At 49.7% G+C, this 71,673-nt stretch overlaps 1 protein-coding gene and 2 non-coding genes across 4 annotated transcripts; all 3 read left to right on the top strand.

Annotated features, from left to right (window-relative positions):
- Window positions 1-15,533: 15,533 nt before the first annotated feature.
- LOC134930246 (pantothenate kinase 2, mitochondrial-like) lies at window positions 15,534-49,848 on the top strand. Of its 2 annotated transcripts, none has more exons than XM_063925323.1 (7): window positions 15,534-15,793; window positions 25,325-25,677; window positions 26,449-26,702; window positions 26,879-27,055; window positions 40,697-40,820; window positions 47,590-47,715; window positions 48,089-49,848. In XM_063925323.1, exons 1-7 carry the CDS (start codon window positions 15,616-15,618, stop codon window positions 48,152-48,154), a joined length of 1,278 nt encoding a protein of 425 aa, XP_063781393.1. In that variant the 5' UTR covers window positions 15,534-15,615; the 3' UTR covers window positions 48,155-49,848. The 2 variants fall into 2 exon arrangements, with proteins under 2 accessions (XP_063781393.1, XP_063781394.1); XM_063925324.1 differs by having other exon boundaries at window positions 15,710-15,793; window positions 25,389-25,677.
- On the top strand, window positions 42,635-42,755 carry LOC134932365 (U5 spliceosomal RNA). Its single transcript, XR_010179332.1, has one exon. It is a non-coding gene; the product is annotated as a U5 spliceosomal RNA (small nuclear RNA).
- Window positions 49,849-57,051: 7,203 nt separating the features above from the next.
- Window positions 57,052-57,171, top strand: LOC134961598 (U5 spliceosomal RNA). Its single transcript, XR_010187935.1, has one exon. It is a non-coding gene; the product is annotated as a U5 spliceosomal RNA (small nuclear RNA).
- The last annotated feature ends 14,502 nt before the right edge of the window (window positions 57,172-71,673 follow it).

Here is a 71,673-nt window from a genome sequence, read left to right as displayed (position 1 = left end):
CCTGCGCAGGCAGGGAGTCACAATTATCCCGTACTTGGACGATCTCCTGATAAAAGCGAGATCGAGAGATCAATTGCTGAAAAGCGTGTCGCTCTCCCTGAGAGTGCTGCAGCAGCACGGTTGGATTCTAAATCTACCAAAGTCACAATTGATTCCAACGGCTCGGCTATCATTCTTAGGCATGATTCTGGACACCGAACAGAGGAGGGTTTTTCTCCCCATGGAAAAAGCCCAGGAACTCCAGAACATGGTCAAAGACCTGCTAAAACCAAAAAGAGTGTCAGTTCATCAATGCACTCGAGTTCTGGGAAAAATAATGGCGGCCTACGAGGCCGTCCCATTCGGCAGGTTCCATGCAAGGACATTTCAGTGGGACCTTCTGGACAAGTGGTCCGGGTCCCATCTACAATACATCAGAAAATAAGCCTGTCCCCCAGGGCCAGGGTGTCTCTCCTGTGGTGGCTGCAGAGTGCTCACCTTCTAGAAGGTCGCAGGTTCGGCATTCAAGACTGGGTTCTGGTGACCACTGACGCGGGATGGGGAGCAGTCCTCCGAGGATGGGGAGCAGTCACACAAGGAAGAAACTTTCAGGGACTATGGTCAAACCAGGAAGCTTGTCTACACATCAACGTACTGGAATTGAGGGCCATATACAACGGCCTGCGACAAGCGGAGAATCTTCTTCGCGACCTACCGGTTCTGATTCAATCAGACAACGTCACAGCCGTGGCTCATGTAAACCGCCAAGGCGGGACAAGGAGCAGAGTGGCAATGGCGGAAGCCACCAGGATTCTTCGCTGAGCAGAAAATCACGTAAGCGCTCTGTCAGCAGTCTTCATTCCGGGAGTGGACAACTGGGAAGCAGACTTCCTCAGCTGACACGATCTCCATACAGGAGAGTGGGGACTTCATCAAGAAGTTTTTACAGAGATAACAAGTCTTTGGGGACTTCCTCAAATAGACATGATGGCGTCACGCCTCAACAAGAAGCTTCGGAGGTATTGTGCCAGGTCAAGGGACCCTCAGGCAGTAGCAGTAGACGCCCTGGTGAGACCATGGGTGTTTCAGTCGGTCTATGTGTTCCCTCCTCTTCCTCTCATCTCAAAAATATTGAGAATCATAAGACGAAAAAGAGAGCAGACAATACTCATTGTTCCAGATTGGCCGCAAAGGGCCTGGTATTCAGATCTTCAGGAGATGCTCACAGAAGATCCACAGCCTCTTCCTCTCAGGGAGGACCTGTTGCAGCAGGGGCCCTGCGTATTCCAAGACTTACCGCGGTTACGTTTGACGGCATGGCGGTTTAACACCTAATCCTAGCTGGGAAAGGTATTCCGGAGGAAGTCATCCCTACTCTAATAAAGGCTAGGAAGGAGGTGACGGCGAAACATTATCACCGTATTTGGAGGAAGTATGTATCTTGGAGTGAAGCCAAGAATGCTCCTACGGAAGATTTCCATCTGGGCCGTTTTCTCCACTTTCTACAGACAGGAGTGGATATGGGCCTGAAGTTAGGCTCCATTAAGGTACAGATTTTGGCCCTATCAATATTTTTTCAGAAGGAATTGGCTTCTCTCCCAGAAGTCCAGACTTTTGTAAAGGGAGTGCTGCACATCCAGCCTCCTTTTGTGCCCCCAGTGGCACCGTGGGACCTTAACGTGGTGTTACAGTTCCTAAAATCACACTGGTTTGAACCTCTTCAAACGGTTGAATTGAAATTTCTCACTTGGAAAGTGGTCATGTTGCTGGCCTTGGCATCTGCAAGGCGGGTGTCCGAATTGGCGGCTTTGTCTCACAAGAGCCCCTATCTGATTTTCCATGTGGATCGAGCAGAGTTGAGAACTAGTCCTCAATTTCTGCCTAAGGTGGTTTCGTCATTTCATATGAACCAACCTATTGTGGTGCCTGTGGCTACGGGGGACTTGGAGGATTCCAAGTCCCTTGATGTAGTCAGGGCCTTAAAAATTTATGTAGCCAGGACGGCTCGAGTTAGGAAAACAGAGGCGCTGTTTGTCCTGTATGCGGCCAACAAAGTTGGCGCTCCTGCTTCTAAGCAGACTATTGCTCGCTGGATCTGTAACACGATTCAGCAGGCTCATTCTACGGCTGGATTGCCGTTGCCAAATTCGGTAAAGGCCCATTTCACTAGGAAGGTGGGCTCTTCTTGGGCGGCTGCCCGAGGCGTCTCGGCTTTACAGCTTTGCCAAGCAGCTACTTGGTCGGGTTCAAACACTTTTGCAAAATTCTACAAGTATGATACCCTGGCTGATGAGGACCTCATGTTTGCTCAATCGGTGCTGCAGAGTCATCCGCACTCTCCCGCCCGGTCTGGAGCCTTGGTATAATCCCCATGGTCCTTACGGAGTCCCCAGCATCCTCTAGGACGTAAGAGAAAATAAGATTTTAAACCTACCAGTAAATCTTTTTCTCCTAGTCCGTAGAGGATGCTGGGCGCCCGTCCCAGTGCAGACATATTTCTGCAAGGCTTGTATATAGTTGTTGCTTACATAAGGGTAATGTTATAGTTAAGATCAGTCTTTGGCTGATGCTGTTTTGTTCATACTGTTAACTGGTTGCGTATATTCCATGTTATATGGTATGATTGGTGTGGGCTGGTATGAATCTTGCCCTTAGATTAACAAAAATCCTTTCCTCGTACTGTCCGTCTCCTCTGGGCACAGTTTCTCTAACTGAGGTCTGGAGGAGGGGCATAGAGGGAGGAGCCAGTGCACACCCATTCTAAAGTTCTTTATAGTGCCCATGTCTCCTGCGGAGCCCGTCTATACCCCATGGTCCTTACGGAGTCCCCAGCATCCTCTACGGAATAGGAGAAAAAGATTTACCGGTAGGTTTAAAATCTTATTTTTCTCCACGGTCGGAGAGGGTGTGTCTGGAGGAGGAGCTATGATACACACGAATGGTAATGATATTAATTAGTAAAGTGCTACCATGCGCCAAACCCCTTAAAGGTGGTGACGGTTTTTGAGCAGAGTCCACTGAAGTTCGGCTGCAATGACAGGGGGCAAAGTCTTAGGATGCCTTTATTTCCGTTCAGCTTTCTATCACCACACGCATACTTGATGTGTGTGACACATTATTCACATGTATCTTTCGCAACTTGCAATAAAAGAAACCATCATATTCCACTTTCATCCATTTTTCCTTTCTTCATTCTGGGGGGACCCTGATGTTACCTGGTGCAGTTTTTGGACGCAAAGAGAAACATGAATTGAATGGTCCTTAAAGTTTACCCATTGCCTAGGCACAAGTGTGGCTAATGTAGTAGGGAGCAAGGCACTCAAAGCCAAATGTCTTGAAACAAGCGTATTCCAATGCATAAGATACACCTGAGATTTGCATGTCTCTGCATAGGTATCCTTATCTCCAGGGTGCATTTGCATGGCCCTCTAGCAGGTGCTAAACAGGCGTATTGCATATCTGCATGGCCTGCCTTAGCGTGAACACGCCCCCTCACTGCATGGCCCGTCTTAGCATGAACACGCCCCCTCACTGCATGGCCCGTCTTAGCGTGAACACGCCCCCTCACTGCATGGCCTGCCTTAGCGTGAATACGCCCCCTCACCGCATGGCCCGTCTTAACATGAACACGCCCCCTCACTGCATGGCCGTCTTAGCGTGAACACGCCCCCTCACTGCATGGCCCGTCTTAGCATAAACACGCCCCCTCACTGCATGGTCCATCTTAGCGTGAACATGCCCCCTCACTGCATGCCCGTCTTAGCGTGAACACGCCCCCTCACTTCATGGTCCGTCTAAGCATGAATACGCCCCCTCACTGCATGGCCCGTCTTAGCATGAATACGCCCCTCACTGCATGGCCCGTCTTAGCATGAACACGCCCCCTCACTGCATGGCCCGTCTTAGCGTGAACACGCCCCATCACTGCATGGTCCGTCTTAGTGTGAACACGCCCCCTCACTGCATGGCCCGCCTTAGCATGAACACGCCCCCTCACTGCATGGCCGTCTTAGCATGGACACGCCCCCTCACTGCATGGCCCATCTTAGCATGAACACGCCCCCTCACTGCATGGCCCGTCTTAGCGTGAACACGCCCCCTCACTGCATGGCCCGCCTTAGCGTGAACACGCCCCCTCACTGCATGGTCCGTCTTAGCGTTAACACGCCCCCTCACTGCATGGCCCGTCTAAGCATGAACACGTCCTCTCACTGCATGGTCCGTCTTAGCATGAACACGCCCCCTCACTGCATGGCCCGTCTTAGCATGAAGATGCCCCCCTCACTGCATGGCCCGTCTTAGCGTGAACACGTCCCCTCACTGCATGGCCCGTCTTAGCGTGAACACGCCCCCCTCACTGCATGGCCCGCCTTAGCGTGAACACGCCTCCTCACTGCATGTCCCGCCTTAGCGTGAACACCCCCCCCCACTGCATGGCCCGTCTTAGCATGAACACGCCCCCTCACTGCATGGCCCGTTTTAGCATGAACACGCCCCCTCACTGCATGGCCCGTCTTAGCATGAACACGCCCCCTCACTGCATGGCCCGTCTTAGCGTGAACACGGCCCCTCACTACATGGTCTGTCTTAGCGTGAACACGGCCCCTCACTGCATGGCCCGTCTTGGCGTGAACACGCCCCCTCACTGCATGGCCCGTCTTAGCGTGAAAACGCCCCCTCACTGCATGGTCCGCCTTGGCGTGAACACGCCCCCTCCCTGCATGGTCCGCCTTGGCGTGAACACGCCCCCTCGCTGCATGGTCCGCCTTGGCGTGAACACGCCCCCTCACTGAATTTTGCACACCTGACAATGCATCTGCCCGCCACCTATCCATCTCTTGGATCATAAAACACTGTATACCTGTATTTTCAGCATGGGCACCTCACTGTGCCTCGGTGCCTCACCTCTCTGTGCTATTACTATAGTAGTTCCTAGATAGTCTCCATTGTCATGAATAATGATCCAGTCCACATAATGGCTTTTTCCGCTGTATGTAAGAAATGGGATCACTTTAATACTATAGGCCTACAGTACGTATATGTCAGAGTAACAATCCCCAGACATTCCATATTGGTGCTGGTGCTCATTGAATGCGTCTGTTGTGTTCGGTTTATCCACATATTTTGTTTTTTGTTACCACCAAGAAATAGGTTTAATAAAATGACAATATTATTGTTCCCAGATACTGTAATTACAGTGATGGAAGGCTCAGGGCTTGCAGCATTTGTCCACATCATTCTCATGCCCAGAATACTGCGTGCGTATATACATCCATGCAGATTTACAGGATTCCGGCACGTACACCTGTAACGGAGGAATTCTAACATAAGGCTCGACGCACCATCGGCCGTCCCTGACCCTCCCATAACACACCCCTGACCCTCCCATAACACGCCCCTGACTCCCATAACACACCCCTGACACTCCCATAACACACCCCTGACACTCCCATAACACACCCCTGACCCTCCCATAACACGCCCCTGACACTCCCATAACACACCCCTGACCCTCCCATAACACACCCCTGACCTCCCATAACACACCCCTGACACTCCTATAACATGCCCCTGACCCTCCCATAACACGCCCCTGACCCTCCCATAACACACCCCTGACCCTCCATAACACACCCCTGACCCTCCCATAACACACCCCTGACCCTCCCATAACACACCCCTGACCCTCCCATAACACGCCCCTGACCCTCCCACAACACACCCCTGACCCTCCCACAACACTCCCCTGACCCTCCCATAACACGCCCCTGACCCTCCCATAACACGCCCCTGACCCTCCCATAACACACCCCTGACCCTCCCATAACACACCCCTGACTCCCATAACACACCCCTGACACTCCCATAACACACCCCTGACACTCCCATAACACACCCCTGACCCTCCCATAACACGCCCCTGACACTCCCATAACACACCCCTGACCCTCCCATAACACGCCCCTGACCCTCCCATAACACACCCCTGACCCTCCCATAACACACCCCTGACACTCCCATAACACGCCCCTGACCCTCCCATAACACGCCCCTGACCCTCCATAACACACCCCTGACCCTCCATAACACACCCCTGACCCTCCCATAACACACCCCTGACCCTCCCATAACACACCCCTGACCTTCCCATAACACGCCCCTGACCTTCCCATAACACGCCCCTGACCCTCCCATAACACACCCCTGACCCTCCCATAACACGCCCCTGACACTCCCATAACACACCCCTGACCCTCCCATAACACGCCCCTGACCTTCCCATAACACACCCCTGACCCTCCCATAACACACCCCTGACCCTCCCATAACACACCCCTGACCCTCCCATAACACACCCCTGACACTCCCTCCTTTTGCAAAGACTTTAGGTCACCAACCAGTCTCCACACTGAGCCACCAATGGATCAAAGAATCCGTTTCCAGTAATAGCAATGTCGCACACATGTGCTGTAGGGGGATCCTGCATGTTCCACGCATGCACAATAGCAAATAATCGCTCAACTGCAGAAACATCGCTACTACGTCCACTTCTGAATCAGACCCATATGTATTCGTAAAAAGTGATGCCCAACCGTTATGAATCCAGACAATCCTAACGTTCCTAATGCATATGTAGAAAGATGCAGGACCTTAGAGTTGGGAATAAATCCATCTAGAATGAGCAATTTGGAACCTTAGCTAAACGAGTTGCACTACGGGTGTGGACAGGTTTAGAGCTGTGAAGAGCCGCGTCCTTGCTCAAATCTAAACTGCAGTGTAAAAATAAACCCGGTTTGTCCAAATGCAAGTTCGCCCACAATTGAATTACATAGTAATATAGAATCTAAGGTTGAAAAAAGACAATTATCCTTCGTGTTCAACCTGTTTGTGGTCTCCTATGCAGTTTTATTTTAGGACTAGTTATATTAACTAGAATGCTTGTCTAGCACCATATCCCTGAATATCTTAATCCAATAGGAATTTATCTAACCCATTCTTGAAGGTGTCAACTGAGTCCGCCGTTACTACTCTCTCAGGCAGGGAATTCCAAACACGTATTGTCCTTACTGTGAAAAAACCTTTTCGCCTCATAGGGGGTGATTCCGAGTTGTTCACTCGCTAGCTGCTTTTAGCAGCATTGCACACGCTAAGCCGCCGCCCTTTGGGAGTGTATCTTAGCATAGCAGAATTGCGAACGAAAGATTAGCAGAATTGCGAATAGAAATTTCTTAGCAGTTCCTGAGTTGCTCCAGACCTACTCACACATAGCGATCACTTCAGTCAGTTTCGTTCCTGGTATGACGTCACAAACACACCCAGCGTTCGCCCAGACACTCCCCCGTTTCTTCAGACACTCCCGCGTTTTTCCCAGAAACGCCAGCGTTTTTCCGCACACTCCCATAAAACGGCCAGTTTCCGCCCAGAAACACCCACTTCCTATCAATCACACTCCGATCACCAGAACGTTGAAAAAACTTTGTTACGCCGTGAGTAAAATACCAAATTTTGTGCTAATTTACTTGGCGCAGGCGCACTGCGATCATTGCGCCTGCGCAGTTTGTGACTAATCGTTCCATAGCGAAAAAAACTAACGAGCGAACAACTCGGAATCACCCCCAATGAGCGGAAACTCCTCTCCTCTAACCTAAGCGAGTGTCCACGTGTCCTCTGTGCTGATCTTATTAAAAACAGGTCCCACGCAAGATCTGTGTATTGTCCCCTTATATATTTGTAGATGTTGATCATGTCCCCTCTTGGGGGGTCATTCCAAGATGATCATAGCTGTGCTAAATTTAGCACAGCTACGATCATTCACACTGACATGCGGGGGGACGCCCAGCACAGGGCTATCCCGCCCCGCATGTCAGTGCCGCCTCCCCCCCCCCACAGAAGTGCAAAGGCATCGCACAGCGGCGATGCCTTTGCACTTCAAGAGTAGCTCCCGACCAGCGCTGCTTTAGCGTGCTGGCCGTGAGCTACTCATCGCTCCCCGGCCCGCAGGGGCTGCGCGTGACGTCACGCAGACGCTGCGGGCTGCCCCCCGTTCGGTCCGGCGACACCTGCGTTGGCCGGACCGCGCCCACGAAATGGCGGCCAAACGTCGCCGTTCCGCCCGCCCGCCCAGCGACCGCCTCTGCCTGTCAATCAGGCAGAGGCGATCGTAGCGGCCTGACGGCCTTCGGACGTCTGCCATGCGCCGGCGCATTGCGGCGGCCGCGCATGCGCAGTCCTGACCCGATCGCACCGCTACGATAAACTGCAGCGTGCGATCGGGTCAGAATGACCCCCTTAGTCTCCTCTTTTCCAATTTAAACATGCCTAGCCTTGCAAGCCTTTCCTTGTATTCCAGCGTCTCCATGCCCTTAATTAGTTTGGTCGCCCGCCTCTGAATCTTTTCTAGCTCCAGGATATCCTTTTTGTAATATGGTGCCCAAAATTGCACACTGTATTCAAGATGTGGCCTCACTAGTGATTTATATAATGGGAGTATAATTCTCTTGTCCCTTGCATCAATTCCCCGTTTTATGCATGCTAATACCTTATTACGAGTTGTTCGCTCGCAAGCGGATTTTAGCAGATTTGCTCATGCTAAGCCGCCGCCTACTGGGAGTGAATCTTAGCATCTTAAAATTGCGAACGATGTATTCGCAATATTGCGATTACACACCTCGTAGCAGTTTCTGAGTAGCTCCAGACTTACTCGGCATCTGCGATCAGTTCAGTGCTTGGCGTTCCTGGTTTGACGTCACAAACACACCCAGCGTTCGGCCAGACACTCCTCCGTTTCTCCGGCCACTCCTGCGTTTTTTCCGGAAACGGTAGCGTTTTTTCCCACACGCCCATAAAACGGCCTGTTTCCGCCCAGTAACACCCATTTCCTGTCAATCACATTACGATCGCCAGAACGATGAAAAAGCCGTGAGTAAAAAATCCTAACTGCATAGCAAATTTACTTGGCGCAGTCGCAGTGCGGACATTGCGCATGCGCATTAAGCGGAAAATCGCTGCGATGCGAAGATTTTTACCGAGCGAACAACTCGGAATGAGGGCCCGTGTTTTTCCAGTACAGAATCCCCTAATATTACTCCATTTAGTATGTAGGTGTTATTTTTGGTCTTGCTATCACAGTGCATTACCTTACACTTGTCTGTGTTGAATCTCATTCTCCATTTTGCTGCCCATGCTTCTAGTTTAACTAAGTCATTCTGAAGAGACTCAGCATCCCCCTCCATATTTATAACCTTACACAATTTGGTATCGTCTGCAAAAATTGACACCATGCTCTCTAGACCTACTGTTAGGTTGTTAATGAAAATGTTGAACAATAGTGGTCCAAGTACAGACCCTTGTGGCACACCACTTAGCACTTTAGTCCAATTTGAAAATGATCCATTAACCACAACGCACTGCTCCCTATTATCTAACCAATTACTGACCCAAGTGCATATTGTGCTCTCTAGCCCTATTTCTTGTAGCTTATAGATAAGTCGCATGTGTGGTACTGTGTCGAAAGCTTTGGCAAAGTCTAAAAAAAATTACATCCACCTCCTTACCCTGATCAAGGTTCGCACTTACTGTTTCATAAAAGCCAAGTAAGTTGGTTTGACATGACCTGTCCTTCACGAATCCATGTTGGTTCCTTTTAATGACCTTATTGGCTTCAAGGAACTTCTGAATACTGGCCCTCATTCCGAGTTGATCGGTCGCAAGGCGAATTTAGCAGAGTTACACACGCTAAGCCGCCGCCTACTGGGAGTGAATCTTAGCTTCTTAAAATTGCGACCGATGTATTCGCAATATTGCGATTACTAACTACTTAGCAGTTTCAGAGTAGCTCCAGACTTACTCTGCCTGTGCGATCAGTTCAGTGCTTGTCGTTCCTGGTTGACGTCACAAACACACCCAGCGTTCGCCCAGGCACTCCCACCGTTTCCCCGGCCACTCCTGCGTTTTTTCCGGAAACGGTAGCGTTTTCAGCCACACGCCCCTGAAACGCCGTGTTTCCGCCCAGTAACACCCATTTCCTGTCAATCACATTACGATCGCCGGAGCGAAGAAAAAGCCGTGAGTAAAAATACTATCTTCATAGTAAAGTTACTTGGCGCAGTCGCAGTGCGAACATTGCGCATGCGTACTAAGCGGATTTTCACTGCGATGCGATGAAAAATACCGAGCGAACAACTCGGAATGAGGGCCACTATCCCTTAGAATACCTTCCAATACTTTCCCCACTATAGATGTAAGACTAACTGGTCTATAATTACCCGGTTCAGCTTTGCTCCCCTTTTTGAATATCGGCACTACCTCTGCTATACGCCAGTCTTTGGGAACCATACCTGATTTAACTGAATCCATGAAGATCAAAAATAGTGGTCTTGCTAGTTCAGCGTGCAGCTCCATAAGAACCCTTGGGTGAATTCCATCGGGACCGGGTGACTTATTAATCTGTACATTTTTTAATCGGTCACAGACTACCTCCTCACTAAAATAAGCATTTAGTGTTGGGACATTATCTTTGTTGAGATTGTGTGTTAGACCCTGCATTTGGTCCTCTCTGGTAAATACCGTTGAAAAAAACTCATTTAGTTTGTTCGCTATGTCATTATCATTTTTGATGAAGACTCCCAACTTGTCTTTTAAAGGGCCTATACACTCCTTCTTTAATCTCTTGCTGTTGTTGTATTTAAAAAACAATTTGGGATTTGCTTTGCTTTCCTTTGCCACTAGTTTTTCAGTTTCTACTTTAGCTGCTCTTATTCCTTTTTTGCATATTTTGTTACAGTCCTTATAGTGCTGGAATGACTCCACATCCCCCTCAGATTTGTATTTTTTAAATGCTCGTCTTTTTTTGTCCATTAATTCCTTTATATTTTTGTTAAACCACATTGGTTTGGGATTTTTATTCCTTTTTTGCTGCTGGCGGGAATAAATTTGCGAGTATTTTTAAGTAGCAGTGATTTTAATACTTTCACATGTGCACTGTAATAAAAGCGGATATTTGTCCGTATGCTGAGCTGCATGTATGCGGCTGCACTGCCCATGGGGTCTGGGACTCAAGGTCGACAGTAATTGGTCGACACACCTTAGGTCGACACCTGAAATAGGTCGACATGGAAAAAGGTCAACATGAGTTTTTTATGTTTTTTTGGTGTCGTTTTCTCCGTAATGTGACCGGGAACCCCAATTAGTGCACCGCGTCCCCTCGCATGGATCACTTCGCTCGCCATGCTTCGGGCAAGGTTACCGTTCCAAATTGTAGTCCACGTGGATCGCAAAGTATGAAAAAGCTCAAAAAATGAAAAAAAAAAGTGCAAAACTCATATCGACCTATTTCCGTGTCGACCTTGTTCATGTCGACCTTTTATCCATGTCCACCTATTTCAGGTGTCGACCTAAGTTGTGTCGACCAATTGGTGTCAACCTAAGTGTTGTTGACCTTATTGGTGTCGACCTAGAGTCCGGATACCCTGCCCATGTACCTCTGCATATGGAAGTAGCGGTCATCAGTAACAGCCGTATCCCTGGTGCAAGAGATCCATCTGCGTACACTCTACTCTGCAATTCAGCCTACACGCCCCCATGCGCCTTCTAAACACTTACCCAATGTGCAACCCTGGCACAGCTGAGCTATGTGAGATGCATGCTGTATTACAGCACAGGGAGGTGATATATGGGCACTGCCCTGCTGTGTATGTGACAGACCCCAGTGCATGGCTGGCACAGCTGATCTATGTGAGATGCATGTTGTATTACAGCACAGGGGGGTGATATATGGGCACTGCCCTGCTGTGTATGTGACAGACCACAGTGCATGGCTGGCACAGCTGAGCTATGTGAGATGCATGCTGTATTACAGCACAGAAGGGTGATATATGGGCACTGCCCTGCTGTGTATGTGCCAGACCCCAGTGCATGGCTGGCGCAGCTGATCTATGTGAGATGCATGGTGTATTACAGCACAGGTGGGTGATATATGGGCACTGCCCTGCTATGTATGTGACAGACCCCAGTGCATGGCTGGCACAGCTGAGCATGTGAGATGCATGCTGTATTACAGCACAGGGGGGTGATATATTGGCACTGCCCTGCTGTGTATGTGCCAGACCCCAGTGCATGGCTGGCACAGCTGATCTATGTGAGATGCATGGTGTATTACAGCACAGGGGGTGATATATGGGCACTGCCCTGCTATGTATGTGACAGACCCCAGTGCATGGCTGGCACAGCTGAGCATGTGAGATGCATGCTGTATTACAGCACAGGGGGGTGATATATGGGCACTGCCCTGCTGTGTATGTGACAGACCCCAGTGCATGGCTGGCACAGCTGATCTATGTGAGATGCATGGTGTATTACAGCACAGGGGGTGATATATGGGCACTACCCTGCTGTGTATGTGCCAGACCCCAGTGCATGGCTGGCACAGCTGATCTATGTGAGATGCATGCTGTATTACAGCACAGAGGGGTGATATATGGGCACTGCCCTGCTGTGTATGTGACAGACCCCAGTGCATGGCTGGCACAGCTGAGCATGTGAGATGCATGGTGTATTACAGCACAGGGGGGTGATATATGAGCACTGCCCTGCTGTGTATGTGACAGACCCCAGTGCATGGCTGGCACAGCTGAGGTATGTGAGATGCATGTTGTATTACAGCACAGGGGGGTGATATATGGGCACTGCCCTGCTGTGTATGTGACATACCCCAGTGCATGGCTGGCACAGCTGATCTATGTGAGATGCATGCTGTATTACAGCACAGGGGGGGGGGGGGGGGTCATATATGGGCACTGCCCTGCTGTGTATGGGACAGACCCCAGTGCATGGCTGGCACAGCTGATCTATGTGAGATGCATGCTGTATTACAGCCCAGGGGGGTGATATATGGGCATTGCCCTGCTGTGTATGTGACAGACCCCAGTGCATGGCTGGCACAGCTGATCTATGTGAGATGCATGCTGTATTACAGCACAGGGGGGTGATATATGGGCATTGCCCTGCTGTGTATGTGACAGACCCCAGTGCATGGTTGGCACAGCTGATCTATGTGAGATGCATGGTGTATTACAGCACGGGGGGGGGGATATATGGGCACTGCCCTGTTGTGTATGTGACAGACCCCAGTGCATGGTTGGCACAGCTGATCTATATGAGATGTACGGTGTATTACAGCACAGGGGGGTGATATATGGGCACTGCCCTGCTGTGTATGTGACATACCCCAGTGCATGACTGGCACAGCTGATCTATGTGAGATGCATGCTGTATTACAGCACAGGGGGGGGGGGGGGGTCATATATGGGCACTGCCCTGCTGTGTATGGGACAGACCCCAGTGCATGGCTGGCACAGCTGAGGTATGTGAGATGCATGTTGTATTACAGCACAGGGGGGTGATATATGGGCATTGCCCTGCTGTGTATGTGACAGACCCCAGTGCATGGCTGGCACAGCTGATCTATGTGAGATGCATGCTGTATTACAGCACAGGGGGGTGATATATGGGCATTGCCCTGCTGTGTATGTGACAGACCCCAGTGCATGGTTGGCACAGCTGATCTATGTGAGATGCATGGTGTATTACAGCACGAGGGGGGGGGGATATATGGGCACTGCCCTGTTGTGTATGTGACAGACCCCAGTGCATGGTTGGCACAGCTGATCTATATGAGATGTACGGTGTATTACAGCACAGGGGGGTGATATATGGGCACTGCCCTGCTGTGTATGTGACATACCCCAGTGCATGGCTGGCACAGCTGATCTATGTGAGATGCATGCTGTATTACAGCACAGGGGGGGGGGTCATATATGGGCACTGCCCTGCTGTGTATGGGACAGACCCCAGTGCATGGCTGGCACAGCTGATCTATGTGAGATGCATGCTGTATTACAGCACAGGGGGGTGATATATGGGCATTGCCCTGCTGTGTATGTGACAGACCCCAGTGCATGGCTGGCACAGCTGATCTATGTGAGATGCATGCTGTATTACAGCACAGGGGGGTGATATATGGGCATTGCCCTGCTGTGTATGTGACAGACCCCAGTGCATGGTGGGCACAGCTGATCTATGTGAGATGCATGGTGTATTACAGCACGGGGGGGGGGGGGGATATATGGGCACTGCCCTGTTGTGTATGTGACAGACCCCAGTGCATGGTTGGCACAGCTGATCTATATGAGATGTACGGTGTATTACAGCACAGGGGGGTGATATATGGGCACTGCCCTGCTGTGTATGTGACATACCCCAGTGCATGGCTGGCACAGCTGATCTATGTGAGATGTATGGTGTATTACAGCACAGGGGGGGGGTGATATATGGGCACTGCTCTGCTGTGTATGTGACAGACCCCAGTGCATGGTTGGCACAGCTGATCTATGTGAGATGCATGTTGTATTACAGCACAGGGGGGTGATATATGGGCACTGCCCTGCTGTGTATGTGACAGACCCTAGTGCATGGCTGGCACAGCTGATCTATGTGAGATGCATGTTGTATTACAGCACAGGGGGGTGATATATGGGCACTGCCCTGCTGTGTATGTGACAGACCCCAGTGCATGGCTGGCACAGCTGATCTATGTGAGATGCATGTTGTATTACAGCACAGGGGGGTGATATATGGGCACTGCCCTGCTGTGTATGTGACAGACCCCAGTGCATGGCTGGCACAGCTGATCTATGTGAGATGCATGGTGTATTACAGCACAGGGGGGTTATATATGGGCACTGCCCTGCTGTGTATGTGACAGACCCCAGTGCATGGCTGGCACAGCTGAGCTACAGTATGTGAGATGCATGGTGTATTACAGCACAGGGGGGGTGATATATGGGCACTGCCCTGCTGTGTATGTGACAGACCCCAGTGCATGGTTGGCACAGCTGATCTATGTGAGATGCATGGTGTATTACAACACAGGGGGGTGATATATGGGCACTGCCCTGTTGTGTATGTGACAGACCCCAGTGCATGGCTGGCACAGCTGATTTATGTGAAATGCATGGTGTATTACAGCACAGGGGGGTGATATATGGGCACTGCCCTGTTGTGTATGTGACAGACCCCAGTGCATGGTTGGCACAGCACAGGGGGTGATATATGGGCACTGCCCTGCTGTGTATGTGACATACCCCAGTGCATGGCTGGCACAGCTGATCTATGTGAGATGCATGGTTGGCACAGCACAGGGGGTGATATATGGGCACTGCTCTGCTGTGTATGTGACAGACCCCAGTGCATGGCTGGCACAGCTGAGCTATGTGAGATGCATGCTGTATTACAGCACAGGGGTGATTTCCTGTTCTCCCTGGTAACAATGAGGGTGCTCAGTGAATGTAATGCTCTTGCACACGCTCTCTCCTTCCAAAAATAGCTCCTGAGCTCCCAGCAGAGTCTCCTGACTGACAGCCTCCTCCGTTACCATGGATACCGCACAGCTGTCACTCACCGGGGAGCCCCGCCTCCCCCGCTTGCTGGATGAGCTCTGTGATTGGTCCCGGCGCCCGTCACTCGCTCGCCCTCCGACAGGTGATTGGGTGGTTTGGCGCCGGGCCGCAGTGAGCCTGCGCTCTCGGTCAGTCAGGAGCTGCCGCTGGGAGCCGGCGGTGCGGGTGTCAGCGCGGGGTGATGGCGCAGAACGGCCCGGCCGGTCTTAGCAGCGATGCGGGGAGACCGGAGCCGCCCAGCCGGCATAGGAGCAGCTCCACGGAGGCACCGCCGCCCCCCGCTGGCAGCCACCGGGAGAGGCTGGGCTCGGTCCCCCGGGCCCGGCCGCGCCTCGACTCGCTCCGGAAGAACCGACCGCGTAAGTGACAGGTGCCGGGAAGGGAGACAGCCATACTGGCTTCATAGACGGAGTTCTGCGAGTGTAACGGTTATGTGCGGAGAGGAGGGGGTGACTGAGGGGAGAGTCCGGGGCGGAGGGGGGGACTGAAGGGGGGTTTCAGGGGAGGAGGGGGTGACTGAGGGGAGAGTCCGGGGCGGAAGGGGGGACTGAAGGGGGATTTCAGGGGAGGAGGGGGTGACTGATGGGGGTGGTCAGGGGAGGAGGGGGTGTCAGGGGCGGAGGGGGTGACTGAGGGGGGGGGTCTGGGGAGGAGGGAGCGACTGATGGGGGTGTCGGGTAGAGGGGGTGATTGAGGGTGGTTGTCAGGGGAGGATGGGGGTGACTAAAGGGGGTGTCAGGGGCGGGGTGGGGGAGTCTGGGGAGGAGGGTGGGGGGACTGAGGGGGTTAGTCCGGGAAGGTGGGGGGTGACTGAGGGGGTTAGTCTGGGGGGGAGGGGGGGTAGTCCGGGGAGAAGGGGGGTGTTTGAGGGGGGTAGTCCAGGGAGGAGGGGGGTAGTCCGGGGGGGGGGGACTGAGGGGCTTAGTCCGGGGAGGTGGGGGGGGACCGAGAGGGGGAGGAGGGGGGGGGACTGAGGGGGTGTCAGGGAAGGAGTGGGCGATGGAGGGGCGTGTCAGGGGTGAAGGGGTTGACTGAGGGGGGAGGTGTTAAATTATACAGAGGTGGTGGTGGTGACTGCAGGCATTACTAGGAGTAGAGTAATGATGGGTGGGGTGGTACGTGGGGTGACAGGCGAGGGGTAGAGAATATGGGTGGGAGAGGGGTGGCAAAAAGGGAGAGACTGGATGGTGGGGGTGGGTCTGTGGGTGGTAAGGGAGTGTAGTAACTGTGGAGGAGGTACTGCGGATAGAAGGGGACGGACTGGGTGTAGGGGAGTGAGAGGAGGGGCTGTGGGTGTAGGGGAGTGACAGGAGAGGAGGGACTGTGTAGGGGCGTGTCAGGGGGGCAGGGACTGTGGGTTAAGAAGCGTGTCAGGAGAGGAGGGACTGTGGGTGTAGGGGAGTGTCAGGAGAGGAGGGACTGTGGGTGTAGGGGGAGTGACAGGAGAGGAGGGACACTGGGTGTAGGGTGCGTGACAGGAGAGGAGGGACTGTGGATGGGAGGGGAGTGACAGGATGGGAGGGGAGTGGCAGGAGAGGAGGGACTGTGGGTGTAGGGGAGTGACCGGAGAGGAGGGAGTGTGGATGGGAGGATAGTGACAGGAGAGAAGGGACTGTGGGTGTAGGGACGTGTCAGGAGGGGAAGCACTGTGGGTGTAGGGGCGTGTCAGGAGGGGAAGCACTGTGGGTGTAGAGGCGTGTCAGGAGGGAAAGGACAATGGGTGTGTCAGGAGGGGAGGGACTGGGTGTAGGGTCGTATCAGGAGGTGGGTGTATGGGTGTGTCAGGAGGGTAAGGACTATGGGTGTAGGGCGTGTCAGGTGGGAATGGATTGTGGGTGTGTCAGGAGGGGAGGGACTGGGTGCAGGGGCGTGTCAGGAGGGGAAGCACTGTGGGTGTAGGAGAGTGACAGGAGAGGAGGGACTGTGGGTGTAGGGTAGTGTCAGGAGAGGAGGGACTGTGGGTCTAGGGGAGTGACAGGAGAGGAGGGACTGTGGGTGTAGGGGTGTGACAGGAGAGGAGGGACTGTGGGTGTAGGGGTGTGACAGGAGGGGAGGGACTGTGGGTCTAGGAGAGTGTCAGGAGGGGAGGGACTCTGGGTGTAGGAGAGTGTCGGAGAGGAGGGACTGTGGGTGTAGGGGAGTGTCAGGAGAGGAGGGACTGTGGGTCTAGGGGTGTGACAGGAGAGGAGGGACTGTGGGTCTAGGGGAGTGACAGGAGAGGAGGGACTGTGGTTCTAGGGGAGTGCAGGAGAGGAGGGACTGTGAGAGTAGGAGAGTGACAGGAGAGGAGGGACTGTGGGTGTAGGGGTGTGACGAGAGGAGGGACTGTGGGTGTAGGGGTGTGACGAGAGGAGGGACTGTGGGTGTAGGGGTGTGACGAGAGGAGGGACTGTGGGTGTAGGGGTGTGACAGGAGAGGAGGGACTGGGTGTAGGGGTGTGACAGGAGGGGAGGGACTGTGGGTCTAGGAGAGTGTCAGGAGGGGAGGGACTCTGGGTGTAGGAGAGTGTCGGAGAGGAGGGACTGTGGGTGTATGGGAGTGTCAGGAGAGGAGGGACTGTGGGTCTAGGGGTGTGGCAGGAGGAGGGACTGTGGGTCTAGGGGAGTGACAGGAGAGGAGGGACTGTGGGTGTAGGGGTGTGATAGGAGGGGAGGGACTGTGGGTGTAGGAGATTGTCGGAGAGGAGGGACTGTGGGTGTAGGTGTGACAGGAGAGGAGGGACTGTGGGTGTAGGGGTGTGACAGAAGGGGAGGGACTGTGGGTCTAGGAGAGTGTCAGGAGGGGAGGGACTCTGGGTGTAGGAGAGTGTCGGAGAGGAGGGACTGTGGGTGTAGGGGAGTGTCAGGAGAGGAGGGACCGTGGGTCTAGGGGTGTGACAGGAGAGGAGGGACTGTGGGTCTAGGGGTGTGACAGGAGAGGAGGGACTGAGGGTGTAGGGGTGTGACAGGAGGGGAGGGACTGTGGGTGTAGGAGAGTGTCGGAGTGGAGGGACTGTGGGTGTAGGGGAGTGTCAGGAGAGGAGGGACTGTGGGTCTAGGGGTGTGACAGGAGAGGAGGGACTGTGGGTGTAGGGGTGTGACAGGAGAGGAGGGACTGTGGGTCTAGGGGAGAGACAGGAGAGGAGGGACTGCGAGAGTAGGAGAGTGACAGGAGAGGAGGGACTGTGGGTGCAGGGGTGTGACAGGAGAGGAGGGACTGTGGGTGTAGGGGTGTGACAGGAGAGGAGGGACTGTGGGTGTAGGGGTGTGACAGGAGAGGAGGGACTGTGGGTGTAGGGGTGTGACAGGAGAGGAGGGACTGTGGGTGTAGGGGTGTGACAGGAGAGGAGGGACTGTGGGTGTAGGGGTGTGACAGGAGAGGAGGGACTGTGGGTGTAGGGGTGTGACAGGAGGGGAGGGACTGTGGGTCTAGGAGATTGTCAGGAGGGGAGGGACTCTGGGTGTAGGAGAGTGTCGGAGAGAAGGGACTGTGGGTGTAGGGGAGTGTCAGGAGAGGAGGGACTGTGGGTCTAGGGGTGTGACAGGAGAGGAGGGACTGTGGGTCTAGGGGAGTGACAGGAGAGGAGGGACTGTGGGTCTAGGGGAGTGACAGGAGAGGAGGGACTGTGAGTAGGAGAGTGACAGGAGAGGAGGGACTGTGGGTGTAGGGGTGTGACAGGAGAGGAAAGACTGTGGGTGTAGGGGTGTGATGAGAGGAGGGACTGTGGGTGTAGGGGTGTGACAGGAGAGGAGGGACTGTGGGTGTAGGGGTGTGACAGGAGAGGAGGGACTGTGGGTGTAGGGGTGTGACAGGAGAGGAGGGACTGTGGGTGTAGGGGTGTGACAGGAGAGGAGGGACTGTGGGTGTAGGGGTGTGACAGGAGAGGAGGGACTGTGGGTGTAGGGGTGTGACAGGAGAGGAGGGACTGTGGGTGTAGGGGCGTGACAGGAGAGGAGGGACTGTGGCTGTAGGGGTGTGACAGGAGAGGAGGGACTGTGGGTGTAGGGGCGTGTCAGGAGGGGAAGCACTGTGGGTGTAGGAGAGTGTCGGAGAGGAGGGACTGTGGGTGTATGGGAGTGTCAGGAGAGGAGGGACTGTGGGTCTAGGGGTGTGGCAGGAGAGGAGGGACTGTGGGTCTAGGGGAGTGACAGGAGAGGAGGGACTGTGGGTGTAGGGGTGTGATAGGAGGGGAGGGACTGTGGGTGTAGGAGATCGTCGGAGAGGAGGGACTGTGGGTGTAGGGGTGTGACAGGAGAGGAGGGACTGTGGGTGTAGGGGTGTGACAGAAGGGGAGGGACTGTGGGTCTAGGAGAGTGTCAGGAGGGGAGGGACTCTGGGTGTAGGAGAGTGTCGGAGAGGAGGGACTGTGGGTGTAGGGGAGTGTCAGGAGAGGAGGGACCGTGGGTCTAGGGGTGTGACAGGAGAGGAGGGACTGTGGGTCTAGGGGTGTGACAGGAGAGGAGGGACTGAGGGTGTAGGGGTGTGACAGGAGAGAAGGGACTGTGGGTCTAGGGGAGAGACAGGAGAGGAGGGACTGCGAGAGTAGGAGAGTAACAGGAGAGGAGGGACTGTGGGTGCAGGGGTGTGACAGGAGAGGAGGGACTGTGGGTGTAGGGGCGTGACAGGAGAGGAGGGACTGTGGCTGTAGGGGTGTGACAGGAGAGGAGTGACTGTTGGTGTAGGGGCGTGTCAGGAGGGGAAGCACTGGGTGTAGGAGAGTGACAGGAGAGGAGGGACTGTGGGTGTAGGGGTGTGACAGGAGAGGAGGGACTGTGGGTGTAGGGGTGTGACAGGAGAGGAGGGACTGTGGGTGTAGGGTAGTGTCAGGAGAGGAGGGACTGTGGGTCTAGGGGTGTGACAGGAGAAGAGGGACTGTGGGTGTAGGGGTGTGACAGGAGAGGAGGGACTGTGGGTCTAGGGGAGTGACAGGAGAGGAGGGACTGTGGGTGTTGGGGTGTGACAGGAGAGGAGGGACTGTGGGTGTAGGGGTGTGACAGGAAAGGAGGGACTGTGGGTCTAGGAGATTGTCAGGAGGGGAGGGACTCTGGGTGTAGGAGAGTGTCGGAGAGAAGGGACTGTGGGTGTAGGGGAGTGTCAGGAGAGGAGGGACTGTGGGTCTAGGGGTGTGACAGGAGAGGATGGACTGTGGGTCTAGGGGAGTGACAGGAGAGGAGGGACTGTGGGTCTAGGGGAGTGACAGGAGAGGAGGGACTGTGAGTAGGAGAGTGACAGGAGAGGAGGGACTGTGGGTGTAGGGGTGTGACAGGAGAGGAAAGACTGTGGGTGTAGGGGTGTGATGAGAGGAGGGACTGTGGGTGTAGGGGTGTGATGAGAGGAGGGACTGTGGGTGTAGGGGTGTGACAGGAGAGGAGGGACTGTGGGTGTAGGGGTGTGACATGAGAGGAGGGACTGTGGGTGTAGGGGTGTGACAGGAGAGGAGGGACTGTGGGTGTAGGGGTGTGACAGGAGAGGAGGGACTGTGGCTGTAGGGGTGTGACAGGAGAGGAGGGACTGTGGCTGTAGGGGTGTGATAGGAGAGGAGGGACTGTGGGTGTAGGGGCGTGACAGGAGAGGAGGGACTGTGGCTGTAGGGGTGTGACAGGAGAGGAGTGACTGTTGGTGTAGGGGCGTGTCAGGAGGGGAAGCACTGGGTGTAGGAGAGTGACAGGAGAGGAGGGACTGTGGGTGTAGGGGTGTGACAGGAGAGGAGGGACTGTGGGTGTAGGGGTGTGACAGGAGAGGAGGGACTGTGGGTGTAGGGTAGTGTCAGGAGAGGAGGGACTGTGGGTCTAGGGGTGTGACAGGAGAAGAGGGACTGTGGGTGTAGGGGTGTGACAGGAGAGGAGGGACTGTGGGTCTAGGGGAGTGACAGGAGAGGAGGGACTGTGGGTCTAGGGGAGTGACAGGAGAGGAGGGACTGTGAGTAGTAGAGTGACAGGAGAGGAGGGACTGTGGGTGTAGAGGTGTGACAGGAGAGGAGGGACTGTGGGTGTAGAGGTGTGACAGGAGAGGAAAGACTGTGGGTGTAGGGGTGTGATGAGAGGAGGGACTGTGGGTGTAGGGGTGTGACAGGAGAGGAGGGACTGTGGGTCTAGGGGAGTGACAGGAGGGACTGTGAGAGTAGGTGAGTGACAGGAGAGGAGGGACTGTGGGTGTAGGGGTGTGACAGGAGAGGAGGGACTGTGGGTGTAGGGGTGTGATGGGAGGAGGGACTGTGGGTGTAGGGGTGTGACAGGAGAGGAGGGACTGTGGGTGTAGGGGTGTGACAGGAGAGGAGGGACTGTGGGTGTAAGGGTGTGACAGGAGCGGAGGGACTGTGGGTGTAGGGGTGTGACAGGAGAGGAGGGACTGTGAGTGTAGGGGTGTGACAGGAGAGGAGGGACTGTGGGTGTAGGGGTGGTGTGACAGGAGAGGAGGGACTGTGGGTCTAGGGGTGTGACAGGAGAGGAGGGACTATGGGTCTAGGGCAGTGTCAGGAGAGGAGGGACTGTGGGTGTAGGGTAGTGTCAGGAGAGGAGGGACTGTGGGTGTAGGGGTGTGACAGGAGGGGAAGGACTGTGGGTGTAGGGGTGTGACAGGAGGGGAGGGACTGTGGGTCTAGGAGAGTGTCAGGAGCGGAGGGACTCTGGGTGTAGGAGAGTGTCGGAGAGGAGGGACTGTGGGTGTAGGGGAGTGTCAGGAGAGGAGGGACTGTGGGTCTAGGGGTGTGACAGGAGAGGAGGGACTGTGGGTCTAGAGGAGTGACAGGAGAGGAGGGACTGTAAATCTAGGGGAGTGACAGGAGAGGAGGGACTGTAGGTCTAGGGGAGTGACAGGAGAGGAGAGGAGGGACTGTAGGTCTAGGGGAGTGACAGGAGAGGAGAGGAGGGACTGTGGGTCTAGGGGAGTGACATGAGAGGAGAGGAGGGACTGTAGGTCTAGGGGAGTGACAGGAGAGGAGGGACTGTGGGAGTAGGAGAGTGACAGGAGAGGAGGGACTGTGGGTGTAGGGGTGTGACAGGAGAGGATGGACTGTGGGTGTAGGGGTGTGACAGGAGAGGAGGGACTGTAGGTTTAGGGGTGTGACAGGAGAGGAGGGACTGTGGGTGTAGGGGTGTGACAGGAGAGGAGGGACTGTGGGTGTAGGGGTGTGACAGGAGAGGAGGGACTGTGGGTGTAGGGGTGTGACAGGAGAGGAGGGACTGTGGGTGTAGCGGTGTGACAGGAGAGGAGAGACTGTGGGTGTAGGGGTGTGACAGGAGAGGATGGACTGTGGGTGTAGGGGTGTGACAGGAGAGGAGGGACTGTAGGTTTAGGGGTGTGACAGGAGAGGAGGGACTGTGGGTGTAGGGGTGTGACAGGAGAGGAGGGACTGTGGGTGTAGGGGTGTGACAGGAGAGGAGGGACTGTGGGTGTAGGGGTGTGACAGGAGAGGAGGGACTGTGGGTGTAGCGGTGTGACAGGAGAGGAGAGACTGTGGGTGTAGGGGTGTGACAGGAGAGGAGGGACTGGGTGTAGGGGTTTGACAGGAGAGGAGGGACTGTGGCTGTAGGGGTGTGACAGGAGAGGAGGGACTGGGTGTAGGGGTGTGACAGGAGAGGAAGGACTGTGGCTGCAGGGGTGTGACAGGAGAGGAGGGATTGTGGCTGTAGGGGTGTGACAGGAGGTGAGGGACTGTGGGTGTAGGGGTGTGACAGGAGAGGAGGGACTGTGGCTGTAGGGGTGTGACAGGAGAGGAGGGACTGTGGGTGTAGGGGTGTGACAGGAGAGGAGGGACTGTGGGTGTAGGGGTGTGACAGGAGAGGAGGGACTGTGGCTGTAGGGGTGTGACAGGAGAGGAGGGACTGTGGGTGTAGGGGTGTGACAGGAGAGGAGAGACTGTGGGTGTAGGGGTGTGACAGGAGAGGAGGGACTGGGTGTAGGGGTGTGACAGGAGAGGAGGGACTGTGGCTGTAGGGGTGTGACAGGAGAGGAGGGACTGTGGCTGTAGGGGTGTGACAGGAGAGGAGGGATTGTGGCTGTAGGGGTGTGACAGGAGGTGAGGGACTGTGGGTGTAGGGGTGTGACAGGAGAGGAGGGACTGTGGGTGTAGGGGTGTGACAGGAGAGGAGGGACTGGGTGTAGGGGTGTGACAGGAGAGGAGGGACTGTGGCTGTAGGGGTGTGACAGGAGAGGAGGGACTGTGGCTGTAGGGGTGTGACAGGAGAGGAGGGATTGTGGCTGTAGGGGTGTGACAGGAGGTGAGGGACTGTGGGTGTAGGGGTGTGACAGGAGAGGAGGGACTGTGGGTGTAGGGGTGTGACAGGAGAGGAGGGACTGTGGGTGTAGGGGTGTGACAGGAGAGGAGGGACTGTGGCTGTAGGGGTGTGACAGGAGGTGAGGGACTGTGGGTGTAGGAGAGTGACAGGAGAGCAGGGACTGTGGGTGGGAAGATGGTGACAGGAGAGGTGGGACTATTGATAGTATGGGAGTGACAGATAGGAGGGGGTAACAGGGGAGGAAGGACTATGGCTGTGTGGAAAAGAAAGATGGGATGTGAGAGACGGGCCTGTGGACTGGAAGAGGAGTTTGAGGTGTAGCATGATGGGAGGGACTGTGGGGGAAGCATTTGTGGGTGTTATGGGAAATGGAAGACTGTCAGTGGACAGGATATGTGAATGAAGGGAGAGTGGGCTGTGAGTGAGGAGGTTGCTGTGGGTGTAAGGGAGGTGCTCTGTACACTGGTTCTGCTGTCGGGTAGTCTATCACAAACGCCATAGGTTCAGGCTTTCCCTGCTGACAGGTTGAAGTGAATGGGGATTGTGGTTTGGGGTTAACCCTTTGATGACTTCTGGTTGCAGAAATGTTTAGAATATGTTTTCAGTAATGCTGACACCGTTCTGCTATATCTTAAGTGACCAGGCTTCTTTCTGTTCAGTAGTACGTACACTGGAGCCATTGTCTTTTCCCATATAATGAATGTAGCGCTCACTCATGTGGAGCTGATGCAGAAACGCAGACGCCACTCCCCACACACTGCAAATGCTGCCCCTGCTTTACTGCACTGAGGACAGACTACTGGCTTGTGAGCTGAATACCATCAGCCTGTCCCTAAGTGCTAGCTCTGGTGACGAGGATAGCGCAGACGATATGCTGGAAGTCACACGAGTTGCCCTATTTTATATAACATAATATGGCATATATTGCAATATGTTGCAGCTAGTCATATATTCGATTTCACTGTAGTCCAAGACCTTTGATGAAAGCTGATATTTGATTGGTCAGTGAAGGGTATAGCAGTACAGTCTGTTCCCAACGTATCCCGCACTATCTTATAAAAAAATACAAGATTATTTTACACTTTTGAACTACCGATTTCCCAGTGTCGCCAATATATCGGTTTATCGATGATCAGAACGTAGCGGCTTTGCATTTTCCCGGCAACTGCTTCTCTCTTCAGCCGCCGGGAATACTCTTGGCTGCTTCATTTACATTTCCCCAGTTGCAGCCACGGGTGACCATGTCAGGTAAAGCCCAGCCTGGCATGGTCTCATCTGATGTCACCACACCAGGAAAGTGGTACATAGGTGACACAAAAATGCCTAGGAGATCATGGAATGAAGCGGGATGTAATATTGGGAGAGAGCCCCTAGAATTCTAGGATGCTATTCACCTTGCTGTTCAGATGCTTAGGGTGTAAAGGTGATGATTAATTAGCTGCCATTGTGGCAATGTGCTGTTCCCACCAGCAACCATGCTAGTTACTCCTCTCACCCCATAAAACAAGCAATGTTGCAGGTACTTTGGTTGGCAAATGCACAGCTGAACATCACCGTGTTGTCTTTATTTGGCAGCTAAGGGCCAGAGTATGGCTGACAGGGTCACCCAGTTCAGTAACAAAAGGGTACATGAAACGTGTGTAGGGCCTAAAACACTTGTGTCTTTTGTCCTAGCCTTTCCTTGGTTTGGCTTGGATATTGGTGGGACGCTGGTGAAACTTGTCTATTTTGAACCCAGAGACATTACCGCTGAAGAGGAGCAGGAGGAAGTGGAAAGCTTGAAGAGCATCCGGAAGTACCTGATGTCGAATGTGGCCTATGGGCAGACGGGCATCCGCGACGTCCACTTGGAGCTGAAGGACCTAACCATATGCGGGCGCAAAGGAAACCTGCACTTCATCCGTTTTCCCACCCAAGACTTGTCCGTCTTCATCCAGATGGCCTGTGACAAGCAGTTCTCCAGTCTCCACACCTCGCTGTGCGCCACTGGCGGGGGAGCGTACAAGTTTGAGGAGGAGTTCCTGACTGTAAGCATACTTCTGTATCTGATAATGTAAATTTGAGGACCCGTGTGACTTGGTAGCGCCGAGCGTCTTTTTTTTGTTGTTGCTTTTTCCCCCCGCATTGTAGGTACAAAGTAATGTTATAGGACGCACGAGCAGCTTCTGCTGATTAAAACGATAGGCAGCGTGCTTACATATTGTGTGTGACTTCGACTATTTCCATACAAAATGCTATGCTATGCTACACTGTTTTCATGGAATACACTGTAACGTGGCATTTCGGATGCAGATACAGTCGCAGTCAAACAGAATATAGGCATGCTGTGTATCAATTTAATCAGCAGAAGCTGCTTGTGCATCCTGTTACATTACTCCGCGTCTAAGACGCATTTTTGTGGAGAGAACCTGCAAAAAAAAAAAAAAAAAGACACTTTGTGCTACGGAGTTCCACCATGGCATGGCGCGACTTCAGGGGCTGTCTAGTGTGACTGCAGCAAGTATGTGAGAGGACCCATGACGAGGAACATTGTATAGGGATTTTATTAAGGCGGTGGTGTTCTCTAACTATACCAATGTATGAGGTACTATACGCAGAGAATTGTATATATTAATTGTTGTAGTCTTTGCTTTTCTGAGATCAAATGAAGCGTCGGTGGAAAAATGCTGAACATGCAGTACGCAGTACGTCCAACTTGCGGGAGCGTCATTGCTTCTCGGCAAAGGGGGCTCATTCACATCAAGTCATCATTTTGTGATCTGCAAACTTTCATCTAACTCGTGAAATCTTATTCTCAGGTCGGGGGCCTTCAACTTTGCAAACTTGATGAATTAGATTGTCTTATCAGAGGGGTTCTGTTCATCGATTCTGTCGGGTTTAACGGGCAGTCCCAGTGTTTCTACCTGGAGAACCCGAAGGACCCCGAGAAGTGCCAGAAAATCCCATACACTCTGGAGAACCCATACCCGTTGCTGCTAGTGAACATCGGGTCCGGGGTCAGCATCCTGGCTGTATATTCCAAGGACGACTATAAGCGGGTGACCGGCACCAGGTGTGTAGAGGAACGCATGATTGCGAATAGGTCATTGCAGGTCATGTGACCTGGGAAGTTCTCCCGCTTATTGGATAATGTGTGTAGTGTTTAAATCTCATTAAATGTTGTTCTGTGAAGTAATTTCCCCAAGTACTGAGCGATGTTATTTACTCTCTTGTATGATCACGCCTCAGTCTCGGAGGAGGGACGTTTTTTGGGCTTTCCTGCCTCCTGACTGGGTGTTCTACGTTTGAAGAGGCTATGGAAATGGCAGCTCTAGGAGACAGCACAAAAGTGGATAAGCTCGTACGTGATATTTACGGAGGCGATTATGAGCGGTTTGGACTGCCGGGCTATGCGGTGGCCTCCAGGTATGGTGCTAGTAAGCTGTCGGCCATCTTATGTTGTGCCCCTGCTAATCCTGCCTGTTCCCTACTTTTTCTGTGGTTCTTGCTGTGAAGAGAAGTGTCCATCAGGTGCCCCCTGGTATCCCAGCTATAGAGGGTCTCGTTGTGTGGCTGTGTAAGCTGAAAGCATAAAAACAATAGGGAGAAATAAAAGAGAATTTCCAAACCTCAGGAACTTCCTAATGGGGCACTCTCTGTTAGATGTATGAAGTGAGGTAAGGGCCCCATACACTAACGCCACATGTCCGACCGCCATGTCGCAGGCGATCACTCCGGCAGCCTCCCGGGCGGCAGGATCGGCCAAGACACATCGTAGGCTGTCCTTTTTGCATACGATGTGTCTTGGCCGATCCCAGCCATGCCTGCGGGGCCGGACATGATCGCTAGTGCAGCACGTCCAATCTGGAGGATCCGATCCGATGCTCATGGGAACGTGCATCGGATCGGAAACACCTCCAAAATGCCAGATTTCATCCGATATATCGGGCTGATTGCCAAATTCGGATGAAATCGGGCATTATCGTTCTAGTGTATGGGGCCCTTTAGAGTAATCGTTATTGGGTATACATAAACATATGATCTCCAGCCGCTGACAGTAGATAATGTAATAGGTGTCATTAGTTGGCGTTCACATTTGAATGCATATCCAGTAAAGATTATTTCTCTTACGTCCTAGATGATGCTGGGGACTCCAAAAGGACCATGGGGTATAGACGGAATCCGCAGGAGACATGGGCACACTATAAGACTTTTACTGGGTGTGAACTGGCTCCTCCCTCTATGCCCCTCCCCCAGATTGCAGTTAGATTCTGTGCCCAGGAGTGACTGGACACACACTAGGGGAGCTCTACAGAGTTTCTCTGAAAAGACTTTGTTAGCTTTTTTATTTTCCGGGAGACCTGCTGGCTACAGGCTCCCTGCTTCGTGGGAGTGAGGGGAGAGAAGCAGAACCTACTTCTTCTGAGTTAAGGGCTCTGCTTCTTTGGCTACTGGACACCATTAGCTCCAGAGAGTTCGATCACTTGGTGCGCCTAGCTGCTCGTTCCCGGAGCCGCGCCGTCACCACCGTCACAGAGCCAGAAGAAAGAAGCCGGGTGAGTATTAGAAGAACAAAAGACTTCAGTGACGGAGGTACAGCGCAGCGGTTGCGCTGTGCTCCATGCTCCCACACACCAACTGCACTCGCAGGGCGCTGGGGGGGAGCACCCTGGGCAGCAAGTTACTGGAGCCTTTTTTCCACTGGCAAATATACATATTAGGGGTGCCTGGGCACTGTGTATGTACCCCCGCCAGTATAATATTTTACATTTTAGCGGGACTATAGCGCGCCGGGAAGGGGCGGGGCTTAGCCGCACAGCTTACCAGCGCCATTTTCTCTACTTCCACTCTCCTTACAAGTACAAGGAGAAAATCCATGGAGGACGCTTTGTCTCAGGTACAGGCCCCCTCAGGGTCACAAAAACGTTAATTTACCCAGATGGCAGATACGGATACTGACACAGACTCTGATTCCAGTGTCGACTTCAGTGAGGCCAGTTTACATCTGAAATTGGTTAAGAGTATTCAGTACAAGATTGTGGCTATTAAAGATGTTTTACATATTTCTGAAGTGCCTACTGTCCCAGATACGAGGGTTTGTTTGTATAAGGGAAAAAATCCTGAGGTGACGTTTCCCCCCTCTCATGAACTGAACGCTATTTGTGAAAAGGCTTTGGAGTCGCCTGACAAAAGGTGGCAGATTCCCAAGAGAAATTTTATGGCATATCCTTTCCCCTCTGACGACAGGGAGACATGGGAGTCGTCTCCCAGTGTGGACAAGGCTCTGTCCCGACTGTCCAAAAAAGTGGCGCTTCCGTCTCCTGACACGGCTGCCCTCAAGGATCCGGCGGATCGCAAGCAGGAAACAACATTGAAGGCCATTTTCGTCACTACGGGTGCACTCCTCAGGCCTGCCGTGGCGTCGGCGTGGGTGAGTAGTGCTATTGCTAAGTGGGCTGATAATTTAGCATCTGACATGGATACCCTTGATAAGGATAACATTCTTTTGACTCTTGGTTATATCAAGGGCGCTGCAGCTTACTTAAAGGATGCGGCGAGGTATATTGGCCTCTTGGGATCAAGGGCCAATGCCATGGCGGTCTCGGCCAGGAGGGCGCTGTGGATTCATCAATGGAATGCTGATGCTGATTCCAAGAAAGCTATGGAAGCTCTCCCTTTTAAAGGTAGTGTCTTTGGTGACGGCCTTGCTGACCTGGTGTCTACCGCTACTGCGGGTAAGTTATCTTTTCTTCCTTATGTTCCCGCACAACAGAAAAAGGCGCCCCATTATCAGATGCAGTCCTTTCGGCCTAATACATACAAAAAAGGAAGGGGCTCGTCCTTCCTCGCTTCAAAAGGTAGAGGAAGGGGAAAAAGGTCGCCTGCTGTGTCTGGCCCCCAGGACCAAAAGTCCTCCCCCGCCTCTGCCAAGTCCACCGCATGACGCTGGGGCTCCGCCACGGGAGTCCGTGCCGGTGGGGCCGTCTCCGAATCTTCAGTCAGGTCTGGTTTCAATCGGGCCTAGATCCTTGGGTCTTAGACATAGTGTCCCAGGGGTACAAACTGGAGTTTCATGAGATGCCCCCCCCCCCCTGCTGCTTTTTCAAATCAGCCTTGCCAGTTTCTATTCCAGAAAGAGAAGTAGTAAATGCTGCGATACAAAAGCTGTGTCAACAGAGGGTCATTGTCTCGGTTCCCCCGTCCCAACAGGGGGAAGGATTCTATTCGAGCCTCTTTGTTGTGCCAAAGCCGGACGGCTCGGTCAGACCGATCCTGAACCTAAAATCCCTCAATCCATACTTGAAAACTTTCAAGTTCAAGATGGAATCTCTTTGAGCTGTGATCTCCAGCCTAGAAGGGGGGGATTTTATGGCGTCAGTCGACATAAAAGATGCCTACTTACACGTCCCGATATATCCTCCTCATCGGGCCTTCCTGAGATTTGCGGTGCAGGATTGTCATTACCAATTTCAGACGTTGCCGTTTGGGCTTTCCACAGCCCCGAGGGTCTTCACCAAGGTGATGGCGGAAATGATGGTACTCCTACGCAAGCAGGGTGTCACAATTATCCCGTACTTGGACGATCTCCTGATAAAGGTGAGATCAAAAGAGCAGTTGCTAAGAAATGTGGAACTCTCCCTCACGGTTCTGCAACATGATGGTTGGAATCTAAATTTGCCAAAGTCTCAGTTGATCCCGACAACTCGGCTGCCCTTCTTGGGCATGATCCTAGACACGGAACTACAGAGAGTGTTTCTTCCGGCGGAAAAAGCTCTGGAAATCCAGACCATGGTCAAGGAGATTCTGAAACCGGCAAGTGTGTCGATTCATCAATGCACTCGAGTGCTAGGGAAGATGGTTGCGGCTTACGAAGCCATTCCGTTTGGCAGGTTTCATGCCCGGGTGTTTCAGTGGGACCTGCTGAACAAATGGTCCGGGTCTCACCTGCACATGCACCGGAAAATAAGTCTATCTTCCAGGACCAGAATTTCTCTCCTGTGGTGGCTGCAAAGTTCTCACCTTCTAGAGGGACGCAGGTTCGGAATCCAGGATTGGGTCCTGCTGACCACAGATGCAAGTCTCCGAGGCTGGGGTGCAGTCACACAAGGAAGAAGTTTCCAGGGAAAATGGTCAAGCCAGGAATCTTGTCTCCACATAAATGTTCTGGAGTTAAGAGCCATTTACAACGGCCTTCTGCAAGCGAAAAACCTTCTTCAAGGTCTACCTGTCCTGATTCAGTCGGACAACATAACAGCGGTGGTGTACGTAAACCGCCAGGGCGGAACAAAGAGCAGAGCGGCAATGGTGGAGGCCACAAGAGTTCTCCGCTGGGCGGAACATCATGTGAGTGCTCTGTCAGCAGTCTTCCTTCCGGGCGTGGACAACTGGGAAGTAGACTTCCTCAGTAGACACGATCTCAATCCAGGAGAGTGGGCCCTTCATCAAGAGGTATTTGCAGAAGTGACAAGGCGTTGGGGAATTCCTCAAATAGACATGATGGCGTCTCGCCTCAACAAGAAGCTTCCGAGGTATTGTTCCAGGTCAAGAGACCCCCAAGCCAGTGCAGTGGACGCCCTGGTAACTCCGTGGGTGTTTCAGTCGGTGTATGTGTTCCCTCCTCTTCCTCTCATTCCAAGAGTGTTGAGGATCATAAGACGAACAAGGGTTCAGGCAATACTCGTCGTTCCAGATTGGCCACGGAGGGCCTGGTATCCGGATCTTCAGGAATTGCTCATAGAAGATCCTTGGCCGCTTCCTCTCAGAGAGGACCTGTTACTGCAGGGGTCATGCGTATTTCCGGACTTGCCGTGGCTCCATTTGACGGCGTGGAGGTTGAACGCCAAATCCTAGCTCGTAAAGGTATTCCCGACTAAGTCATCCCCACTCTCCTTAAGGCTAGAAAGGAGGTCACGGCGAAGCATTATCACCGTATTTGGAGAAAATATGTGTCGTGGTGTGAAGCCAAATAAGCTCCTGCGGAGGAGTTTCACCTGGGTCGTTTCCTCCATTTTTTGCAGGCAGGCGTGGATGCAGGCCTGAAATTGGGTTCCATCTAAGTGCAGATTTCGGCTTTATCTATTTTCTTTCAAAAAGAATTGGCTGCCCTTCCTGAAGTTCAGACTTTCGTGAAGGGAGTGCTGCATATCCATCCTCCGTTTGTGCCACCCGTGGCACCGTGGGATCTTGAAGTGGTGTTACAGTTTCTTATGTCTCACTGGTTTGAACCTTTGCGAAAGGTTGAGTTAAAATTTCTCACTTGGAAAGTGGTCATGCTTTTGGCCTTAGCGTCCGCCAGACGGGTGTCAGAATTGGCGGCTTTGTCTCACAAGAGCCGATATTTGATTTTCCATGTGGATAGAGCGGAATTGAGGACTCGTCAACAATGTCTGCCGAAGGTGGTTTCTTTGTTTCACATAAATCAACCTATTGTGGTACCTGTGGCTACGGATGCTGTGGCAGTGCCAAAATCTCTTTTGATGTCGTGAGAGCTTTGAAAATTTATGTCGCCAGGACGGCTCTCGTTGGGAAAACGGAGGCTCTGTTTGTCCTGTATGCCTCCAACAAGATTGGAAATCCTGCTTCCAAGCAGACTATTGCACGCTTGATTTGTAATACGATTCAGCACGCTCATTCTTCGGCTGGGTTGCCGTTGCCGAAGTCGGTAAATGCCCATTCTACCAGGAAGGTGGGCTCATCTTGGGCGGCTGCCCGAGGGGTCTCGGCACTTCAACTTTGCCGAGCAGCTACGTGGTCGGGTTCAAACACTTTTGCTAAGTTCTACAAGTTTGATACCCTGGCTGATGAGGACCTCATGTTTGCTCAGTCGGTGCTGCAGAGTCGTCCACACTCTCCCGCCCGTTCTGGAGCTTTGCTATAGACCCCCATGGTCCTTTTGGAGTCCCCAGCATTCTCTAGGACGTAAGAGAAAATAGGATTTTAATATCTACCTGTAAATCATTTTCTCTGACGTCCTAGTGGATGCTGGGAACTCCGTAAGGACCATGGGGAATAGACGGGCTCCGCAGGAGACTGGGCACTCTTACTGGTGTGCACTGGCTCCTCCCTCTATGACCCTCCTCCAGACCTCAGTTAGAATCTGTGCCCGGCTCGAGCTGGTTGCACACTAGGGGCTCTCCTGAGCTTCTAGTAAAGAAAGTATTTTTTAGGTTTTTTTATTTTCAGTGAGATCTGCTGGCAACAGACTCACTGCTACGAGGGACTTAGGGGAGAGAAGCGAACCCACCTGCTTGCAGCTAGCTTGGGCTTCTAGGCTACTGGACACCATTAGCTCCAGAGGGATCGAACACAGGCCCAGCCTCGGTCGTCCGGTCCCAGAGCCGCGCCGCCGTCCCCCTTGCAGAGCCAGAAGCAAGAAGAACGTCCTGGAAATCGGCGGCTGAAGACTCCGGTCTTCATTAAGGTAGCGCACAGCACTGCAGCTGTGCGCCATTGCTCCCTATGCACACCACATACTCCGGTCACTGATGGGTGCAGGGCGCTGGGGGGGGGCGCCCTGGGCTGCAATTAGAGTACCTTAAATTGGCAAACAGCACATAATATAGTCTAATAAACTATATATGTGCAAAAATCCCCTGCCATAATATTAATAAAAGAGCGGGAGAAGCCCGCCGAGAAGGGGGCGGGGCTATCTCCCTCAGCACACTGGCGCCATTTCCTCTTCACAGCTCCGCTGGAAGACAGCTCCCCAGGCTCTCCCCTGCAGTTTCCAGGCTCAAAAGGTAAAAAAGAGAGGGGGGGCACTAAATTTAGGCGCAAACTGTATTTATATAGCTGCTATAGGGAAAATCACTTTGTGTAGTGTAAATCCCTGATTATATAGCGCTGTGGTGTGTGCTGGCATACTCTCTCTCTGTCTCCCCAAAGGACTTTGTGGGGTCCTGTCCTCATTCAGAGCGTTCCCTGTGTGTATGCGGTGTGTCGGTATGGCTGTGTCGACATGTTTGATGAGGAGGCTTATGTGGAGGCGGAGCAGGTGCCGATAAATGTGATGTCACCCCCTGCGGGGTCGACACCAGAGTGGATGGATATGTGGAAGGTTTTACACGACAGTGTCAACTCCTTACATAAAAGGTTCGATGACATAACAGCTGTGGGACAGCCGGCTTCTCAGCCAGTGCCTGCCCATGCGTCTCAAAAGCCATCAGGGGCTCAAAAACGGCCGCTACCTCAGATGGCAGACACAGATGTCGACACGGAGTCTGACTCCAGTGTCGACGATGACGAGTCTAATGTATATTCCACTAGGGCCATCCGTTGCATGATTACGGCAATGAAAAATGTGTTGCACATTTCTGACATTAACCCAGGTACCACTAAAAAGGGTATTATGTTTGGGGAGAAAAAGCAACCAGTGGTTTTTCCCCCATCAGATGAGTTGAATGAAGTGTGTGAAGAAGCGTGGGCTTCCCCAGATAAGAAACTAGTGATTTCTAAAAAGTTACTGATGGCGTACCCTTTCCCGCCAGAGGACAGGTTACGTTGGGAGACATCCCCGAGGGTGGATAAAGCGCTCACACGCTTGTCAAAAAAGGTGGCACTGCCGTCTCAGGATACGGCCGCCTTAAAGGAGCCTGCGGATAGAAAGCAGGAGGCTATCCTGAAGTTTGTATATACACACTCAGGTACTATACTGAGACCTGCTATTGCTTCAGCATGGATGTGCAGTGCTGCAGCAGCGTGGTCTGATTCCCTGTCTGATAACATTGATTCCCTTGACAGGGACACTATATTGCTAACCATAGAGCATATTAAAGACGTAGTCTTATATATGAGAGATGCACAGAGGAATATTTGCCGGCTGGCATCTAGAATTAATGAAATGTCCATTTCTGCCAGGAGAGTATTATGGACTCGGCAGTGGACAGGTGATGCGGATTCTAAAAGGCACATGGAGGTTTTGCCTTACAAGGGTGAGGAATTGTTTGGGGATGGTCTCTCGGACCTCGTTTCCACAGCAACAGCTGGGAAGTCGACATTTTTACCTCAGGTTCCCTCACAGCCTAAGAAAGCACCGTATTATCAGGTACAGTCCTTTCGGCCCCAGAAAGGCAAGCGGGTTAAAGGCGCTTCCTTTCTGCCCAGAGGCAGGGGTAGAGGGAAAAAGCTGCACCATACAGCCAGTTCCCAAGAACAAAAATCCTCCCCTGCTTCCACTAAATCCACCGCATGACGCTGGGGCTCCACTGGTGGAGCCAGGTGCGGTGGGGGCCCGTCTCCGGAACTTCAGCGACCGGTGGGTTCGCTCACAGGTGGATCCCTGGGTTCTACAAGTAGTATCTCAGGGATACAAGCTGGAATTCGAGACGTCTCCCCCTCGCCGTTACCTCAAATCAGCCTTGCCAGCTACTCCCCAGGACAGGGAGGTAGTGCTGGCGGCAATTCACAAGCTGTACCTCCAGCAGGTGATAATAAAAGTTCCCCTCCTTCAACAGGGACGGGGTTACTATTCCACAATGTTTGTGGTACCGAAACCAGACGGTTCGGTGAGACCCATTCTAAATTTGAAATCCTTGAACACTTATATAAGGAAGTTCAAGTTCAAAATGGAATCGCTCAGGGCGGTTATTGCAAGCCTGGAAGAGGGGGATTACATGGTATCACTGGACATCAAGGATGCTTACCTGCATGTCCCCATTTACCCACCTCACCAGGTGTACCTCCGTTTTGTGGTACAGGACTGCCATTACCAATTCCAGACGTTGCCGTTTGGTCTGTCCACGGCACCGAGGGTATTTACCAAAGTAATGGCCGAAATGATGATACTCCTTCGAAAGAAGGGAGTTATAATTATCCCGTACTTGGACGATCTCCTGATAAAGGCGAGGTCCAGGGAGCACTTGTTGGTCGGAGTAGCACTATCTCAGGAAGTGCTACAACAGCACGGCTGGATTCTGAATATTCCAAAGTCGCAGCTGGTTCCTACGACGCGTCTGCTGTTCCTGGGTATGATTCTGGACACAGAACAGAAGAAGGTGTTTCTCCCGGAGGAGAAGGCCAAGGAGTTATCATCTCTGGTCAGAGAACTCCTGAAACCAAAACAGGTGTCGGTGCATCACTGCACGCGAGTCCTGGGAAAGATGGTAGCTTCTTACGAGGCAATTCCATTCGGCAGGTTCCATGCAAGGATCTTTCAGTGGGATCTGTTAGACAAGTGGTCCGGATCGCATCTTCAGATGCATCGGCTGATCACCCTGTCCCCGAGGGCCAGGGTGTCTATGCTGTGGTGGCTGCAGAGTGCTCATCTTCTCGAGGGCCGCAGATTCGGCATACAGGACTGGGTCCTGGTGACCACGGATGCAAGCCTCCGAGGTTGGGGGGCAGTCACTCAGGGAAGAAACTTCCAAGGACAATGGTCGAGTCAGGAGGCTTCCCTACACATAAATATTCTGGAACTAAGGGCCATTTACAATGCCCTAAGTCAGGCAAGACCCCTGCTTCAAAACCAGCCGGTGCTGATTCAGTCAGACAACATCACGGCGGTCGCCCATGTAAACCGACAGGGCGGCACAAGAAGCAGGATGGTAATGGCAGAAGCCACAAGGATTCTCCGATGGGCGGAAAATCACGTGATAGCACTGTCAGCAGTGTTCATTCCGGGAGTGGACAACTGGGAAGCAGACTTCCTCAGCAGGCACGACCTCCACCCGGGAGAGTGGGGACTAAGTCTTCCAGCTGATTGTAAATCGTTGGGAAAGGCCACAGGTGGACATGATGGCGTCCCGCCTCAACAAAAAGCTAAAAAGATATTGCGCCAGGTCAAGGGACCCTCAGGCGATAGCTGTGGACGCTCTAGTGACACCGTGGGTGTACCAGTCGGTTTATGTGTTCCCTCCTCTTCCTCTCATACCAAAGGTGCTGAGGATAATAAGAAAGAGAGGAGTAAGAACTATACTTATCATTCCGGATTGGCCAAGACGGACTTGGTACCCGGAACTACAAGAAATGATCTCAGAGGACCCTTGGCCTCTGCCTCTCAGACATGACCTGCTACAGCAGGGGCCCTGTCTGTTCCAAGACTTACCGCGGCTGCGTTTGACGGCATGGCGGTTGAACGCCGGATCCTGATGGAAAAGGGCATTCCGGTTGAAGTCATTCCTATGCTGATAAAAGCTAGGAAGGATGTGACGGCAAAACATTATCACCGCATATGGCGAAAATATGTTGCTTGGTGCGAGGCTATGAAGGCCCCCACAGAAGAATTTCAGCTGGGTCGATTTCTGCACTTCCTACAGTCAGGAGTGACTATGGACCTAAAATTGGGATCCATTAAAGTCCAGATTTCGGCCCTATCTATTTTCTTTCAAAAAGAACTGGCTTCACTGCCTGAAGTTCAGACGTTTGTTAAGGGAGTGCTGCATATTCAGCCCCCTTTTGTGCCCCCAGTGGCACCTTGGGATCTCAACGTTGTGTTGGATTTCCTAAAATCACATTGGTTTGAGCCACTTCAGACCGTGGAATTAAAATATCTCACGTGGAAAGTGGTCACGCTTTTGGCCTTGGCTTCGGCTAGGCGGGTGTCAGAATTGGCGGCTTTGTCCTGTAAAAGCCCCTATCTGATTTTCCATATGGACAGAGCAGAATTGAGGACTCGTCCCCAATTTCTCCCTGAGGTGGTGTAATCGTTTCATTTGTACCAACCTATTGTGGTGCCTGCGGCTACTCGGGACTTGGAGGCTTCCAAGTTGCTGGACGTAGTCCGGGCCCTGAAAATCTATGTTTCCAGGACGGCTAGAGTCAGAAAGACTGACTCGCTGTTTATCCTGCATGCACCCAACAAGCTGGGTGCTCCTGCTTCTAAGCAGACTATTGCTCGCTGGATCTGCTCCACGATTCAACTTGCACATTCTGCGGCTGGACTGCCGCATCCTAAATCAGTAAAAGCCCATTCCACGAGGAAGGTGGGCTCTTCTTGGGCGGCTGCCCGAGGAGTCTCGGCTTTACAACTTTGCCGAGCTGCTACCTGGTCGGGATCAAACACGTTTGCAAAATTCTACAAGTTTGATACCCTGGCTGAGGAGGACCTTGAGTTTGCTCATTCGGTGCTGCAGAGTCATCCGCACTCTCCCGCCCGTTTGGGAGCTTTGGTATAATCCCGTGGTCCTTACGGAGTTCCCAGCATCCACTCGGACGTCAGAGAAAATAAGAATTTACTCACCGGTAATTCTATTTCTTGTAGTCCGTAGTGGATGCTGGGTGCCCGTCCCAAGTGCGGATTGTCTGCAATACTTGTAAATAGTTATTGCCTAACTAAAGGGTTATTGTTGTGAGCCATCTGTTCAGTGAGGCTCAGTTGTTATTCATACTGTGAACTGGGTATAGTTATCACGAGTTGTACGGTGTGATTGGTGTGGCTGGTATGAGTCTTACCCGGGATTCCAAATCCTTTCCTTGTTGTGTCAGCTCTTCCGGGCACAGTTTCCCTAACTGAGGTCTGGAGGAGGGTCATAGAGGGAGGAGCCAGTGCACACCAGTAGTCCTAATTCTTTCTTAGAGTGCCCAGTCTCCTGCGGAGCCCGTCTATTCCCCATGGTCCTTACGGAGTTCCCAGCATCCACTACGGACTACGAGAAATAGAATTACCGGTGAGTAAATTCTTATTTTCTCCTAGTCTGTAGAGGATGCTGGGCGCCCATCCCAGTGCGTACTGTTACTTGCAGTTGTATTGTTGGTTTTTGTTTTCGGTTACACGACGGTTGTGTATCGGTAATGTTCAGCTTGTTGCTGTTTTTTCGTTCATACTGTTATCTGGTATTCCTGCTAATCCGGTTGTACAGTGTGTTTGTGGTGTGAGCTGGTATGTATCTCACGCTTAGTTTAACAAAAATCCTTTTCCTCGAAATGTCCGTCTCCCCTGGGCACAGTTCCTATAACTGAGGTCTGGAGGAGGGGCATAGAGGGAGGAGCCAGTTCACACCCAGTAAAAGTTTTATAGTGTGCCCATGTCTCCTGCGGATCCTGTCTATACTCCATGGTCCTTTTGGAGTCCCCAGCATCCTCTACGGACTAGGAGAAAAGGATTTACCGGTAGGTATTAAAATCCTATTTTTAACTCCATACATGTGATAGGAGCTGTGTGACTGAGTGTGTCCCATTAGGGGTTTCTGGAGGTTTGGAGATTTTTCTTTTGCTTCACTCCTGTTTGTAGGTTTCATATTAATCCCCTAGGGTGCAGCTCCCAGCCATTCTATACACACATGTATACCGTGTATTTGTCAGGAATGTAAGGCCCATTTGGTTGGTGCGGTTACATTCTCTGCTCTATAAGCATTGCAAGAAGCAGCTCTGAAGCTATGGAGGATACTGCTAGAAACAGCCTGCTGGCCTCACAATACTAGAGGTGCAGAACCCTGTTATGGAGACAGAAGTCTGTATCAGTCAGATGTCGTCCCTTATAAATGTGCCGAGCACGGAGCTGTAATCCATGTGCTGGAATGGTCTCAGGATCCTGGCACTCAGAAGACCCCACAGCCCTCCCCCTAACTCTCCCCGCTTAGTGCCTATCCCTAACCCTGCCTCCCCGCAGCCTTACCCTGTTGCGGCTGACTGCACCCTAAATGCCGGTGTGCTGACCATATCCCCATGGGGTGTGGTATGTTGGGTAGATTAGATTTAGGTCGACAGTGTCTAAGTTGACCACAGTTGGTCGACAGTAAGTAGGTTGAAATGGTTTCTAGGTTGACAGGGACTCTAGGTCGACATGAGGTTATTTTTTACTTTTTTTGGTGTCGTTTCTGCGTACAATGACCGGGAACCCCAATTTGTGCACCATGTTCCCTCACAGCTTCGGGCAAGGGGCCTCGCTCCTCTACTGCTGCGCTCGGCACAGATTACCGTTCCCAGTTGTAGTCCACGTGGATCGTAAAGTATGAAAAAGTAAAAAAAAAATTAAAAAAATACATGAAAAACTCATGTCAACCTTTTGTCATGTTACTTACTGTCGACCTAAAGACCCATGTCCTTCTTCTGCAGATGTACTACTGTGTCTCACCAGTATGGAACTTTTCTGTCCTGAGGAACTGTGTTAATACCCGGCGCTGTCCCTGTGTGTGACATCTCTATTGGGTGGTATTACATTTTTATTGTTGAGTATGTAACCTGAAATAGCGCGTGAGGGGAACTATCATATGCATAAGCTTTAAATGAGAAGAAAGGTAAATTATCCATGATGTGCTCCCCGGTAGCAGTTTCGGGTGTACTGCACATGATGTAGGTGAATTTCCTGTACTTTGGGGATCATTCTGACCCGTTCGCTCGCTGCGTTTTAACGCAGCAGCGCGAACGGGTCCCTGCTGCGCATGCGCTGGGGCCGTAGTGCGCAGGGGAAGGCCGTAGCAGGGATGCGATCGCCTCTGCCTGATTGATAGGCAGAGGCGATCGCTGGGCGGGAGGGGGCGGAACGGCGGCGTTTGGCCACCGTTTCGTGGGTTTGGTCCGGCCAACGCAGGCGTGGCCGGGCCGAACGGGGGCGGGCCGCAGCGACTGCGTGACGTCGCTGCGGGGCGAGGAGAAGCTCCCGGCTAGCACGCTAAAGCTGCGCTGGTCGGGAGCTACTCTTGAAGTGCAAAGGCATCGCCGCTGTGCGATGCCTTGTCACTTCTGCAAGGGGGGGCGGACTGACTTGCGGTGCGGACTAGCCCTGTGCTGGGCGTCCCCCCGCATGTCAGGGAAGAAGATCGTAGCAGTGCTAAATTTAGCACAGCTACGATCAACTCGGAATGACCCCCTTTGAGCAGCACACCACAGGAGCTAACAGACAGTCGTTGTGAAATGGCATTGTGCAATCCCCCATGATGATCCTAGCAAAATTGTTGTATGGGGCACGTTGGTAATTGCAGAAGAAAAAGCTGTTGTCCCAAGTGTGCAGTCCAGGGATCCGGATGGCTGAATCTCCGCTTTTGTGGCCCCTTCATCGTGTAGTCCGGACATTGATCCCCAGTGGCAGGATCTTCACACGTGTGGCCGTTCTATACTTCCTGTGCCTCTTATATGGTATAATAATGCTCCTGGGGGAACGCATACTGAGTAACGCTTCTCCTTCCTTACCAGCTTTGGCAACATGATGAGCAAGGAGAAGAGAGATCTGGTCAGCAAAGAAGACCTGGCCAGGGCAACACTGATCACCATAACCAACAACATTGGTTCCTTAGCCCGGATGTGTGCATTAAACGAGGTAGGTCTTGTATTGGCTGACAGGGCGTGATAATGGCGTCACAGATGAGGCCTCAGTACATCACGCCAGGCGAGATGCTAGGCGCGGGTGAGCTAGCAGTTCTCTGGCAGCTCTGCTAACGTTGAGCGTCCTTTTTTGTTTTTGCCAAATATGTGTCTTTTCTTTTTCATCCACTAGGGGTCACTGGAGTACTCTTGGGATATGGGCGGCGTAGCAGAACAAAGGCACTGAATATTTAAATTTAGAACTCTCCACCCCTCCATATCCCTAGAGTACCTCAGTGTACGAACCCAGTGTTTTTTCTGTGCTCAAAGCACTAACATCGGCTTGTGGGATTCCCACACTTGGATGGAAGATTTATTAATTTTTCATTTTGATTTTTTTTTTAATTTTACACTTAGCACATCCCTTCCCAGTTTCTGGAAAAACATGGGTCCGGGATGGTGCCGCTGCAAGGCAGCGCATGGCGTGTCGGTCCTCACAAAGAGCACCCTCACAGCCACAGGCAGCCCACTGTCTCCTGCAACAGCTGGACGGAGCTTACAGAAAGAAGCCCCGTCACAGCCAGGAAGAAATGATCAAAGAGCTGGACGGAGCTTACATAAAGAAGCCCCGTCACAGCCAGCAAGAAGTTATCAAAGACGAGCTGGACGGAGCTTACAGAAGAAGCCCCGTCACAGCCAGGAACAAGCTGAACGGAGCTTACAGAAAGAAGCCCCGTCGCAGCCAGGAACAAGATGACTTGAAAGCTGGACGGAGCTTACACAGAGAAGCCCCGTCGCAGCCTTGAATAGGAGGAAGGTAAGCTGGGGAACGGGGCGGTCAGCGCAGGCTGCCGCCCCGCTAGGTGGGTCACAGTGAATGCCGCTTCCACGCACCGCCCGCCACAGCGCCCAGCCGCTACGTCTGAGACTCGCTCCAGACGGCAGCGCTACGTCCGCCCGTCCCAGCCGCTCCGTCCGGCCGACAACATCCTCCCGCAGACGCTCACTAACAGCGTTAACAGGGTGACAACCGGGCCGCTGCTCCGTCCGACCGCCCAGCACCGCAGATGCCAGCCTCCCTGCAAGCCTCCCTGCAAGTCTTCCCGGCTGTTCCTGAGAAGACACAGTGTTACAGGGGGGAAGGGGGGCGGTGGAATCGGGCGACTCACTGCTGAACGGGTATGTAAAATACATATATAAACAGCAGTTATATATGCAGCCAGAGGTGACAGTAAATAATGCAGACATGTATTATAACCTGTCCTGTGATATCAGAATATTAATGATTATCATGTATAATAGGCTATTGAGCCTATATATATTAATATCTGTGATGATCACTGTATAATAGGCTATTGAGCCTATATTAATGTATGTGATTATCACTGTATAATAGGCTATTGAGCCTATATATTAATATCTGTAATTATCAAATAGGCTATTGAGCCTATATTAATGCTGTATAATAGCCTATTGAGCATATATATATTAATGTCTGTAATTATCATAGGCTATTGAGCCTATATATATATATATATATATATATATATATATATATATATATATTTATTCATAGAGCATGTGTTGTACCCATACTGTGATTATACTGTAGAAGAGGCTATATTAACACTGAACAATTGTAACTTGTTCAGGTGATTATCACAGTCAGCATGGCAAAGGGGCCATTTTAACATGCTTCCTGTTGTTTTTCCAGTTTGTAATTCTGGAACATTCCTGCCCTACATCTCTAAGCCACCAGAGGCGCAGGGGTGTTAGTGGGAATTTGGTTCGGGTTTCACATGCCCATGTGAATTGCTTTTCACATAAAGAATACTCTGGTTTCTCTTCAGATCGAATAAAGCTTTCGCTTTTTACTACAGATTTCCGTTGAGAGAAACAACCATGAGTTTCATATAAATATGCTTTTCAGCAATAAAATATATATATGATAATAACTTCAATAAGTCGTGCAAGTGTCTGTCCGTTGGCTATTGTGGTGTCTGTCTGCATAGCGAGTAAGGCTCTAGCGCAGACTAAAAATTGCATTGGCAATTCAAATTAAAAGAGCGGTAACGGAGTCTCGGAAGTTACTCCACCAGCACTAACGAAGGACAGTCTTTCCAAAGGGCCAATTTCCCTTTGGGTACCAGGGTGTTTATTTAACTGGTCTTATAATTTAATGCACGATTCTATGTCAAATCTCACACCGATAACTACGAGTGAGAAGGGTACATTAGTCCAGCACTCAGATAGTGCGGCCCAGTGAGTCAATGTCTACGTTTTTACAGAGACTAAGTAGACTCTAACCACTATTTAATCGTTTCCAAAATGACGCGATCCGCCATTGGTAAATGCGTCTGTGTCAAACATTATAAAGACCCAAGATACATTTGGGTCACTAGACTATGTATGGAAACAATAAACTGTTAAAAGAAGCTGCAGAGTATATCTGTAAAGCTTCTGCTAACGCCGGTTACTTCGATTCTCACTTTTCATCGTCGCTAGTTTAAGCGCGACAAGGCCAGAGCTTGTTTGGTCCTAAATTTGATATTCAGCCATTACCGCATCCAGTATCAAAACGGAAATACTTGTGCCGGCGTTTAATCCCTTTAGACTTCAGTTTTTTCAAGGCGGTGGTACAAAACAGTCACGCCTTGTAACGACAGGACGCTACAGTCAGCAAGCCAGTGGCTTGATGACCTCTTAGGCCATCTCCATTTTCCAATGTGGAAGCGCGTCTTTACACGTTACATTTGCGGGGTTTCCAGACATCAACTCATGGATGTCTCAGCTATTTACAGATTAAAGGATAAGACTGCCTCTGTCGAACGGTTTGGCAGGTTGCCATTTAGTCTCTGCTAGTTTTCAGCTGTCTTTATAACCAGGCAGTAGTACACCAACAGAGTCAGGGTTACTTATTCCCCTCTGTTTGGGGTAACAAAACCAGACAGCTCCGTCGCAGTCTCAATCAGCAAGTCACTTAATGCAGTTTGAAAATGGATTTTCTGCGGTTAGTATTTGCCTATTGGAGCCACAAAATTGCATAATTTCACTTGATCTTCACAATGCGTATTTACCCATTCCGGTTTGGTCATCACAGGTTCTAGCGTTTGCAAAACGCCACAACCATTAACCATTTCAGGTCTACCATTTGGCTTCTTGTCAACGCCTCGGGTATTTACCAAAGTGATGTTGGTGATGATGGCTCATCTCAGAGACCTGCCAGTGACAATCGTTCCATACTTAGACGATCTGCTCATAAGAACTCTGTCTCAACAAAGTTCCTTTAACTTGCGCTACTAATGTATACTGCGGTGGCAGATCAAGTTCAAAAATAATCGCATCTAATTCCGTCTAAACGACGTCAATTCCTAGGTAAGATTATAAATACGGTAAATCGAAGACATTTACCTACTACACCAGCAAGAACAAATGTACATCTAGTAATTAGTGCAAAACACGCACACTAGCGGTACATTGCTGTATTCGCCTGTTAAGAATAATGATGTGTTTCAAAGCGATTTAGTTCGCCGGCCTTCACTCGCGTTTCCCACAGAGGGGCGAGGGTGTATATAATCTGGACGAGAGTCTCAGAGGTTCAGGAGTTGTAGTTAAAAAAGATCAGCGACAGAGGTTCTGAAACGGATCACGACAGATTGCTGTCGATAAATGTCCTGGAACTCCGTGCATTTTACAATGCACTACATGCTTCGCTTTCAGTCTGACCAACAGTCAGACAACGCAACGGGAGTTGCATACACAACAACCAGGGAGAACCAAGAAGCCGCATGGCAATGCGGCAGGTAACTCGAATCCTCAATTGCCCAGAACACCATTATGTGATAATGTCAACGGGGTTCATTCCGTGAGTGGACATCTGTTAGATAGATGATCTCACCCGTCAGGATTTAGATCCTGAAAACTGGACATTAAATCCAGAGGTGTTTCATATGTGAGTCCACAGAAGGGGGTTACCCTCAGGTATACATGATGGCATCTCGCCACAATTACAAAAGCTCAGTATGTGTACAAAACAACAGATCACAAGGGCAGTGGCGGTGGAGTCTCTCACATTCGTGTGGTCATTCAGCATCGTGTATCTGGCTCCACCATTTTCCGCTGCTCTCTCCGTTGCCAAAACGGATCATAAGACAGTTCGTCACAGTCATACTAGTGATATCTCATGGGTTTCGGAGAGCTTGCTTCTCGAATCTCCAAGGAATACTTGCACACGATCTTGGCCCGCTCATAATACGTCCAGCCTGTTACAACAGGGAACGTTCTTTTACCCATAGTTACCTATGTACCTATTACCTATGTACCGCAGCTGCGGTTGACGGGGTGAGGGTTCAGACCGCCCTCTTAAGAAAAGAAATAGGGCATTACAGTATTATACCAACCATGTTACGAGCTAGTAAGCCGCTTAAGGCAGCTCATTATTACAAAATTTGGTGTGCTTACATAGGTGGTAAAGCTCGGAAGTTTCCGACATCATCCTTCAAGTTACCCGTATTCTGTTAAACGGGGTGGGATGGAAAACTGCGTTTATCTGCACTGAGGGTGCAGGTATCTGTGTGGTCAACTTATTTTCAAAGACGTTTGACTCTATTGCGTCTGTACACACCTTTCTACAAGGTGTCATCAAAGTGCAGCCTCCATTTATCCCACCTACAGCGCCAGGTGACTTGAGGTTGGGTTCAGATTTCTTACAGTTTTCATATTTTGAACCCTTACAATAAATGGGGATTAAGAAGACATTTTTCTTCTAGCCTTAGCTTCGGCAAGGGTTTTGTTTTCATATTTGGGTGCCTTGTATTCCAAGCCACCGTATTTGAGTTTTCTCATGACAAAGCAGATCTTCGGACGAATTCCGCTTTCTTATTCTTCACATCAATAAACCAATAGTGGTTCCTGTGTTGACAGCACATTCTAGAATTCTGAATGTGGTACACGCATTACGCGTTTATATATGTTCCGAACGTCTACAGTACGTGATACGGATACGTTGTTTGTTCTCTATAATGCTGCCAACTGGGGTTAGCCAGTTTCTCAGCAGACATTATCCAGTGGGATAATAATGACTACAAGTCATGCTTACTTTAAGGCTAAGTTACAATCGCCTACGTCAGTAATAGCTCATCCCACAGGTTCTGTGGGAATGTCAGACCCAGCGGGTCGTGGAGCGTCTACGACGCGGCTACATAGCCTTCAGTGCACCACGTTTGTGCACGTTTACACGTTATGAATGGTTGCGGCATCAGCATCTAGCTTTGGCTGCCTACTGTTACAAGTGTCCAACAGCTCTCCCGCCCACGAGGGAAGCTTTGGTACGTCCCAAGAGTACTCCAGTGACCCCTAGTGGATGAAAAAGAAAATAGGATTTTGGTACTTACCAGGTAAATCCTTTTCTTTGAATCCATAGGGGGCACTGGACGCCCACCCAGAGCAGTTTTACCTGGGTTGTTTTAAGCTCAGAGGAGCTTAGGGTAACACGTTTTACCTGGTTTGTATTAAGCTCAAAGGAGCTTATGGTAACACATTTTAACCGATTGGTTCAAACTATAAAGGTCTATCGGTTATGCTGTCAACTGTTTAGTTGACACTAACGTTATGGGTCAACTTTGTTGTTGTCCGTTATGTTATAGGAATTCTCCATTGTCAACCTCTCTATAGTAGTTCGCTCAGTAAAAACACTGGGTTCGTACACTGAGGTACTCTAGGGATATGGAGGGGTGGAGAGTTCTAAATTTAAATATTCAGTGCCTTTGTTCTGCTACGCCGCCCATATCCCAAGAGTACTCCAGTGCCCCCTATGGATTCAAAGAAAAGGATTTACCTGGTAAGTACCAAAATCCTATTATTTGCATCGCTATGAGGATAAGACGCACAGGCAGACTCTGCTGATCAAAATGATTTGCGGCATGCCTATATTCTGTGTGCATCTGTGCCTGTATCTGCATGCGTACCTTACAGTGTCACTGTTTTTTTTTTTCTGGAAAACACTGTAACGTAGCATTTCATATGCAGATACAGCCGCAGTTGCACACAGAATATAGATATTTTCACCAGCAGAGTCTGCTTGTGTGTCTTATTCTTATGGAGGCAACATGTAAGGAGTCCAATAAGCTGGACACCTTTTACTTGTAAAGACACCGCATTGTAAATCTGAGATCACCAGCAGAGTAAGACTGGAGCGTCCGGTCTCCATCACTGCAGTATATTTTATTTGTCCCCTGATCGATGGCAGGTTACCAGGCTAACACCTACCAGCAGCTCCGTCGTCTTCCCTACAATGTATTTTGCAGCTGCATGTGTTGTTGGTAGTGCATGCTGGGGCTTGTGGTCTAATAAAGGCTACGTCATTACAAGGTCTGTCTTCTGGCTGATGCCCTAGTTGACTCTGAGCTCTCAGCTTCTTTACAGTGCTGCCTTGTAGCATCTAAGTCAAGCAGCATTGTACAGGGCTATGAGAGAACAGAGGTCCCTCGTCTTTTCCTGCGCCCTCTAGTGACCAGACACTGCTATGTCAGGCTTGTATGGCTGTCGCGAATGCAAAGTACTTCTCTTACCATAATACAAATACTACATACCGCCTGTTTGTCCATGCACAGATGAAGCCTAGGCAGCACAGCCGATATCATGGTTCATTCTCTGAGTCTGTTTGCGAGGCTGCATTCCTAGTCTAAATGATAAGGATGAGGTGATAATGGTTTGCTGTATCTCCTAACCATCAGAGAAACGTGTTATCTATATACACCGTGACACTTTCCTTTTGCTTCTAACAGAACATTAACCGAGTGGTGTTTGTGGGCAACTTCCTGCGGATTAATACCATTTCCATGAAGCTCCTGGCTTATGCGCTGGAGTATTGGTCTAAGGGTCAGCTGAAAGCCCTCTTCATGGAGCATGAGGTAAGATGTTAGGGCCCCCCGAACCCGGCATGTGAGATGTGAGCCTGGGGTAAGGGTGGGACAAGAGACTGTGGGTGAAAAGAGTGGAGCAGTGAGCCAGTGTAGAAGTTGCCCATAGCAACCACTTAGCTTTTGAAGTAACATTTATCAGGTGCATTATATAAAATTAAATGTAGCTGCTTATGGTTGCCATGGGTATCTTCTCCGCTGGCTCACTTCTCCACTCTTTTCACCGCTTCATACATCTACCCCTTTGTGTCACTAGTCCTGTTTATTGTCTTATGTCACCAAGCTAACATTCCCTGGTGACCTCATTTACTAACACCGTACATAAACCATTGTACTGAGCACTGTTCTCTCCTCTCCTCTGTAGGGCTACTTTGGAGCGGTTGGTGCACTGCTGGAGTTAGTGACCACAGCGCCCGCTGAAGCCATATAAAATAACATCCATTCTGTGCCAAAGGTTTGGTGAAGAAGCCTATAGCTAATGTTCCAGTTGTGTATGTATATGTGTGTGTGTGTGTATATATATATATATATATATATAATGTGTATGTAGGTCAGTGCACAGCAGGGCACAGTGTGAATATAAACCTTGCGTGTATATATTTATTTTCCTTTGCGGAGCCACCTAGAGACTGATACTGAACCTTGATCTCTACCTCTATGCAATTTCTGCCCTTGGCGTGTGTGTCGCTGTACAGGGTCATCACTGTATACGGGGAAACTGCTGAACGACCTCTGAGGGGTTTATAGAGGGAATCCAGTGCCACTTACATAGTTTGCCATGTTTGAATGTTTATATATTGTATAAGGTTTGTATGTTTTCATGGCTCTTCTAGAGACCGAAGTCTCTACGATGCCAGTATTTTATTTTTACCATTTGCTCATTCTGTTGCAGAACCCAAAGTGTCCATTGTATGCATGTATTATATTGTGGTGTTTTTTTTTGTATATACTGTATATTTTGGTCCTCGTCGGCCATACCAATATTTACTAGTGACATAATGCAGTGTGAGGCAGCGAGTGCCTCATGCCTCTGCAATCTCAGTAGTTGAATATTGTTGTGTGCAGGTGTCACGTGCTCGTTACTGTCTATGGGAGGATGACACGGAGTCTCGCCATACATTGTGCCGTGTGCACCCTACAGGAGCCATAATACCACCTGGAGGTGGTGGTAATGTGCATCCGTCTAAAGCCGTTATACCGGTGCCATATTGTGCCCCGTCATACACCAGGGACCTTCCTGTGGGGCACAGGGGAGTCTGCCATAGCGTATACTGAAACCATATTGGTGTGCAGCCGATCGGTTCACTCCCCAATACCGGTAACCTGCATCTATGGTTCCATCCCACAGATGGTCAGCTGCCTCTGTGTGTAGGTGATGGGTACACATCACAAAGCGCATTGGCAGGCGATAGTAAATACTTGACATCCTGTCCTAGAGGATGTATGCTGTATTACCTGATTAAAGTAGTGCGATGACCTTATGTAATTGTATGAACCTTTTATTTGGGCATTTGCATATTTTGGGAAATGCTGTATGCACTTATCTGTACCAAAGAGAAAAGTACGTTTCCCGTCATTTATTAATATATCCAAGAGGAGGAGCTTTACCAACATGCAGAGATGTGTACAGCGCAGTTCCTGCAAATATTACATTGTCTGTTTTTGTTCTCCTTACTGTATAGGTTGTGTATAGTAGTCTGACATCATTGTGGTGTCGCAGCAAGGGTTCTGTTACCTCTCATCTGTGGATTTGTTATCGGACGATAAGAGTTAATTTCCACCATTGCATTAAAAATAACGATGATTGTATTGGTAGAAGTGCAGCACGTGGAAACTGCGAGGAAGCACCTCCGCAATACGCATGTGTGACCGAGCCTCGAACGCTTACACCTCTTGGGATGCAGGTTGTGTTCTGTCTCTTGTTCTATATAATGTATAGTAGATGTCGCGTTGGCAGCGGAATGGTTTATTAGCCGGGAGATGGACTTGTCTCTTATATGAAGATATATCCTGCGGTAACTATGACCAGCTCGTCCTGTACTTCTAATTACTTTGTCTTTTTATTACTGGACAACCTTATTTTATACATTTATAATAAAATGACAGCTTGTTTCTGAACGCTAATCGCCTCTCTTGTTTCTGTGTATATACTAGTATTAGACGCGTCGCTAGCTGTGGTACCTGGCCTCGGCAGGATTCTTCTCCACCTCTCTTCCTGCCCACTTCCTATCTCTCCGGCTATTCCCCCGTCACTCTCTTCTCTTTCCCGCGAGTCTCTTCCCCCCCCCTCCCTTCCCCCCCTTGTCTTTCTCCGTAACATCACAATTCTTATCTCTCTCATTCCCCCTTTGTCTGACTGTCCCTTTCTCTTGCCCTCCTAATCCTCCGCACATGACGCATACAATATTTCATTTTAGATAGGAAAGAATGGTACAAAAATGAACCATTATGTTTGGATAACAGCTCTTGTTCCCATCTACTAAGCACTGAATATATTACTGTACATGAAACAAAGTGGGTGGATGTGTAGGTTCCTTTTCATCCTGCCATTATAGGCAAATAATATACAATAGGTCCTCCATTTCTACTCTACCAATAGTAAGCCATTTCCTCAGTTATATTTCAGATAGCCCAGATTACCCAGATGCCTTCACTCACCCTGTACTAACATAACATAAATTGTCAGTATAGTTGCTGGAGCCATAGACTTAAATAGAGCTCTTAAGATTTGTGTTGCATGGCCCATACAGCAGCTGTGTAACTGCACAGTGTGTGCACAGGGACCAGCTCCGAGTGCTGGACATCGGCCGATTAGAGTCCTCTGGCAGAGCTCCACTGAGATCTGTGCTAACGTGGCTGCTGGTACCCTCGCATCAAACGCCATTCAAATTCCTCCATAGCACTCCTTCTACCATGACACCTGCCTTTCAAAATCCCACATCCCAAAGAGCACAGAACCCTGTGTTGGGAAAAGCAGCACCTACCTAAGCAAACTACCCAAAGGTCTAAAAGACAGCATCATGTTGCCCCTCATTGGTGGCAGTGAGAGCCACGGGAGCTTGACCTGCCTGTAGAAATTAATGATGACAGTTGCTGGAAGCTGCCAGCAGAGGGCGCGCATGTGCCATTCCGATCCAGTGTGCATGCAAAGGACATAATTTATGATTTCTTACCGTGACAATACGAAAATAAGAATTTACTTACCGATAATTCTATTTCTCGTAGTCCGTAGTGGATGCTGGGGACTCCGTAAGGACCATGGGGAATAGCGGCTCCGCAGGAGACTGGGCACAAAAGTAAAGCTTTAGAACTACCTGGTGTACACTGGCTCCTCCCCTATGACCCTCCTCCAAGCCTCAGTTAGGATACTGTGCCCGGACGAGCGTACACAATAAGGAAGGATTTTGAATCCCGAGTAAGACTCATACCAGCCACACCAATCACACCGTATAACTCGTGATCTAAACCCAGTTAACAGCATGATAACAGATGAGCCTCTAGAAAAGATGGCTCACTACAGCAATAACCCGATTTTTTGGTAACAATAACTATGTACCAGTATTGCAGACAATCCGCACTTGGGATGGGCGCCCAGCATCCACTACGGACTACGAGAAATAGAATTATCGGTAAGTAAATTCTTATTTTCTCTAACGTCCTAGTGGATGCTGGGGACTCCGTAAGGACCATGGGGATTATACCAAAGCTCCCAAACGGGCGGGAGAGTGCGGATGACTCTGCAGCACCAAATGAGAGAACTCCAGGTCCTCCTCAGCCAGGGTATCAATTTTGTAGAATTTTACAAACGTATTTGCTCCTGACCAAGTAGCTGCTCGGCAAAGTTGTAAAGCCGAGACCCCTCGGGCAGCCGCCCAAGATGAGCCCACCTTCCTTGTGGAGTGGGCATTTACAGATTTTTGGCTGTGGCAGGCCTGCCACAGAATGTGCAAGCTGAATTGTACTACAAATCCAACGAGCAATAGTCTGCTTAGAAGCAGGAGCACCCAGCTTGTTGTGTGCATACAGGATAAACAGCGAGTCAGATTTTCTGACTCCAGCCGTCCTGGAAACATATATTTCTCTAACGTCCTAGTGGATGCTGGGGACTCCGTCAGGACCATGGGGATTAGCGGCTCCGCAGGAGACAGGGCACAAAAATAAAGCTTTAGGATCAGGTGGTGTGCACTGGCTCCTCCCCCTATGACCCTCCTCCAAGCCTCAGTTAGGTTTTTGTGCCCGTCCGAGCAGGGTGCAATCTAGGTGGCTCTCCTAAAGAGCTGCTTAGAAAAAGTTTTTAGGTTTTTTATTTTCAGTGAGTCCTGCTGGCAACAGGCTCACTGCAACGAGGGACTTAGGGGAGAAGAAGTGAACTCACCTGCGTGCAGGATGGATTGGCTTCTTAGGCTACTGGACACCATTAGCTCCAGAGGGATCGAACACAGGCCCAGCCATGGAGTCCGGTCCCGGAGCCGCGCCGCCGACCCCCTTGCAGATGCCGAAAAGCGAAGAGGTCCAGAAACCAGCGGCAGAAGACTTTTCAGTCTTCATGAGGTAGCGCACAGCACTGCAGCTGTGCGCCATTGTTGTCACACACTTCACACCAGCGGTCACGGAGGGTGCAGGGCGCTGCAGGGGGCGCCCTGGGCAGCAATGAGAATACCTTGTTCTGGCTAAAAAATACATCACATATAGCCCTTGGGGCTATATGGATGTATTTAACCCCTGCCAGGTCTCACAAACTCCGGAGAAGAGCCCGCCGAAATAGGGGGCGGGGCCTATCTCCTCAGCACACAGCGCCATTTTCCTGCTCAGCTCCACTGCGAGGAAGGCTCCCAGGACTCTCCCCTGCACTGCACTACAGAAACAGGGTAAAAAAGAGAGGGGGGGGGCACTTTTTTTGGCGTTTTTGATATATATTAAGCTGCTATAAGGGAGACCACACTTCTATAGGGTTGTTCCTATATATTTATAGCGCTTGGGTGTGTGCTGGCAAACTCTCCCTCTGTCTCCCCAAAGGGCTAGTGGGGTCCTGTCTTCGATAAGAGCATTCCCTGTGTGTCTGCTGTGTGTCGGTACGTGTGTGTCGACATGTATGAGGACGATGTTTGTGTGGAGGCGGAGCAATTGCCGGTAATGGTGATGTCACCCCCTAGGGAGTCGACACCGGAATGGATGGCTTTATTTATGGAATTACGTGATAATGTCAGCACATTACAAAAATCAGTTGACGACATGAGACGGCCGGAAAATCAGTTAGTACCTGTACAGGCGTCTCAGACACCGTCAGGGGCTGTAAAACGCCCTTTACCTCAGTCGGTCGACACAGACACGGACACCGAATCTAGTGTCGACGGTGAAGAAACAAACGTATTTTCCAGTAGGGCCACACGTTATATGATCACGGCAATGAAGGAGGCTTTACATATCTCTGATACTGCATGTACCACAAAAAGGGGTATTATGTGGGGTCTGAAAAAACTACCTGTAGTTTTTCCTGAATCAGACGAATTGAATGAAGTGTGTGATGAAGCGTGGGTTAACCCCGATAGAAAACTGCTAATTTCAAAGAAGTTATTGGCATTATATCCTTTCCCGCCAGAGGTTAGGGCGCGCTGGGAAACACCCCCTAGGGTGGATAAGGCGCTCACACGCTTATCAAAACAAGTGGCGTTACCGTCTCCTGAAACGGTCGCCCTCAAGGATCCAGCAGATAGGAGGCTGGAAACTACCCTGAAAAGTATATACACTCATACTGGTGTTATACTGCGACCAGCCATCGCCTCTGCATGGATGTGCAGTGCTGGGGTGGTTTGGTCGGATTCCCTGACTGAAAATATTGATACCCTGGATAGGGACAGTATTTCTTTATCATCCACTAGGGGTCACTGGAGTACTCTTGGGATATGGACGGGCGTAGCCGAACAAAGGCACTGAATATTCAAATTTAGGACTCTCCCCCCCTCCATATCCCCAAGTACCTCAGTGTACTGTGCCAGTGTTTTTTCGGTGCTCACAGCACGAACATAGGCTTGTGGTATAACCACACTTGGATTTTTATTTTTTAATTTTTATTTTTAATTTTTATTTTTACACTTAGCACATCCCTTCCCAGTTTCTGGAAAAACATGGGTCCGGGATAGTGCCGCTGCACGGGCAGCGAATGGCGTGTCGGTCCTCACAAAGAGCACCCTCACAGCCACAGGCGCTATAAGAGGAGCGCATGGCGTGTCGGTCCTCACAAAGAGCACCCTCACAGCCACAGGCGCTATAAGAGGAGCGCATGGCGTGTCGGTCCTCACAAAGAGCACCCTCACAGCCACAGGCAGCCACTGTCTCCTGCAAGCTGAACGGAGCTTACAGAAAGAAGCTCCGGCACAGCCAGGATGAGACAAAGAGCTGGAAGAGCTACAGCTGCAAGGAGCTTACAGAAAGCCCGTCACAAGAGAAGCTGGAGGCTAAAACAGAGCTTGCAGAGAGAAGCTCGTCACAGCCAGGATGAAAACGGCACAAGGTATGGGTGTCAGGGCGGTCAGCGCACGCTGCCGCCCTACTGTGTGTGATGTTATACTGTAACGCCGCTGAAGGGGTCCTGCTTAACTACCCTACAGAGCGGCCGCACGTCACTCAGACGCCGGCCGCTCTCACTCTGCACGCTGCCGAGACTTTACCGTGTGCTAAAGAGCGGCCGCACGTCACTCAGACGCCGGCCGCTCTCACTGCGCTGATGGACCGGCACCAATACAGAGGCGCCGCCGAGAGTCTCCCGTGTGTTAACGAGCGGCCGCACGTCACTCACGGACGCCGGCCGCTCTTCCAGTCACCGCATGCTGATGCCGGACACAGAAACTGGGTACTATTGTTGGAAGGCCCGCCGCCGCCCGCTCTTCCGGACGGCTCCCCGGCGCTATATACAGCGTTCTCCTCCTCTCCCTGCACCCGATACCCGTACGCTGCAGGTAACATGGGGATGGGGGAGGGGAAGTAATGCCCATAGCAGCAGCAAAGGCTGCATGGGTTAAAAATAGACACAAGCAGCAAAGCGATTTTTATACAGTGTCAGGGGCTATAATATCACAGAACTGTGATTATACATGTTATATATATAATATATAATGAAGATTTTTGCTGCCAGAACTGTGTCTGATATCAGTATAAACTGTGATTATATGTTTAAGCAATTTATATATATAATATATATATGAGGCTTTGGTTTGCAATAGGCTATCAGTGGCATAATCTATTCCACGTTTAACCATGTTTTCTGTTATTTTCTGTTAAGGCTGCAAGATAATAACATTAACTGCAGGCAGTGTAATGGATAACTAAATTCATGTATTTTTACTGTATCCTACACCTGTGTTATCATTGTATAATCTGTATAATAGGCTATTAAGCCTATATATTAAAACTGCAGCAAATAACCTGTACGGTGATTTTATGTGAAAACATGGCATGGCGGCCATTTTAATCATTGCTGTGTTTCCAGTTATAATTCCAGAACATTCCGGCCATACACCTCTACTCCACAAGGAGGCGCAGGGGTGTTAGTGGGAATTTTTAGTTCAGGATAATGCTAGAACATTCCTGCCCTACATCTTTAAGCCACCAGAAGGCGCTGGGGTGTTAGTAGGAATTTGGTTCGGGTTTCATATGCCATGTGAACTACTTTTCACATAAAGAACACTTTAGTTTCCTAAAGATTTCCGTAGAGATAAATATGCTGTTCAGCAATAACATATTTATATATATATATATATATATATATATGCCATATAATAACTTCATTAAGTCGTGCAAGTGTCTGTCTGTTGCCGATTATGATGTCTGTCTACATAGCGAATAAGGCTCTAGTGCAGACTAAAAATATTTAATTATTTTTTTTTAAGAAACCTATGTTAACATTGGCATTTCAAATTAAAAGAGCGGTAATCGGAGTCTCGAAATGACTCTGCCAGCTCTAACAAAAGACAGTCTTTACAAAGGGCCAATTTCCCTTTGGATACCAAAGGGTTTATGTCACTGGTCTTATAATTTAATGCACGATTCTATGTCAAATCTCACACCGAATAGTGCGGGGTTTTGGACAACCATACATAATCGTTTCCAAAAGGACGCGATCCACCATTGGAAGATGCGTTTGTCAAACATTACAAAAACCCAAGATACAGTTGGGTCACTAGAATCTATGTATGAAACCATGACGATCACTGTTAAAAGAAGCTGCAGAGTATATCTGTTAAGCTTCTGCTAACGCCGGTTATTTTCATTGTCGCTAGTTAAGCGCGACAGGGCCAGAGCTTGTTTGCTCCTAAAATAATATACTTGTAACGGCATTTTAACCCTTTATAACAAACAGTCACGCTTTGTAACGAAGGGACGTCACAGTCAGCAAGCCAGTGGTTTGATGACCTCTTTTATAATTGTGGAAGCGCGTCTTTACATGTTACTTTTGCGAGATTTCATGACTTCAACTCATATATGTCTCAGCTATTTACAGCTTAAAGTACAAAACTGATTCTGTCGAACGGTTTGGCAATATGTCATTTAGTCTTTGCTGGTTTATAAACCAGCCAATAGTACGCCAACAGAGTCAGAGTTACTTATTCCCCTCTGTTTGAGCAAAACCAAACAGCTCCGTTGCAGTATCAATCAGCAAGTCATTTACTACAGTTAGAAAATGGATTTTCTGTAGTTAGTATTTGCTTTTTGCAGCCACAAAATTGCATAATTGCATTTGAAATTCACAATGCGTATTTACCCAGTCCGGTTTCTTCATCACAGGTTCTAGCGTTTGCAAATCGCCACAACCATTACCCATTTCATTTCTACCGTTGCTTATCGCTTCCGGTATTTACCAAAGTGATGTTGGGATCATAGCTCATCTCACATAAGAACTATGTATCAACAAAGTTCTTCTAACTTGCGCTACTAAAGTATACTGCGGTAGCAGATCAAGTTCGAAAACAATCGCATCTAAGTCTGTCTAAACGATGTCAATTCCTAGGTAAGATTATAAATATGGTAAGTCAAAGACTTTTACCTACTACACCAGCAAGAACAAAAGTACACGCACTCTAGCGGTACATTGGTGTATTCATCTATTAAGAATAAAGATGTGTTTTCAATTTAGTTCGCCACCATTCACTCGCGTTTTCCACAGAGGGACAAGGGTGCTTATACTCTGGACGACAGTCACAGAGAGTCAGGATTTGTAGTTAAAATCAACTCAAAGGTTCTAAAACACGACAGATTGCTGTCGATAAATGTCCTAGAACTCTGTGCATTTTACAATGCAATAAATGATTCGCTTTCAGTCTGACCAGGCATAGACTCTGGTTTCTCTTCAGAACGAATACATCTTTCGCTTTTTACTAAAGATTTCCGTGGAGAGAAACAACCGTGAGTTTCATGTAATTTTGTTTTTTCATGCCTAGATCACGCTGGCCTTAAGCAGTCAAACAAAGCAACGCCAGTTGTATACACAACAACCAGTGAGAACCAAGAAGCCGCATGGCAATGCAGCAGGTCACTCAAATCTTCAATGGCTCAGAACGCCATTAGGTGAAAATGTCAAGAGATCAATCAGTGAGTGGACATCTGTTAGACAGATGATCTCACCCGTCAGGATTTGGATCTTGAAAACTGGACATTAAATCCAGAGGTGTTTCATATGTGAGTCCACAGAAGGGGGTTGTCCTCAAGTATACATGATGGCATCTCGCCACAATTACAAAAGCTCAGTAGGTGTACAAAACAGTTCACAAGGGCAGTGGCGGTGAAATCTCTCACATTCATGGGGTCATTCAGCATCGTGTATCTGGCTCCACCATTTTCCGCTTCTCTCTCCGTTGCCAAAACGGATCAGAAGACAGTTCGTCACAGTCATACTGGTGGTAGCTCATGGGTTTCGGAGAAGTTTGCTTCTCGAATTTTCAAGGAATACTTGCACACGATCTTAGCCCTCTCATAATACGTCCAACCTGTTACATCAGGGAACGTTCTTTTATCCATAGTTACCTATATACCTATTATCTGTATACCTATTATCTGTGTACCGCAGCTGCGGTTGACGGGGTGAGGGTTCAAACCGCCCTCTTAGAAAATAGAGCATTACAGTATCGGTTATACCAACCATGTAACGAAATAGTAAGCCGCTTAAGGCAGCTCATTATTAAAAAATTTCGTGTGCTTACATAGGTTGTAAACCTCGGAAGTTTCCAACATCATACTTCAAGTACCCGTATTCGGTTAAACGGGATGGGATGGAAAACTGCGTTCATCTGCACTAACAGTGCAGGTATCTGTGTGGTAAACGTATTTTCAAAGACGTTTGCCTCTATTTGCGTCTGTAAACATCTTTCTACAAGGTGTCACCAAAGTTCAGACTCTATTTATCCCACCTACAGCGCCAGGCGATTTGAGGTTGGGTTCAGATTTATTACAGTTTTCATATTTTGGAACCCTTTCAACAAAGGGGAATTAAGTTTCATATTTTTTGAACCTTTACAACAAATGAGAATTAAGTTTCTTACTTTGGAAAACATTTTTCTTCTAGCCTTGCCTTCGGCAAGGGTGCTTCGGCAAGGGTTTTGTTTTCATATTTGGGTGCCTTGTATTCCAAGCCACCGTATTTAAGTTTTCTCATGACAAAGCAGATCTTCGGACGAAATCCGCTTTCGTATTCTTCACATCAATATACCAATAGTGGTTCCTGTGGGGACAGCACATTCTAGAATTCTGAATGTGGTACACGCATTACGCGTTTATATATGTACCGAACGTCTACATTACGTGATATAAATACGTTGTTTGTTCTATATAATACTGCAAACTGGGGTTAGCCAGTTTCTCAGCAGACATTATCCAGTTGGATAATAATGACTACAAGTCAGGCTTACTTTAAGGCTAAGTTACAATCGCCTACGTCAGTAATAGTTCATCCCACAGGTTCTGTGGGAATGTCAGACCCAGCGGGTCGTGGAGCGTCTATGACGCGGCTACATAGCCTTCAGTGCACCACGTTTGTGCACGTTTACACGTTATGAATGGTGGCGCCATCAGCATTCAGCTTTGGCCTGCCTACTGTTACAAGTATCAAACAGCTCTCCCGCCCACGAGGGAAGCTTTGGTACGTCCCAAGAGTACTCCAGTGACCCCTAGTGGATGATAAAGAAAATAGGATTTTGGTACTTACCAGGTAAATCCTTTTCTTTGAATCCATAGGGGGCACTGGACGCCCACCCAGAGCAGTTTTACCTGGGTTGTTTTAAGCTCAAGGGAGCTTAGTAAACAAATTTTACTTGGGTGGTGTTAAGCTCAAAGGAGCTTATGGTAACACATTTTCACCGATTGGTTCAAATTATAAAGTTCTATCGGTTAAGGTGTCAACTGTTTAGTTGACAATAAGGTTACAGGTCAACTTTGTGGTTGTCTGTTATGTTATAGGAATTCTCCATTGTCAATCCTCTCTATATCCTGTTCGCTCAGTAAAAAACACTGGCACAGTACACTGAGGTACTTGGGGATATGGAGGGGGGGAGAGTCCTGAATTTGAATATTCAGTGCCTTTGTTCGGCTACGCCCGTCCATATCCCAAGAGTACTCCAGTGCCCCCTATGGATTCAAAGAAAAGGATTTACCTGGTAAGTACCAAAATCCTATTTTTACTGACTATAGAGCATTTAAAGGATGCATTTCTATATATGCGAGATGCACAGAGGGATATTTGCACTCTGGCATCGAGAGTAAGTGCGATGTCCATATCTGCCAGAAGAAGTTTATGGACGCGACAATGGTCAGGTGATGCGGATTCCAAACGGCATATGGAAGTATTGCCGTATAAGGGGGAGGAATTATTTGGGGTCGGTCTATCGGATTTGGTGGCCACGGCAACAGCCGGGAAATCCACCTTTTTACCTCAGGTCCCCTCCCAACAGAAAAAGACACCGTCTTTTCAGCCGCAGTCCTTTCGTTCCTATAGGAACAAGCGGGCGAAAGGACAGTCATATTTGCCCCGAGGCAAAGGAAAGGGTAAGAGAGTGCACCAAGCAGCTTCTTCCCAGGAGCAGAAGCCCCCCCCGGCTTCTGCAAAGCCCTCAGCATGACGTTGGGGCTTTACAAGCGGACTCAGGGGCGGTGGGGGGTCGACTCAAGAATTTCAGCGCACAGTGGGCTCACTCACAGGTGGACCCCTGGATCCTGCAGATAATATCTCAGGGTTACAGGTTGGAATTCGAGAAGTCTCCCCCTCGCCGGTTCCTAAAGTCTGCTCTGCCAACGTCTCCCTCAGACAGGGCGACTGTATTGGAAGCCATTCACAAGCTGTATTCTCAGCAGGTGATAGTCAAGGTACCCCTCCTACAACAGGGAAAGGGGTATTACTCCACGCTATTTGTGGTACCGAAGCCGGACGGCTCGGTAAGACCTATTCTAAATCTGAAATCTTTGAACCTGTACATACAAAAATTCAAGTTCAAGATGGAGTCACTCAGAGCAGTGATAGCGAATCTGGAAGAAGGGGACTTTATGGTGTCCCTGGACATCAAGGATGCTTACCTGCATGTCCCAATTTGCCCTTCACATCAAGGGTACCTCAGGTTCGTGGTGCAAAACTGTCATTATCAGTTTCAGACGCTGCCGTTTGGATTGTCCACGGCACCTCGGGTCTTTACCAAGGTAATGGCCGAAATGATGTTTCTTCTACGAAGAAAAGGCGTATTAATTATCCCTTACTTGGACGATCTCCTGATAAGGGCAAGGTCCAGGGAACAGCTGGGGGACGTAGTAGCACTAACCCAAATAGTGCTGCAACAGCACGGGTGGATTCTGAATTTTCCAAAATCTCAATTGACCCCGACGACACGTCTGCTGTTCCTGGGAATGATTCTGGACACGGTTCAGAAAAAGGTGTTTCTTCCGGAGGAGAAAGCCAAGGAGTTATCCGAACTTGTCAGGAACCTCCTAAAACCAGGGAAAGTGTCTGTGCATCAATGCACAAGAGTCCTGGGAAAGATGGTGGCTTCTTACGAAGCGATTCCATTCGGCAGATTCCACGCACAAACTTTTCAGTGGGATCTGCTGGACAAATGGTCCGGATCACATCTGCAGATGCATCAGCGGATAACCTTATCGCCACGGACAAGGGTGTCTCTGCTGTGGTGGTTGCAGAGTGCTCATCTGTTAGAGGGCCGCAGATTCGGCATACAGGACTGGGTCCTGGTGACCACGGATGCCAGTCTGAGAGGCTGGGGAGCGGTCACACAGGGAAGAAACTTCCAGGGAGTATGGTCAAACCTGGAGATGTCTCTTCACATAAATATACTGGAGCTAAGAGCGATTTACAATGCTCTAAGCCTGGCAAAACCCCTGCTTCAGGGTCAGCCGGTGTTGATCCAGTCGGACAACATCACGGTAGTCGCCCACGTAAACAGACAGGGCGGCACAAGAAGCAGGAGAGCAATGGCAGAAGCTGCAAGGATTCTTCGCTGGGCGGAAGATCATGTGATAGCACTGTCAGCACAACTGGGAAGCAGACTTCCTCAGCAGACACGATCTACACCCGGGAGAGTGGGGACTTCATCCAGAAGTCTTCCACATGATTGTGAACCGTTGGGAAAAACCAAAGGTGGACATGATGGCGTCTCGCCTCAACAAAAAACTGGACAGGTATTGCACCAGGTCAAGAGACCCTCAGGCAATAGCTGTGGACGCTCTGGTAACGCCGTGGGTGTTCCAGTCAGTGTATGTGTTTCCTCCTCTGCCTCTCATACCAAAAGTACTGAGAATTATACGGCAAAGGGGAGTAAGAACGATACTCGTGGCTCCGGATTGGCCAAGACGAACTTGGTACCCGGAACTTCAGGAGATGCTCACGGAAGATCCGTGGCCTCTACCTCTAAGACGGGACCTGCTTCAACAGGGACCGTGTCTATTCCAAGACTTACCGCGGCTGCGTTTGACGGCATGGCGGTTGAACGCCGAATTCTAAGGGAAAAAGGCATTCCGGAAGAGGTCATTCCTACACTGGTAAAAGCCAGGAAGGAGGTGACTGCACAACATTATCACCGCATTTGGAGAAAATATGTTGCGTGGTGTGAGGCCAGGAAGGCCCCCACGGAGGAATTTCAATTGGGTCGATTCCTACATTTCCTGCAAACAGGATTGTCTATGGGCCTCAAGTTGGGGTCCATTAAGGTTCAAATTTCGGCCCTGTCGATTTTCTTCCAGAAAGAATTGGCTTCAGTTCCTGAAGTCCAGACTTTTGTAAAAGGAGTACTACATATGCAGCCCCCGGTTGTGCCCCCAGTGGCTCCGTGGGACCTTAATGTAGTTTTGGATTTTCTCAAATCCCATTGGTTTGAGCCACTCAAATCGGCGGATTTGAAATATCTTACATGGAAAGTAACCATGCTACTGGCCCTGGCTTCAGCCAGGAGAGTGTCAGAATTGGCGGCTTTATCGTATAAAAGCCCATATCTGATTTTCCATTCGGACAGGGCAGAACTGCGGACGCGTCCTCATTTTCTGCCTAAGGTGGTGTCAGCGTTTCACCTGAACCAGCCTATTGTGGTGCCTGCGGCTACTAGCGATTTGGAGGATTCCAAGTTGCTGGACGTTGTCAGGGCATTGAAAATATATATTTCAAGGACGGCTGGAGTCAGAAAATCTGACTCGCTGTTTATACTGTATGCACCCAACAAGCTGGGTGCTCCTGCTTCTAAGCAGACGATTGCTCGTTGGATTTGTAGCACAATTCAACTTGCACATTCTGTGGCAGGCCTGCCACAGCCTAAATCTGTCGAGGCCCATTCCACAAGGAAGGTGGGCTCATCCTGGGCGGCTGCCCGAGGGGTCTCGGCATTACAACTCTGCCGAGCAGCTACGTGGTCGGGGGAGAACACGTTTGTAAAATTCTACAAATTTGATACCCTGGCTAAAGAGGACCTGGAGTTCTCTCATTCGGTGCTGCAGAGTCATCCGCACTCTCCCGCCCGTTTGGGAGCTTTGGTATAATCCCCATGGTCCTGACGGAGTCCCCAGCATCCACTAGGACGTTAGAGAAAATAAGATTTTACTTACCGATAAATCTATTTCTCGTAGTCCGTAGTGGATGCTGGGCGCCCATCCCAAGTGCGGATTGTCTGCAATACTTGTACATAGTTATTGTTACAAAAAAATCGGGTTGTTATTGTTGTGAGACGTCTGTTCAGAGGCTCCTACGTTGTCATACTGTTAACTGGGTTCAGATCACAAGTTGTACGGTGTGATTGGTGTGGCTGGTATGAGTCTTACCCGGGATTCAAAATCCTTCCTTATTGTGTACGCTCGTCCGGGCACAGTATCCTAACTGAGGCTTGGAGGAGGGTCATAGGGGGAGGAGCCAGTGCACACCACCTGATCCTAAAGCTTTATTTTTGTGCCCTGTCTCCTGCGGAGCCGCTAATCCCCATGGTCCTGACGGAGTCCCCAGCATCCACTACGGACTACGAGAAATAGATTTATCGGTAAGTAAAATCTTATTTTTCAGGGCCCTGACAACGTCTAGCAACTTGGAGTCCTCCAAGTCCCTAGTAGCCGCAGGCACCACAATAGGTTGGTTCAGGTGAAACGCTGAAACCACCTTAGGGAGAAACTGAGGACGAGTCCTCAATTCCGCCCTGTCCGAATGGAAAATCAGATAAGGGCTTTTACAGGATAAAGCCGCCAATTCTGACACGCGCCTGGCCCAGGCCAGGGCCAACAGCATGACCACTTTCCATGTGAGATATTTTAACTCCACAGATTTAAGTGGTTCAAACCAATGTGACTTTTGGAACCCAAAAACTACATTGAGATCCCAAAGTGCCACTGGAGGCACAAAAGGAGGCTGTATATGCAGTACCCCTTTTACAAACGTCTGAACTTCAGGGACTGAAGCTAGTTCTTTTTGGAAGAAAATTGACAGGGCCGAAATTTGAACCTTAATGGACCCCAATTTCAGGCCCATAGACACTCCTGTTTGCAGGAAATGTAGGAATTGACCCAGTTGAATTTCCTCCGTCGGGCCTTACTGGCCTCGCACCACGCAACATATTTTCGCCAAATGCGGTGATAATGTTTTGCGGTTACATCCTTCCTGGCTTTGATCAGGATAGGGATGACTTCATCCGGAATGCCTTTTTTCCTTCAGGATCCGGCGTTCAACCGCCATGCCGTCAAACGCAGCCGCGGTAAGTCTTGGAACAGACAGGGTCCTTGCTGGAGCAGGTCCCTTCTTAGAGGTAGAGGCCACGGATCCTCCGTGAGCATCTCTTGAAGTTCCGGTTACCAAGTCCTTCTTGGCCAATCCGGAGCCACGAATATAGTGCTTACTCCTCTCCATCTTATCAATCTCAGTACCTTGGGTATGAGAGGCAGAGGAGGGAACACATACACTGACTGGTACACCCACGGTGTTACCAGAGCATCTACAGCTATTGCCTGAGGGTCCCTTGACCTGGCGCAATACCTGTCGAGTTTTTCCCAACGGTTTATAATCATGTGGAAGACTTCTGGGTGAAGTCTCCACTCTCCCGGGTGGAGGTCGTGTCTGCTGAGGAAGTCTGCTTCCCAGTTGTCCACTCCCGGAATGAATACTGCTGACAGTGCTATCACATGATTTTCCGCCCAGCGAAGAATCCTTGCAGCTTCTGCCATTGCCCTCCTGCTTCTTGTGCCACCCTGTCTTCGAAGGAATATCATCATTTCGGCCATTACCTTGGTAAAGACCCGGGGTGCCGTGGACCATCCATACGGCAGCGTCTGAACTGATAGTTCTGTACCATAAACCTGAGGTACCCTTGGTGAGAAGGGTAAATTGGGACATGAAGGTAAGCATCCTTGATGTCCCGAGACATCATGTAGTCCCCTTCTTCCAGGTTCGCAATCACTGCTCTGAGTGACTCAATCTTGAATTTGAACCTCTGTATGTAAGTGTTCAAAGATTTTAGATTTAGAATCGGTCTCACCGAGCCGTCCGGCTTCGGTACCACAACAGTGTGGAATAATACCCCGTTCCCTGTTGCAGGAGGGGTACCTTGATTATCACCTGCTGGGAATACAGCTTGTGAATGGCTTCCAAAACTGTCTCCCTGTCAGAAGGAGACATCGGTAAAGCCGACTTTAGGAAACGGCGAGGGGGAGACGTCTCGAATTCCAATTTGTACCCCTGAGATATCACCTGAAGGATCCAGGGGTCTACTTGCGAGTGAGCCCACTGCGCGCTGAAATTCATTGAGACGGGCCCCCCACCGTGCCTGATTCTGCTTGTAAAGCCCCAGCGTCATACTGAGGGCTTGGCAGAGGCGGGAGAGGGTTTCTGTTCCTGGGAACTGGCTGATTTCTGCAGCCTTTTTCCTCTCCCTCTGTCACGGGGCAGAAATGCGCCTGATAATACGGCGTCTTCTCATGTTGAGAGGCGACCTGGGGTACAAACGTGGATTTCCCAGCTGTTGCCGTGGCCACCAGGTCTGAAAGACCGACCCCAAATAACTCCTCCCCTTAATAAGGCAATACTTCCAAATGCCGTTTGGAATCCGCATCACCTGACCACTGTCGTGTCCATAACCCTCTACTGGTAGAAATGGACAACGCACTTAGACTTGATGCCAGTCGGCAAATATTCCGCTGTGCATCACGCATATATAGAAATGCATCTTTCAAATGCTCTATAGGCAATAATATACTGTCCCTATCTAGGGTATCAATATTTTCAGTCAGGGAATCCGACCACGCCAACCCAGCACTGCACATCCAGGCTGAGGCGATTGCTGGTCGCAGTATAACACCAGTATGTGTGTAAATACATTTTAGGATACCCTCCTGCTTTCTATCAGCAGGATCCTTAAGGGCGGCCATCTCAGGAGAGGGTAGAGCCCTTGTTCTTACAAGCGTGTGAGCGCTTTATCCACCCTAGGGGGTGTTTCCCAACGCACCCTAACCTCTGGCGGGAAAGGATATAATGCCAATAACATTTTAGAAATTATCAGTTGTTATCGGGGGAAACCCACGCATCATCATACACCTCATTTAATTTCTCAGATTCAGGAAAACTACAGGTAGTTTTTCCTCACCGAACATAATACCCCTTTTTGGTGGTACTCGTATTATCAGAAATGTGTAAAACATTTTTCATTGCCTCAATCATGTAACGTGTGGCCCTACTGGAAGTCACATTTGTCTCTTCACCGTCGACACTGGAGTCAGTATCCGTGTCGGCGTCTATATCTGCCATCTGAGGTAACGGGCGCTTTAGAGCCCCTGACGGCCTATGAGACGTCTGGACAGGCACAAGCTGAGTAGCCGGCTGTCTCATGTCAACCACTGTCTTTTATACAGAGCTGACACTGTCGCGTAATTCCTTCCAACAGTTCATCCACTCAGGTGTCGACCCCCTAGGGGCTGACATCACTATTACAGGCAATCTGCTCCGTCTCCACATCATTTTTCTCCTCATACATGTCGACACAAATGTACCGACACACAGCACACACACAGGGAATGCTCTGATAGAGGACAGGACCCCACTAGCCCTTTGGGGAGACAGAGGGAGAGTTTGCCAGCACACACCAGAGCGCTATATATATATACAGGGATAACCTTATATAAGTGTTTTTCCCCTTATAGCTGCTGTATTGTTAATACTGCGCCTAATTAGTGCCCCCTCTCTTTTTTAACCCTTTCTGTAGTGTAGTGACTGCAGGGGAGAGCCAGGGGAGCTTCCCTCCAACTGAGCTGTGAGGGAAAATGGCGCCAGTGTGCTGAGGAGATAGGCTCCGCCCCTTTTTCGCGGACTTTTCTCCTGCTTTTTTATGGATTCTGGCAGGGGTTAAAATTCATCCATATAGCCCTGGGGGCTATATGTGATGTATTCTCGCCAGCCAAGGTGTTTTTATTGCTGCTCAGGGCGCCCCCCCCTAGCGCCCTGCACCCTCAGTGACCGAAGTGTGCTGAGGAGCAATGGCGCACAGCTGCAGTGCTGTGCGCTACCTTGGTGAAGACAGGACGTCTTCTGCCGCCGATTTTCCGGACCTCTTCTGGCTCTGTAAGGGGGCCGGCGGCGCGGCTCTGGGACCCATCCATGGCTGGGCCTGTGATCGTCCCTCTGGAGCTAATGTCCAGTAGCCTAAGAAGCCCAATCCACTCTGCACGCAGGTGAGTTCGCTTCTTCTCCCCTTAGTCCCTCGATGCAGTGAGCCTGTTGCCAGCAGGTCTCACTGAAAATAAAAAACCTAAAACTAAACTTTTCACTAAGCAGCTCAGGAGAGCCACCTAGTGTGCACCCTTCTCGTTCGGGCACAAAAATCTAACTGAGGCTTGGAGGAGGGTCATAGGGGGAGGAGCCAGTGTACACCAGGTAGTTCTAAAGCTTTACTTTTGTGCCCAGTCTCCTGCGGAGCCGCTATTCCCCATGGTCCTTACGGAGTCCCCAGCATCCACTTAGGACGTTAGAGAAAGGAATGTTGCCTGAATGTATTAAAATACACCCACAGGGACAGGGCTCCGAAGGGAAGCCATCCCTGCAGCGTGTAAGAAGTGAAGGGATGGTATTCCGGAGCTTGGTAAGTTTGGGCAGGAAACAGCCACTATAGGTTCCTATGGGGACTGTAGTAGATATCTCTGAACTTAACCAAAAACCAGATATCTCCCAAACTTTACAAAACCAGTTCTGGCGGCTTCCAATCATGAAATATGAGGACAAAGAGAAGCAGCGGCACATAACTAACCCTAAGGATGACAGGAAGCACAATTTACTTAATTTTTTACTGATTTTCTCAATAAGAGACATTCGGTTAGGAGTGCCATGGAAAAAAAATGCTGGTAGTTTAAGGCGCCATGATTCAAGAAAGTTTGGGCACCCCTGGTATAATGTACACTAAGCTAGAACACTGTGACATGTACAGAAGCTGTACTTTATATTGTACACTAGATGGCGCTGTAGTGTCATCTGCTTACAACGGATTGTACTTACTACATACATTGGGGCAGATGTATTAACCTGGAGAAGGCATAAGGAAGTGATAAACCAGTGATGTGTGCAAGGTGATAAACGAACCAGCGAATCAGCTCCAATATATAAATTACCAATTAGGAGCTGATTGGCTGGTGCATTTATCACCATGCACATATCACTGGTTTATCACTTCCTTATGCCTTCTCCAGGTTAATACATCTGCCCCATTATAGCATGTTGTACTGTCCTTTAAGCATCAGCACTGTAAAGTCAGCAGGGCCACAGTAGGGCGGTTGGAACTACAGCACTAGGCCTCCATATAAAGAATTCCATCTTGATGATGACCAGCTACCCAGATGGCCACACGGTCGTCCTTAAATCATGAGTAGTAAAAGTATTTTTACTTTCCTCACAAAATGATGCCGATTTTTCAACTTTTAGGTATTTGGGGAGACATAGGGGGTGTACCTGCCCACCCAGCACTGGTCACACCCCCTCCCCTTCACACAATAGGCCCTTGCTCATTTTCCGCCTAAGATAGTTCTACTACAGTTTGCAAGTCTAATGGGTTGATTGCATGGTTATGAGAACCCGGTTGTCTGCACACCGTGGGGGCGGCCATTTTGTGGTCTGTTGGTGCACTTACATTCATTCAGCGGGTAATCGTGTTGCATTGTCAATTAATGATTCAGACCACAGAATGGCTGATTCCCCTGTGTAAGAGACTATTAGGAGTGATTACAGGGAGGTGAAGTTTTGTAGAACAGGCTTTGCTGGGTTTTGTGTATTCTAATTGGGACTTGCATTGTTCTAGGTATATCCAGATTGCGTCCAGTGCCATCAGCAATACTTATTGATTACCTGTTATTTTCATCTCCGGTAAAACCCTACAAATACTAAGTGCTCTGTGTGTGTGTGTCATTGGTCCTAGGAATGGTGTGTGCAGTTAATTTACTCTCTCCCATTGAACAATGTAAAGACATGATTATTAATCCACCCATTAATAGTTCTACTTACATCTGAAGTTGAGAGAGGAAAAACATAAAGATGAGCGTGTAATACTCTTATTATAGGAACAATTTTGTTAAATGCTTCTATATTAGTTGAGAAACCATTATAACATACACACCTTTTCACTTAAACTTCCATCTGTGCACAAGCAGGGATATCCCTAAAACGGGTATGGGTCGTTGGATCGACCACTATAGGTCGACGTGTTAGGCCGACAGGTCAAAAGTCGATATAGTTTTTGGACTTTGGTGTCGTTTTCTTAGTAAAGTGACGGGGAACCCCAATTAGTGCACTGTGTCCCTTCGCATGGCTCGCTTCTCTCGCCATGCTTCGGGCAAGGTGCCTCACTCCACTACCGCTTCGCTTGGCACAGGTTGCTATTCCCATTTGTAGTCCACATGGATCGTGAAGTATGAAAAAGTCCAAAAATGGGGAAAAAAAGTGAAAAACTCATGTCGACCTTTTGACCTAGTGTCCCTGTCGACCTAATGACTTTCGACCTAACGGCCATATCCCCCCTAAAACCTGGATTGTTATGGTGCCTTGAAGACTGCGTTTGGGAACCACTGGTATAGGGCACTGGGGCGAATGGTGTAGCAGTGTAAATGAAAAGGTGTGTGAGTTATAATGGTTTGTCATCTAATATAGGAGCATTTAACAAAATTGGTCCTATAATAAGCGTATTACACACTCATCTTTAAGTATTTCCCTTTAGACAAGTACAAAGGAGAAGCTTGGATTACAGAGGAGTGAGTGAGCAGATTTTAAAATATTCTGTTTAGTTGTGAAAAAACCTGTGTCCTAAACATGTTCCCCAAACAGAAAACACGTTCGTGATATGCATAATATTGGTGTAAAAAATCTGCTGTAACTAAACCGTCCAACATGGGCAGCTAAGTCAGAAACTCTCCGTTAGGGGCTGAACAGGCAAGGAAGGCCTCTCGGGAAAATCCATTCAGATGAAAATGAAGAGCGCTGGATAAAAGCACTGGAGAGAAATCTATTAACCAAAGGTTATGCATACAGCAATCAGAATAATTGCAGCTTTGACGCATAAATGACACACCTTTCCAGGTGTAACTTCATCCACGTAGGTTTAAGAGGTTCATATATTAAAACTAGCTGAATACCCATGCTTCGCTACGGGATGAGGATGGTAAATTAGAGTTCTAATTGTTCGTTCATTTACATTGGTTGGAGATCTAGTATATAGACATATCTTGCTTCCCTGACGCACTTTGTGTAGTGGTCAGACCCCTTTTTGGTCCCCAAGGGACCCTGCTCTTCCCACTATACAACTCTCAGTCTGTGGCTTCCTACTGCCTCCATTCCCCTCCTCACATCATGTCAGTGCCCCTGTCACATGCAGCCCTGTCCTGCCCGACATATCATGCATCCCCAAATATACTCTGTGCTGCTGGGGACCCTGCTCCTCCCACTATATAACTCAGCGTGTGGCTTCCTGCTACCTCCATTCTCCTCACATCATATCACTGTCACATGCGGCCCTGTCGTCACTGACCTATCATGCATGTCCTGATATAGTCTGTGCTGCTGGCCCACCGCTAGGGGTGTGTTACCCCCACAGTGTAAGTCATGTGTATCAAGTTTGGTGTAAATTGCACCAGGCATTCCAGAGTTATGCTGTCTCCTGAAATACTCTGTGTTGCTGTTTGTTACAAGCTTGTAAGTCATATGTGTACCAAGTTTGGTGTAAATTGCTGCAGGCACTCTGGAGTTATGCTGGAACATACATATACACATACATCCATTTTTGGCGATTTCCGTGGATGGACAGTGACATTTGTAAAACCGGTTGTTAGGAAGCACCTGGGACCTAAGGAGAAGCTACTTGCCAAGTTTCAAGATTGTAGGTCTTGTGGTTTAATAGATTTCGTGATGAGTCAATCAGTGAGTCAATCTCCTTTTTTGCCTTTTATTTATTATTATTATTATTATTATTATTATTATTATTATTATCCTTTATTTATATGGCGCCACAAGGGTTCCATAGCGCCCAATTACAGAGTACATAAATAATCAAACCGGAAAACAGCAACTTACAGTTGATGACAGTATAGGACAAGTACAGGGTAAATACACATAGTTACATCAGCAGATGACACTGAGATAAGTATCAGGTGGCAGAAGACTGCTGGAGTTGAGGCAGTTGAAGATTATTAAAGTAAGAAAGGATAAGCACATGAGGGAAGAGGGCCCTACTCGTGAGAGCTTACATTCAATATATATATATATATATATATATATATATATATATATATATATATAAATGTAGAAAGTATTCGGCCCTCAAAATAATGACAAATATCACCTCACCGGGTGCCCTCTAGGCTTGGTAGCAATGCAGATACAGGTAACGGCGGCACTCTCGGATTTCATAAATGCAGTAACTGAGATCACTCGGTTCTGCTTTAGCTTAACGTTTCGGTTTTATTCAACCGTCATCAGAAGATACAAAGTGTAATATAAAACAATCCTTCCTTTATGCTCTAAACACTCCCCACGTGCACAGTCTCCGGCTACATCGCCGGGCTTACTTCCGGGTTCGTCATCACTTAGAGACAAACAGAGTCAATGTGATGACGTTTCCCGACCAGTGAAAAAAAACCATCACCATAGAAACAGTAATACAAAACGGACTCATTTGTAAATCTGTTAACACTGTTATGAATGTATAATACATTTTATGTACTTATGAATACCTAAATACGAAGAATTTCTGCTAGATACTAGTCTTAAAACACCAAAGTTACCATTAGTAATTGCAAATAAATGTTCTACCTAATGCAGCTTGTGCTTTACAAGAAACAGGTAAGAGACAATGTCTCATTGAGGCCATTGGGAGCCACCGTACTAAGCCGGTGTATCCAACGGGCCTCCTTTTGCAACAAAATCTTCTGGAAAAGGAACAAAGTCCAAGAAATAGTGCACAATCTGTCTTCACGGAC

This window comes from Pseudophryne corroboree, chromosome 1 (assembly GCF_028390025.1).
Source record: "Pseudophryne corroboree isolate aPseCor3 chromosome 1, aPseCor3.hap2, whole genome shotgun sequence".
Taxonomy (NCBI): Eukaryota; Metazoa; Chordata; class Amphibia; order Anura; family Myobatrachidae; genus Pseudophryne; species Pseudophryne corroboree.
The sequence above is the reverse complement of the archived record's forward strand: the minus strand, read 5'-3'. Positions and strand labels throughout refer to the sequence as shown.

Excerpts from the sequence above, each read along its gene's own strand:
- LOC134930246 (XM_063925323.1), top strand. The coding sequence starts at position 15,616 with ATGGCGCAGAACGGCCCGGCCGGTCTTAGCAGCGATGCGGGGAGACCG. Across the intron at positions 25,678-26,448 it reads TTGAGGAGGAGTTCCTGACT|GTCGGGGGCCTTCAACTTTG; the intron begins GTAAGCATACTT and ends TCTTATTCTCAG. Across the intron at positions 26,703-26,878 it reads AAGCGGGTGACCGGCACCAG|TCTCGGAGGAGGGACGTTTT; the intron begins GTGTGTAGAGGA and ends ATCACGCCTCAG.